The sequence below is a fragment of the Bidens hawaiensis genome, unplaced genomic scaffold, assembly GCF_021521415.1.
Source record: "Bidens hawaiensis isolate Kalapana, Puna unplaced genomic scaffold, B.hawaiensis_p1.1 tig00000416_1, whole genome shotgun sequence".
NCBI lineage: Eukaryota > Viridiplantae > Streptophyta > Magnoliopsida > Asterales > Asteraceae > Bidens > Bidens hawaiensis.
Genome location: NW_027491029.1, coordinates 4146285 through 4218373, shown reverse-complemented (window position 1 = coordinate 4218373; position 72089 = coordinate 4146285). Strand labels below are relative to the sequence as shown.

General features: G+C 36.5%; 2 protein-coding genes and 1 pseudogene across 2 annotated transcripts; all 3 read left to right on the top strand.

Annotated features, from left to right (window-relative positions):
• Positions 1-40429: 40429 nt before the first annotated feature.
• On the top strand, positions 40430-40855 carry LOC143624970 (uncharacterized). Its single transcript, XM_077095457.1, has one exon. It carries the CDS (start codon positions 40430-40432, stop codon positions 40853-40855), a length of 426 nt encoding a protein of 141 aa, XP_076951572.1.
• Positions 40856-40873: 18 nt separating this feature from the next.
• On the top strand, positions 40874-50573 carry LOC143624958 (uncharacterized). Its single transcript, XM_077095449.1, has 2 exons — positions 40874-40961; positions 50092-50573. The coding sequence occupies exons 1-2, from the start codon at positions 40874-40876 to the stop codon at positions 50571-50573; spliced, it is 570 nt and encodes a 189-aa protein (XP_076951564.1).
• Positions 50574-66821: 16248 nt separating this feature from the next.
• Positions 66822-67966, top strand: LOC143624784 (uncharacterized; annotated as a pseudogene).
• The last annotated feature ends 4123 nt before the right edge of the window (positions 67967-72089 follow it).

The window sequence follows — 72089 nt, the reverse complement described above, 5'->3', positions numbered from 1 at the left end:
TTTTTCAGCATTAACTTGATCCGATGAGTTCTTTTTCTTAACAATCCAATGTTATAAGTTTGAAGTGTTTATTTTGACATAAAATTTCAACTTTTCAAACCTTTTTCCATCACAATCTTTCAAATCAACAATCTCAACATTTGACTTCCTCGAAACTTCTTTAACGGTGTCATCTTTTCTTCTGAACGTCTGTTTTGAAAGACCCTTTGAAATATCTGATTGTACATTAGAGCTCGTATGTTTGAATTTTGAATTTTGAATTTTTTGTTTTTCTGTTTTCCGAACATCTTGGTTTCCCACAACTGATTTTGGAATGTAAACAAACTTAGAACTATTCTTGTACCAAGAAGATTTCTTAGTTCGTTTACATTTGTCTTTTTGAACAAAGAAATCCTTATTGAGTTGATTCCAATATTGGACTTCTTTCTTGCTCTCAGATGTCGTACCATGAACAAATGCAATCTTATTAACTTGCTCCCGCTTAAAAGTTTGTAATTCCTGTTTAAGTGCAACATTCTCAGTAATGAATCTATTTATTGTTTTCTCATTTTGATCAACATTCACCAAAAGTACCTTTTCGTGTTTTTGAAGTTGATCATAAGCTTTCTTAACTCGATTAAGCTCATCAAGTAATGAGTCGGTGTGAGATTTTAACTTGTTGTACTTTGCACATTTTTCACAAGATTTAGCTTCTTCAGCTTTGTTTTGAACTTTGAACTCCAACAATGATTCTAAAACCAACTCTTCATCATATTCTGAATCACCATCATCATCGAATTTTGGAGTGTTTTCAATTTCTGGTAATGACGATTCTTCAGATTTTAAACACCGTACATGATTCTTTATCTTCTCGATGAACTGAGAAAATCTGCATGTGTTGGGATTTGATTGAATAGCTATAACGATTGTACCCCAAACTTCAGGTGACGTTTCAACGAGCGTATATGACAACCTGTCAATGTAGTCTAACTTGCTTTCATCAATCCCAAGATGTTTCATTTCAGTCACAAGATCACAATATCGATTGATTAACGAATCAAACGATTCTTCAGTCAATATATCAAACATATCGAATTCTCTCTTCAAAGCTTGTCTTTTGTTTCTTCTCAAAATCTCTTCTTCATTAAACGATCTTGAACGATTCATTTTGCTCGTAACTCAAGAAAATCAGCACGTACATGAGAATAAACTCCTTATACGGACAAACCAGTTTATACGCCAACAACTCAATGTAGTGTATAACCTTATACGTTCAAACTTATACGCGATATACCAACAATCTTATACGGACAAAGTCTCCGTATAACAACTTATACGTACACAAGCAAACTTATGCGGCAACACGTAATTGTTAATCTACTTTTGCATCCAATATGTAAACCCTCAACAAAAGTTATACGTCCAGATGCGCATACACGTAGAAGCCGTTTATGCAGCAAAATGAAAACGTGTAACTTGATAGAAATTTAGCCGTCCACAAATAATCACTCAATCAAAATGTAGCGTACAAAAACCGTTTATCTTGATAATGCGCCGTATATATTTGACCACTTTGTTACAGTTGACCAAACGTATATGCAGCAACAAGTCCGTGTAAATTAATGCATACTTCTTTCAATTGGTATGTGGCGAACCAACAGCGTGTATATCATTCTTCAATCAGGCCGTCATGTTTGACCTCACACTTAAAACGGATTCAATCTAAAAGTGGCGACCAGTAAATGTATAAGATTCAATCTAAAAGTGGCGAGACAACAAAAATCACTCCAACAGTAATGAATAGTATGTATCAACGAATCAAATCATCGAAACAATTTGATTTTGAACCGTAGACGAAAGAGTAATTGAAGATTTTAGAACGGGTAAGACTTTGATGTGTTTGATCCAGAAGTAAACACGAGCCTAAGCGCTCATACCACTTGAAAAGTCGTTTTACGGATCGACGTTACGATATGTTTACTCTACGATGATTAATGGCGGAAACACTAATCAAAGGGATAAACACATAGTAATTCATTCAAAGATTCTCTATTATTAATATGACATGAAAGCTTTCCCTCTCTAAAATTTCTCTCTCTAAGATTTACAAATGACTTCTAAGTGTTGCTAGAGAATTGTTGCAAAATATGACATGTAAACTCCTATTTATCCTAAACACTATAGACCGTATAAGTAGGTGTGGTGTATACGCTTATACGTTTACCAACTTATACGTTCCTTACAACTATATTAGCTCGTTTAACCAATCCAAGTCCTAGCGATAGACAAAAATGCTCTAACAAATATATTATTTAAAAAGTGGTTGTAAATTGTTGTTGACACAATGTTTGATTAAATAAAGTAAGAACAAACACAAATCCCTTCAACAACCTACAAAACTTCCACTTAACAACAAAATTCATCCTAATTAAGGGGAATATTAACTTAGGGTTTCTAATTGTTAGATGAAACGAATGATTTGATAAAGATTGCGAGAAAAGAGTTTCTCAAGATGGTTTATTATCATTATAGCGTCACTTTCAAATGACGGCTTTCCGTTACTACCCATTTTAAAATATAAAAAAGAAATAAATCTACAAAACTTCATAATATAGAAAATTATGTATAAAATATTAAAAATGTAGACATTATTATTAAAAAATAAAATTTTAAAACTTAGTTTTTACATATTATCATAAAATTTTTGTTAATATAATTCATAAACTAATATAATTTTATTATATTCGATAAAAAATAAAAACTAATTACACTACGTGAATATCGACCTTCAGCCACACATGTGGTCTGGGCGATTTGCCACACTTCGGCTTAATGTGTGGCTAAAAGGTCTTTGGCCATGTCTGAAAACCTTCCAGAATGTTTTGGCCACACATTATTCTTCATGTGACCATTCTATACCTACTCAGGTACTTTTCGCCACACTTTGAAAAAAACTATGCCAAAAACTAGCCACATTATAAAAACGTGTGGCGAAATGTGACCTACAGTCATAGTTGTTTGATCTTTGATACATGTGACCAAAAACACATGCATTAGCCACAAACTGTGACATTTAACTAGCCACATGTTTTAATAGTGTGGCCAAATGTGACAAACGGCTACTGTATTGATAAGAGATGTGTCTAAAAGGTAAAAGATATAGCCACTTATATTACGTTGTGTGACCTAATGTCACATTTTCTAGCCACATTTTTAATAAAGTGATGAAATATGACGAACAACCATTGTATTATTAGTAATGTGCTAAAACGCTTAAAATATATGGCCACTTATACGAGGTTGTGTGACCAAAGAGTAGTTTACTTTTATTTTTCCTAAGTTTTTTATTGTCACGGATACACTTATTATGTGTGGCTATAGGTGATAAAGTGTCACACTTAAATATTTTTAAGTATGTCCAAATGTAATTAATGGCCACTTATAGGAGGTTGTGTGACCAAAGAGTAGTTTACTTTTACTTTTCCTAAGCTTTTTATTGTCACGGATACACATACTATGTGTGGCTATAAGTGATAAGTTGTCACACTTAAATATTTTTAAGTGTGTCCAAATGTAATTAATGGCCACTTATAAGAGGTTGTGTGACCAAAGAGTATGTTAGTTTTATTTTTTCTAAGTTTTTTATTGTCACATATACACTTATTATGTGTGGCTATAATTGATAAATGGTCACACTAAAATATGTTTAAGCGTCTCAAAAACGTAATTAATGGCCACACGTTGATTTGACGAGTGGCGACGTCATCATTGCCTTTACAGTTTCTTGTGCCGCCAGATTCAAATTGTTAGGGAGATGTACCGGCGGTTTCCGATGGTTTTTAAATACCAGTCACAATCACAATCCACAATCACAATCACAATCACAATCCATAATCAGAATCCACTATCACACTCACAATCCACCTTTCTTCCGATTATAATTTCCGATAATGGTTGCAGCTTGGCTCGAACGTGCACCAGTTGCTCAAGCCCCCATCTACTACGACCCCACGTTTTTCACGATACGATTCCACTTTTTTTCCGGCGCCTTCTGGAGGAATCAAAGGGTGAGGTATATTGACTATGTCAATCCTCAAACCTTCTCGTACCAACAACTTAACCGAATGGTTAGGTGGCTTGGGTAAACGACTATTGACTATTTCAACACTGAAATGGTAGTGCCGGGAATTGAGGTGGCCTACATCGAGTTGAACGACTTGGAGCACTTCAAGGCGGTGTCCGTTTATGAGGCATTCCATTCTCAGGTGAACCTTCGCCTCCGTAGGCTTAGGGACTCCACCTACACCTCCTATGGCATGTACGAGAGGATCATGCCCTCTCATACTCCAGAGGAGAATCCAGATGTAGATTCAGATACGGAATCTACAGGGAGGTCTACGATGGATGTCGATTCTGAGACGGAGTTGGATGCTAGGAGCTAGTTATAGTTTTATGTAATTTTTGGTTTTCTATATTTATGTAATTAAATGTTATTATTGTAATTTTTATATTTTAGTATTAATATGTTTATGTTATGTGAATTGATTAATCATATTAATTTTTTTAATACATAGGGGAAGGTTCATGTACATTTTAATCTTAACATGAGAACGTAGGAAATAATACTAATTTATAAAAAACCTAGAACGTAAGAAACAATACCAACTACAATATCAATCTACACAAACAATGACTTATAATAACAAAGAAAAACCCTAAAAATTACAACAAAAGAATAAAAAATCAAGAACAAAATAATAACAGCAAATACCAACAATACTTATAACAGCAAAAGAAAAAAATCTAATAATAACAACAAAATATAAATCAACAAATATTTATAGCGTCTCATAATCGAAAATTAGCAAATACGAACAAAGAATAACAGCAAACAACTATAAAACTAAACCTAATGATAACAGCAAGTTGGTTCTCACTGTTTTCATGTTAACAATAAAATGTATTTGATCTTGTTTCTTAATACATAATCACTTTTATTATGTGAATGTTATTATTGTAAATGTTATTATTAACTGTAAAGCGTGATATATATAACTGGTGGCTGAAATTTAATGACTGGTTTTTTTTTAATACCTAATCACTTATATTATGTGAATGTTATTATTATAAATGTTATTATTAATTGTAGAGCGTTGAGCGTTTCAAAAGCGTGATATTATTAACTAGGAGTTATTATTGTAAATGTTATTAATTATTAACTATAAATGTTATTATTATATTCTGGTTTATGCGTACGTATAGCGTATTGGATGTAGTTTTTTTTAATCAACTTTAAAATAGATGTTAGTGTGATTGAATAACAAAATAGACCTAAAATTTAATTTTTGGTAGTTGAGACAGTAATTTATTGTAGTTCAGTTGATTTGTAGTGTATCTAGTAAGATATACTAGTTTTTTTATTTTAATAAACTTGAATGTAGGCTATTTTTATATAAATATATTTCAAAGTTTTTTGACAGGTATTAAAAGCGTACAAAGCGTGTGATTTACTAGTTTTTTTTATTTTTATTAATTTGAATGTAGGCTATCATTACATAAATATATTTCCAAGATTTTGGACAGGTAATAGGTATAAATGTAATTAATTTCCAAAAATAATTAGCTTCTATGCGTTTCCAAAGCGTGTGGAAACCATTTTGACAGGTAGTATGCAGTTATAGTGTGTTATACACTCAACAACCAACTATATAACAACAGAGACTTTAATGACTGCAATAAAACTGGTGACTGAAATTTATTACACTTCTATATATGTTATGTGAATTCCAAACTTGGCCAAGCAGAAAAATCTAAGGTTTTCACAGATCTTAAACTTCCCAAAGATCTTAGATTTTGATAAAATCCTTTCCAAAACTCAATGCCATCACCAAATCTTAAATCTAAGGTTACTGGTGATGGCATTGAGTTTGGAAGCGGTTTTTCAAAATTGAATTTTGTTTGTTCAAAGGCTTCTTCAAAGTCTGAAGGGTACAATTTTGTTATGCAGGTTAGTGAAAAGAAGGGCATAATGGTCTTTTTTTATAAAATGAGTTGATAATGTTTTGCAGGAAACCAGTTGTTGAAAAGTATGTTGAAACATAACCAAATAGAGGTTGTGCAAGAAACAAAACCATCAGAAGAGAAATGATGACTGTCACCGAACACCCTAGACAAGATGATGCATTTTTGGGCTTTCTTTGTATTAATGTAACTTTGATATCGCATGAGTTAGTTATGAGTGTAATGACTTTATTGATCTTACTATGGTACACTACAAGTCAATTGTGACTTTTATCAATGTAACATGATGTATGTTTGAACTTGATACCAATTGACCAAAATAGCTAGAAGATGAAATGAATTCAACAAACCGACCTGTACGTATAAGTAGTAACAATATTAAAAACAACCAATATTTCTTTAGTTTGAATTAATAAGTACAAAGTAAAGAATGGTGATATCATGTATCACAACTATATTTAAACATTATTTACATCTAACTAGCCGAACGAACACTACTGCTGGGTCGACCACCCCGACATCGGTGTCAATCTCCATTACGAATAGTTGTAGGCTTTTTCCCGGGCCTCTAGTAATCATCCGGGGACTCATTACAAAGCAGTTGATTTGGTTGTACAATTGGCAATGTATTACCCTCATGAGGGAAAGTTACCGTACTAAATTCCTCATTGACCTCGTCATACGAATGCCTATAATTCTTGGGTGGATTCATGAGGACAACATGTTTTTTTCTATCCAGCTGATCTTGAACATAAAACACCTGGCGTGCTTGCGAGGCCAATATGAACGGATCATCCTTGTGGCCAAATTTGTTTAGGTCGACCGACATGTAACCAAAAATATCATGTTTGACATGTTTACGGTCAACCCATTGGCACATGAAGACCGGAATTCTTTTAGTATGATAATCTAGAACCCATATCTCTTGCAAAACCCCAAAATAAAAGTTTTGTCCATACGTCACCACGTCTTTTTTGATGTGTATGTCATCCGCCTCTACACCAACCCCGTTGTTCTAGTAAACTCTACCATCATGAGATTTTGTACGAAATTCAAAATCGTTGATGTCGTACGAGTTGTATTTGTAAACGTTGCGGTGTGCTCCGTGTGCAATCCACTTTACGGTTTCCGATACAGAACCTGGGGAGCCCGCTAGCTCTCTTTCAACCTAAATTTCATTACAAGGATTAGATTCTTCACCTACATTGCAGAAACTATAAAATAATTTTAAAAATTATAGAAGACTTAATAAATTGATCTACCTTGTCGCGTAACCAGTCTCCAAACTTTAAAGTATGCTCCTTCTCCAGCAATGCTTGTCGTTTACCAGGAATTTGGTTTTTCAAAGAGGTCTTGTGTTGTCTGCAAGTAGGAGTATAATATATTATGAATTAATATATATATATATATATATATATATATATATATATGGGTGCAGTTATTGTACGCTAATGCCTTAACGTACGGTATATTCTGATTTAATATATGGGTGCGTTTGCTAAGCGTTTAAGTTTTCTATATACAGTAACTGCACCCTATATATATATATATATATATATAATTTAGAGTATATATGTTAGTAATACTTACACGATATACAGCGCTATTTCAGGCGTTTTCTGCAGCACCTAGAAATGTGCTCTCTTGAAAAGATCAGGAGAAACTTCAACTGATTTAACGCCTGCAACAGGAATTGTCTCCCCATTATCATCATGCTTGTCATGTGAAATACCAACAGTACTCTTGATGTTTTTTTGGTATTCGCTCAGAAACTCGATTGTTTCTTCCGCAATGTTCTCCTCAGCAATGCACCCTTCTAGATAAGTTTTGTTTCGCACATTCCCTTTGATAACCTTCATACACCTTTCAAAGGGATACATCCAACGAAAGCATGGTGGCCCACATAATTTTATCTCTTTTACAAGGTGCACGGTTAAGTGAACCATGACATCAAAAAATGATGGCAGAAAGTACTTCTCCAGCAGGCACAGTGTAACTATTTGCTCTTCCTGCATCTTATCAAGCTCTTCTACAATGATTTCTTTGCTACAAATTGAATTGAAAAAAAAAACAAAGCCTGATTATAGCATTTCTCATTGGTTCTGGCATGATGGACCGTTGCAAGGGGCAGAAACTGTTGCATAAGCATGTGATAATCATGTGATTTAAGGCCTTGTAGCTTCCTTTCTTTAAGATTCACCAAACTAGAGAAGTTAGAACAATACCCTAGTGGAGCCTTCAGTTTATACAGTGTTTCAAGAAACATGTCTTTTTCTTGCGGTGATAATGTGAAGCATGCTGCATGCAGTTATATATTGTTGCTTTTTGCTTTCGGTTGCAACTCCTTTTTAATCCCTAAAAACTCCAAATCCTTTCTAGCTGCCAATCCGTTTTTTGTCCTACAGGGAATGTTCAGCAACGTCCCGACAATACTTTATGCCACATTCTTTTCAACATGCATCAAATCAACACAATGTTGGACAGGTAAATACTTCCAATAGCTGAGCCGTTGGTACCATATGTTGAACTTCTTCCAATATTGGTGCGACGTTGTGTTATCCCTTCTCCTCTTACTCCCACTTAGGGATTCAGATCCCTTTCCCCATTCATTGTTAATGTTTTTGACCTCATTGTATATCTCTTCCCATGTCATAGGCTCTTTAGCGGTTCTCATCTCCTCTTTTCCGTTGAACGTCTTTATTTGTTTTCTCAAAGAGTGGTCATGTGATAATACCTTCTGTGGGCAGCATAACTCTGCTTCTTTGTGTGATAAAGTCGAACACACTGAGTGTCGCCCCGACACACCACACAACCTTTGAATCCACTGTAAGGGCAACTACATAGTGTACCAAGAGCAGGGTAATCATTAATCGTCCATAACACAACTGCATGTAGTGTAAACATTTCTTGTTTATATGCATCATATGTTGGCTCCCCGACCTCAAATAAAGATGCTAGATCGTCAATTAAAGGCTGTAAAAACACATCAATACTGTTTCTTGGCACTCCGGATATTAATAAGGAAAGCATGATGAATTTTCTTTTCATACACATACAAGGTGGAAGGTTGTAAATGACTGCTAAAACAGGCTAGACACTGTGGTTTCTGTTGCCTCTATGTACGTCGACCCCATCAGTGCAAATCCCTAGACGAAGATTTCTTGGATCGCTTCCGATGGTATCGGAGTACCTGTCATCTATGGCTTTCCATGCTGGTGAATCTGATGGGTGGCGTAAAACACCGGGTTTATTGGTACCCATGGCGTGCCATGTTAAATTCTCTGCTGTGGTCTTTGATTGAAAGAGGTGCTTGAATCGTGGAATAATGGGAAAGTACCACAGTACCTTAGCGGGTGTGTTTATGTAAGTTTTGTTAGCCTTCTCATCTACCTTGACTTGTTAAAAGCTGGACATGCTTCCAAATCCTTGTAATCCTTACAGTCTATAATGCAGTCATTGATACACACATGTATCTTTTCGTATCCTGAGCCCATTGCCTTCATCATCCTTTTGCCCTCATACATATTATTTACCATTTCGTTATCTGCAGGTAGCATCTTTTTCAACAATTTCAGAAGTTCATCAACGAACTTATGAGATACCCCGTGCTTCCTCTTCAAGTTGAGTAGTTGTAGTAATGCAGACAACTTGGTAAAGTCAAGACATCCTTTATATAGGGGCTTCTCAGTGTCAACAATTAGTTGTAGAAACTGTTGATACTTCTTGTCGCCTTTGAAATTGTCTTTTGTAGCATTTACTATTCTACAGTTTCACAGGCATCTGATGGAATGTTGTTGTCAACAAACCCAGTATTATTATCATAATTAGTTGGAATGCAGGTGCAGGCAAACCCAGTATTATTATCATAATTAGTTGGAATGAAGGTGCAGGTAAACCCAGTATTATCAACATAATTAGTTGGAATGTTGGTGTCGTCTTCTCCATGTTTTATCCAAGTAGTATAATTCTTATCAATTCCAAACCTGTACAAGTGATGTTCTACCTCGTCTACACTAAGAGATACGTGGTTCAAACACCGAACACATAGACATGAAACAGAATTGGTGGTGATGTCTATTTGCAATTACGAACTGCAAAATGTAGAAATGCCTTAACACCATCTTTATGTGCTTTACTGCACCTGTCGCCTACTGACATCCAAAACTTATCCATCTTCCAAGAATTTTTTTATTAACTGTGTCATCAACGATATATATATATATATATATATATATATATATATATACTAATTAATGCCAATAAATGTAACTGGCTAATTAAAAGAAAAATATTTGGTTCTCACCTGAGATTAATGAGAGTTCAATAAATAAACTAGCAGATTATTTATTAGGGTTTGGTGAGATTTTATTTGGTTCAATAAATACTAATTGATTTGGGAGTCTTCCAGAAGATAACTCGATTAATTGGCGGGTAAAAATGAAAATTTTAAACTTCTAAATGTTGGTATATAAATATTAGAAGAAGTTCTATTACGTTCTCAGGGTGTTGCTCAAACGGTTGAGGCGCTTGTGATTAAACATAGATTTCAAATACCGCGGGTTCGAAACTCCGGAGGGAACATATTTTTATTAATTTTTTAAAATAACCTCTTTTTAATGAAATAAATACACTGTGATTTTGAAAACACTCAAACTAAACTACTCATTAAAAGACCTTTAAATCCGTTCAGAAACATAAAAATACAGCATAATAGCTTGTCTAAAATCATAACAAAGTTTCTTAGCTTTTAATTACAAAACTAATTAAAATCCCTAAAAACAACAAGAAGCAAATAAAATACAATATCTTCACTTTTTTTTCTGATTCAATCAGTGAAGCTACGCTCCTTGCAAGTTGATCCTCTAATGACTTATTTGCCCTTATCAAGATAGGAATTATGTCTGTACATCTTGTGCACACATCAGATCTTGTGGACGAAACACAATCAGACCATGTAAAGAAATCACATTTTTTGCCCTAAGTTAAAAAATATAGAGTTTAGGGTCAACAATTGTAGATGAATTCCAACTTTATTTGCAATTTCACTAACCTGAGATGCACAATTGTAGAACCTCCGACCTGGATTTTTGGTGGTCCTTGATGTTCTTAGAATGGCTTCTTGACCACAAAAACAATAAACCTGAGATCGATTATTACTGGATGTTGTGGTCCGCGATGAGATTTCTTCCATGGTGAAAAAGGAATTTTTATTGAAAACAAAACTAGATATATAAGTATATATATAGGAGGGTTTAGAAAGGAGTTGTTGTACACATGCGTGTTGCCAGCGTTTTAGGATATTAATTATATATGTCTTTGTACAGTAGCGTGTTGCAAGCGTAATAGACTCTCTTGAACAAATATATAACATATTTTAAGCTAATTGATTACACGCATTTTTAACAAAGAAATATGAGAACCATTAATCCATATTTACCATTCATCAAAAGATGCATCACAAAAAGTACCATTAATTACAATACATAAAGCATTTTAAGATAATCCATATAATTACAATGCATCACAAAAAAAAACCAAAAAGAGAGAAGCTAACATCACCATCACTCCGCCTTATCCACAGTCTCCACCCCCATCTCCTTAAAACTCATGTTGGTTGACACCGTAGTTATGGTGTCAACCAGGGTCTCACACACTGAGTTGTAGCATTCAGATTATTGGTGCTGATAATCAGCAACCATTGCTCGAAACTCAATGTAGTCTTCCCACAACATGAGGTTACAGAATTGGAAGGTTTTGTTTTTTCCCAAGCGAGTGTAGCCCTAATCGCTTCGACTTTCGTCAACAAAGAGTTGTCTTTCTCTTTCTGAAATCCATCGTTTTTTTCACTATGGCCTTCACGGTTTTCTCAGAAGAATTCATTTTTATTATCTTTTTGAAACTGTTAGTGTGATTGAATAACCAAACTTAATGTTGATAAGTTTGATTTGTAGTAAGATATAGTAAGATCTAGTAAGATATAGCTTAACTTTAATGTAGGCTATCATTACCATAATATTTTTCCCGGCATTTTTGACAGGTGACATATAATTGTGATCAATTAATTCTGACAGGTGATATAAATGCAAGTAATCTCTAGATTAAACAAAAACATATGAGACATGTCGTTGCGTTTCCCAAGCGTGGGACACTCTTTTGTTTTTTTAATACAGTTACTATTTGTCCGGTGCGTTTCCCAAGCTTGGGACACCCTTTTGTTTTTTTATTACAGAGTTACTATTCGCCCGTGTGCGTTTCCCATGCGTGGGACACCCTTTTGCTTTGTCTGTGAGCCTTTTGGTTATATATACCTACACCACATTTGTGAAACACATATACCTACATAATTTTAAATTATTTTTTTTAGTTAATAATGGATTGCTCGTCATCATCATCATCATCCAGATCCTACAAGGCTGCCTTAGAAGACATATTGAGGCTCAAATCAAGATAGATAAAGCTTGCCGGGAAACACTTACTGAAGAATTTGTAAAGACTAGCAACAGCTTGGATGCCAGGGATGTCATTGCAAAAGTTCGTACTCGAATGCCCGCTAGTACTATCCGAGATCTTGCTTTTTTGTTTATGGTTGATGTAGGACAGAGAGAGCTTGACGAGTTAAAACTTTTGGGCAAGGAAATTCTTGAACTGAATTGCTCAATGGAATTGATGTTGAAGTTTCTTATTTCACTCAGAGATTAGTATGTGATGGTGTTTCATGGTGTGTTTTTATGTGTGTCACCCAGAGATTAGTAGTAATAAAATTTGTATGTTTGTGATGGTGTGTTTTGGTAATATTAAAATTTTTATGTTTGTGTTAAAACATTGATTCAACATGTATATTATCTTAAAGTGAATTACAAACTGTTAACAGAAGACTAGAGATCTCCACAACAAGTATCTTAAAGTACATAGCAGTCAGTTTTGAAATCATTCAAATTTTTTGTTGCCTTATCTTAAGTTCAACAATCAAGTCTTCTCCGGTTAAACGAGTGTCGTCATTTTCATGGAATAGCAGTGCATTCTGGATAAGAGTATTTCTGTGTTGGTTTGTATCCGAGAGGAGGATTTTGCACAAATACTTTAACCTCAACCCTTTTAGCTGTCTTTGTTGTTCAGGGCCTTCCGTTTGGAGATTACCCCCCCATTGTCTCTTCCCATCATATTTTTCCATGTGTCTCATAGCAAAAATACCACAATCTATTCCATTACTTTTTGTTCTCCATCTCATCTTCAATCTATTTATTGTTGCTACTTGGATTTGCTGAGTAATGGGGTGTTTGATTGTTTTAAGATACATGCAAAAAACATTTCTCTACACAAAATAGAAAGCAATTTAAGTATTTTGACAATTTTTATAACAGGTATTTATGTTTTTTGGGTTAAAGGTATATATGTTTACCAGTATATCAGGAGTCTTTCCGTATCTTTCTTCAAAATTCTCTCTAATTTCTTTTGATTTGTCTTCTAAGCTTTTATACTTTGCATTAGCTAGTATTTCTTGATTTGCACTGTTGTCAAGTAATTCTATCACTCCTGTTTGAAGATTGAAGGTAACCACAAAGAAATGATCGTGTTGTAGAATTGGCACGAGCACTATAGCAACCTCCTTGAGTGATAGAATTCCACTCCTTGCCATTTCTCTTTCGATGTTGTCTTTCAACACATCCAGTCTTTCTTTGTCTGTGAAACCCCTTGACTCAGAATAATGGTCACTTTTCTGTATAATAATTAAAATGCATATGATTAAAGAGTTTATTGTGCGTTTTCTAATAGTACAAACAAAATAGATTAATTTGTACTAGCACGGTGCTTTAAGCAAAGAATCTGAACGGTGATGCTGCAGATTTTTTCTTTTCTTCATAGTTCATTATATAGCTGAATGCATCCATTGCATTGGCGTCTATATAAATGTCAGGACAGAAGCTTTCACAGACCACCTTGAACGATTCTATGTGAGTGGACTTGTAGACCTCCTCCCAAATGTCTCCAAGACAAAAAAATATATACTCTGAAATTATTTCTTCATCTTGCGTGACACCAGCGGATACGTCAACCTCTCTCAGAAGATATGGAGAGTTCAGTGCATCTGGGCTATCACTTGTTGACAATCCGGTGTCAACTGTTAAACATAAAACAACTCATATTAAATTTGACTGAAAATAATTGTAACTATAATTAAATACCTTCAACCCCTTTTGGTTTTTATTTATAATTAAATACCCTCTTTTAATGTAGCAAGCACTGTATTAACAACTTCATCAATATCTGCGCATGAGACATTGTTTTCTTGACCTGCATCACCTGCATCATTTTTTACGACAGCCAAAGACGTAAAATGTTCAACTGTGATTATAATTAAGCTGGTATATAATTAAGCTGGTACATATATGAAATACCTTTCTGAGCAGCCACTGGACCACCAACACCAACATCTGAATCAACTACATCACACAAATGTAATAAGTTTAAAATAACAGCATAAGTGTTTTAAGAGCGTTTTAATTATACTAATAATTAATTTAGCCCAAATACCTTTCTGAGCAGCCACTGGACCACCAACACCAACATCTGAATCAACTGCATCACACAGATGTAATAAATTTAAAATAACAGCATAAGTGTTTTAAGAGCATTTTAATTATACTAATAATTAATTTAGCCCAAATACCTTTCTGAGCAGCCACTATACCACCAACACCAACATCTGAATCTTGTGTTTTAGGGACCACATTATTAGTGAATCTTTTTTTCCCATTCACAACATCTAGCAAAGATATTATCATTTGATGGATGTCTATCCTTTCCTTGACGGACCAACTCGTTGATCTCGGAGCAAATTTTATCAAATTTCTTCAACTTGTTATCCATTGCCTTATTCCAAGACTGTAAAAAGAAAATATAGTTATTTTTAATTCAAAAACATTTTCAATTTATCCCAGCCAATTGTAATGGAGTTAAATAATAGTCAACAAGCACGATAGGCATTTGCAAAATTAAAGGTGAATAATCGCTTACATAATCATCCAAATCTTGTTCAGCTGTTTGATCGGCATTATCTATTACAGATGCACTTTGACCATCTGTTTTTTAATTACATATAATGATGTATTACATAAAATGCATGTAGAGATAAGTGATATGAGAGTTTTTTAGAAGAAAATAACAAGTTTAATACCATGTTCTTGTTTCTCCTCAGCTGCAGTGTTTTCTTCAACTCTAGGCTTACCGGCAGCACTAACCGTCACAGCAGCGGTAGCAGCAGCAGCCGCAGCAGCAGTCTCATCAAGTCTCTTCCCGGCAGCACTATCTGTCACAGCAGCAGTATCAGCAACAGCAACATCAGCAGTCTCATCAAGTCCCTTCCCGGCAGCACTAACGGTCATAGCAGCAGCCGCATCAATCCCTTTCTCGTCAACACTAAACGTCACAGCAGCAGCAACCTCGGTAGCATCTTCTTCTAAGGGAGGACCATTATTCTCCAAGTATTTTTCCATCTTATTAAGAGTAGTTGTTGTTATGTAGTTGACTGCAGGCGTTGTGACGGGAGTCCCAAATGGACCATATTTTTTTGGTATTCATGCGTGTAAAGCATCACAAGGAAGGTCATCGAACCATTGTATCGATCGTTGATACCTCTCCATTCTTCCTTTGTCATTTTAAAGTTTTCAATAACATAGCTGCACCAATCCATATTTGGAATATCCGAGGTTTTATCAATTGCGGAGATGAATCGTTGATTGACTGTTGTTGATTTTGTCACAAATCCTATACAGGTGTTGAACAACACAAGGAAATTAATCTTAAACAGTTCACCAACTCCTTGATCCGCGCCCAATTTGTCTTTCACATGCTTCATATATATTCTTGAATTTGTCGGGAATTGATTTTTGAACAAGTTTGTAGTAACATCTTCCCCCAATCTTGGTCTACTCTTGTCTAAAACAGGAATCTTACCCATTGGTATCCCCAACACTTCATGTACTTTTTGTGGTGTTATCTTAATAACACCGCTACCAATGTTCAATTCATTTAAACGGTTATTATAGTTCATGAGCAACCAATATCCCAAAGTTGTTGGAGTTTGGGTTACTTGAAGTCTTAACATTGACCCGAAACCCATTTCTTCCACACAAGTTTTTTGGGCAGTGGTCATTTCCTTCACTGCATCAACAATATTACAAGGTGCACACCTATTCTTTAATTTTTTGTCTACAAATTCAACAAAAGGTTTTCCCCTCTCGGCTGGCTTCTTTTCTTTAATGGCTTTCTTTTTCGGAGGCTGAAAGTCCGGGTCAGAGGTGTTGTGTTCCACTTGTTTCCGCTTTGACAACAACCTGTCAATTTTTGTGTCAAGGTCTGAATCAGAGTCTGCTTCCACAACATGTTTTGTTTTCCCCACCAGAGCAAATTTTTTAGTCTTCCTTTTATCAGTCTGGTTTTTTTGACAACTGAATCACATACATACAATAAAACACAGGGGTAGGGGATAACAACACGAATCACAAGGAAACAGAAAACTCTTATCAAACATCACAATGATAAATTATCATACCAATGCCATAACACGCTAAACATACGCATATAACATGCTTTAATATTATACATAGATTTATAAAAACAAGGATATGTATTACAATAACAACACGCTTATCAAACGCATTAATACATAAGAAGATTCAAACAAATGCTTATATTTTAAGATTAAGTAAACCTAAAACGCTAAAAAAATAATAAAATAACACATGTTCCATCTTCATTCTGAGAGCTATCGTGCTTTTGCTTCGTCCTTGGTTCCGTTCCAGAAGTAGATAAGTTAGGGTTCTTCATTTTGGTTCCATTCCAGAATAATTAAACCACTCGAGCTTGTGCTTGTGCTTGTGCTTCACAGTAGAAACGAATCATCGAAGGTTTTTAGAAATTTTGACTTACTTATCCACGTTCCAGAAGAAGATGAGTGACTTACGAGGGTAGTTATTTAACCCTTTTAAAAGAAGGCGCGTGCTTTTAAATTTTAATCGTACAGTTAGTATTTTATAGTAGCAAAAAAAATATATATATAATATTAGTGGGTGGTGGTGGGTTCAGGTGGTCATGATGGTGGTGGACGGTGGCGGAGGTGCGGTGGTTCGTGGTAGCGGATGTGTAGTGGTGGGTGGTGGTGGTGGGCAGTGGGTGCGGATGTCGGTGGTGGTGGTGGTGGTGGTGGTGGGTGGGTGGGTGGTGGTGGTGGTGGTGGGTAGTGGGTGGTGGTGGATGGGTATAAATAAATGTATATATATTTATATATTATATTAGTGGGTGGTGGTGGTGTGGTGGGTGGTTGTGGTGGGTGGTGGTGGAGTGTGGTTAGTGGTTGGTGCTGGGGGTCGTTGTGGCAAATGTGGGCGGTGGTGTGTAGTATGATTGCGAATATGTAATACATGAGACAATGACGGTGCTATCCCGTATGATAACCATGATGATTGGCCCAATTATGACGAGACGATGCTAATATAACTACCTGGGTTGGTGGTGGTTATCATATTGATGCTGCTAACCTATATATACAGTTTGCTTACGCCAACCCATACGATGGAGACTGTAGCTCGTACGACGAGCATGAAGTCTATGATGATGATCACACATATATATGATGAGGACCAATTATATGTACCTATATGACAATATGCCACACAGGCGCGCGCGCACACACACACATATATATATATATAATATATATAATATATATATATATGTTGATGATGATGGTGACACCGATGTTTAATGACATGTAGCCCGTATGATCGACGACGACCATGATAACGTATATGATGGTCATACTGATGGTAGCATGTACGACTGATGATGTCGTTTGATGACGACAACAATTCATAATATGGTGCCGACAGTGATCGCTAATATTGGGCGTTTGTTTACGATAACCCATACGATGCTGACTACATCCCGTACAAGGCAATCAGATGATGATGATGATGCTGATGATGATGATGGAGATGTGTGACGATGATGGCGACACTGATAGCGAGATATATGTTACCCGTATGATCAACGCCGACTACGATAGCCTATATAATAACCACGTTGATTACCCGCACGTCTGATGATGATGCCGTTTCATTGTGATGGTGATCGATGATTATGATGATGATACCACTATAATACATGATAACGATGATAACTTTATGATGTTGATCATCATCATAACACATATGGTGATGATGATAACCTAGAAGATGATAATGATATAAAACTACATATGATAATGATAACACAAGAATGTTATGAGCCACTCTATTACGAAGTTGTAAATCTTATCCAGAAAATCTTACTAACGGTTAAGATAATACTTCAATAATGGATAAAAGTTTAAATTTATTTAAAAAATATGATTTATTAAACGAACTCAACTTTTAACGAAATTTAATACCGGAATGTTAGTAAAAAAAACTAAAAGTAAGACTATGTTTTAATACTATTTTTTTAAAAAGTTATAAAACAAAAAACCAAAATATATAAATAATTAAATGTGTAGAAATAAATAAAACCAAAATTCAAAACCCTTTTAACTTCAAAACCCTAAATAGACTTCTACTTCCCTGGTAAGAGCATAAAAATGTCACGTCTCAATAATGGAGTTAAGTTCCTGGTAGATATCGACAGCGATTCCATGAGTAGGATGGTATGTTAATGTTATCTGGTTAATTTTTTTTATGAAACATTTTACAGTTTTGCAACATATACATTCTAAGAACATTTTTTGTGTTACTTATAGCTCATTCCTAAAGCTGTTCAACCAATGTTTTCTGACATGAAATCGAATACCGGTTGTTGTTTGATTTATGATCAAAGTGGTAGAACGTTTTCTGTTGTTATAATCAAAGTACTTGATAACTTTTATTTTGGAACCGGTTGGACTGAATTAATCAGAGAATGTTGTATACAAGCTGGAACATATGTTGTTTTTGAGCTTAAATCAAGATCTATGTTGAATATGTTTACTTTCAAAAGAAACGTAAAAGATCAATCCGGTACTATGATATGTATTCCAGTCAGAAACCGACATGTCCATTACTTGGTAAGTTTTAATTTCTGTTTTTAATGATTGTTTCTAAATTCAAAAGTCTTTTAATTAACATGTTTAATAGGATTTCCCTGAGTGGTATGTGATTCAAGAATTTGGTGACAATTACATGAATTTGCTTTTCGAGCTTATTGCTCCAGATAGATATATGTTTAAAGTTTCATGTCTTTGGGATGGAATGGGTTGTAGGCTAGAGGATGGATGGATTGAGGTTTTTAAACAAACCAACTTGAAAGGTGGTTCGTTTGTTGTGTTTGAAATCATATCAGATAAGACATTTCATATTAATGTCTTTCATGAAGATGGCATAGAATTTATCCTTCCTCGTCCAAATCAGTTGTTTCTCAACTATCAATTAAGCAATCAAGGTAGTTCCTCCCAAAACCCAATTCATCTTGATGAGCAAGATGATGACTCTAAAATCGTCTTCCACATGAACGTCACCAAGAAATTGGTAAATTGAATTTTTAAATTTCTTTTTTATTTACAAGTATATTTGAAATTTGCTTTTCACAGCGTCTTCCGAGTCACATTGCCACCAAGATTGATGCCTATGATGGAATGCCAATCACTTTGGTCAATCCCGAAGGTCGTAAAAAAAATGAGACTTCATGGTGAACTCTCGGACCTGAAATTCAGATATCGGTTACCAAAATGGAAAAAATTCAACGTGGAAAATGAAATACAGATTGGTGATAAGCGCAGATTTGAATATGACTTCAATGAAGCTACGTTGTTAGTTTTAAAAGTTGATTAGTGATTGGTGATGTTTTGGAACATTTGGGAAATATTTGGTGACGTGTTTGGTGAATTTTGGAACATTTGTGATTTGGTTGGTTATTTGTATATGTATGGTTGTACTTATACACTTTTTTAGTTTATTGTGTTGAATGTTGGTTGGTTAGATTTTAAATGCTTTAATTTTATAGTTTCTTGTATCATCTATTTTGTTATTCACTCTTATTTTGTTTCATGGAATGTATTGTAATGGTGCCTTTTGTATGAAAAATTTTAATGAATGGTAATTATGGTTAAATCTAAAAATAAAACAAAAAACACTTTGTTAATACGCTTGTAACACGCTAATATACATAAACATATATAAATATCCTAATACGCAATACACGCTTATCCAACCATCTTCTGTCAAAGTGCCTATTTTCAGCCACAGGTTCTCTGCCGTAAAAACTATGCCAATAATCTATTGGTTCTTAATTAAAAGGGAGGCAAAACTCAAAAAGCTCCAAAATATTGGCTCCAAATATTCAAAAACTCCAAATTACATTTAACACTCCAAAAATCAAATTACACTCCAAATTATTAAAAATTTTCCACTCCACAAATCAGCCGACAGTGATTTATACTCCAAATTACACTCCAAATTAATAAAAAACAATCGAAGATGAAGCTTATAGATGAAAGAATCAAAGAAGAACATGTTTTATACTCCGATGACGAAGCCAACTACGACGACGACGCTCAATCAGACGACACTGAAGGCTACTCCAGCGAGGAAGCCAACGACGGTAACGGTCAAGCAGACGAGGTTATAGGGACGATGGTTATCGAACCCCTCAACAGTTTGGAGGCTATCTAACCCCTCAACAGTTTTGCTACTACGAAAAAACCTACAAGGGGGTTGACGAGGTTACCTAAGCTGCGTACCCAATATGCAAACTCTGGTGGTGTCAAACTGGCAGTGGATTTTGATAATCTGGGTAGGTTCACTGGCCAAAACAGATCAAACTTTGCAAGGTTTTTAGGGGATGTTGTAAGGGAAATAGTTGGCTTGAGACATTTAAGTTGGGGGGAGGTCACAAAGGAGCTTAGAGATAAACTGTGGGAACAAATAACGGTTATTCTTAATTTTTATTTGTGCATTTTATATTTGTAATTTACCTTTATTGTATTATATTATGCAGAAATATTTTGAGATTGAGGCGTCTCACAGGCCTTCTGTGATGAATCGGTTCGGACACCTTCTTCGGGTATTCAGAAGAAAAATGTATGTCAAATACATTATGCCGAACATCGGTAAACCTCTGAAGCTGAAGGCGATACCCAAGGGACACAGGATGATGATTAGGCAAGAAGACTGGGATCGCTTCGTTGAGTACACACAATCAGAGCTGTTTCTGGTATAAATCTTCTACTCTGCAAACGTAGATTGATTGACTATATATGGTTTATGTTTTTTGTTTAAATATAATGAAATGATTATAATGTGCGGTTGAAGAAAAAATCGGCTTCATCAAAGGGAGCTCGAGCAAAGAATGTTTTTGATCATCACATGGGACGAGGGGGTTATACCTACCTTCGAGAGAAACTGGTAATCACCGTCAGCTGCTTTCTCTCTAGTTCAATGATTTGTTGGTTATGTGTCTAACGCATGACCGTCAGCTGCTTTCTCTTGAATATTTTACAAGGTCAAAAAGAAGGAAATTGGACCGGATGAGATCCCCGGCCGTGCATTAATGTGGATGAAAGGAAGGGAGGACAAATATGGTGCACACAAGAATGCTGTTGTCGAAGGCGTGGCAACCAAATTAGTATGTTTTAGTATTAAACTTTTTAAATCATGTTAAAGTCAATTCATTGCCACACACACAGCCTTATATTGGCGTCAAACAAACTTGAGTCTCTCTAACTTGCCTCAACACTTGATGTGGATGCATAAGCGTCTTACAAGCGTAATAGACTCGTTTACAAAAAAAACTTGTGTCTGTATAACTTGTCTCAACACTTTATGTGGATAAATAAGCGTGTTACAAGTGTATTATAATATTTGTTTTCTTGCAGGCTCAGCATGAGGAGCAGATCGCCTCCGGAGCCCTGGCACTTGATGTAAGTACCCCCGAGGCGTCGCTGATCGATACGAGATCCGCACGAGGTCTAGGAGTGCGGAATCCTCCTAGACTCGTTTAATGGTGTAGAAGACGAATAACACGATTACACACAAACAAATACACGAACAAACACACGAATGGAATAAACGAATCTGCAGATCCTTTATACAATAACCAAACCACGTTACAAACCGAACAAAAACAAAGACACGGCCGACCCGAGGTGAGCTCTACCTCGGGCCGTCCCACACGAATCTCCCTCTCTGTTTCTTTCTAGACAATTGAATTCAACACAAAATACTCTAACTTTCTGGATTACTAAACCCTAAACAAGACACACATATATATAGATAACCAACTTCGCGGGCTTAGGCTTGGGCCTGTAGGCGAAGTTGTTCTAACTTCGCCTATGGCGAAGTTGTTATAACTTCGCCTATGGCGAAGTTGTTCTAACTTCGTCACTTCGTCTCCGCTGATCAGAATTGCATAGCGACGGTAAAAAAAAATGCACCAACAGACTCCCATTTGACCGTTGCTCTCAATTCTAACAAACACAAAAGATCATCTGTTACAAAACATGTACCAACAGACACCCCCTTAACTGATGATCTTCTGTTTGCTTCTTCTTGTAGGACTCGATTGCACTGTGATCTTCAAACTTGAACTTCACATATACATGCAACATCCATCCTGTCTTCAACCAGCCGTGTCTGAAACTGTCTTGTAGCTTCACAAATCTACCAATCACCCGACGTCTTCCATATCAGATCTCCCCTTCAGTGTAAGCTCCTCCAACTATATCGATCGAGATCTTTGACATGCATCCCCGTGCCTAATTGATCATCTCAACCAATCACGTGAAGTTCTTCTAACTTCACCAACACGTGAAGTTATGCTCCCTTCACAACTTCACCAACACGTCGGAATTGTATAGTAAGATAAGGTTCAATCTTCAACTACTCAACATCAAGTGATCAATTTCATCACAAAACCACCTCGACAGAATCTAACACACATGACCATTAATTAATCCGAAGCATCTTCAATCACCAGGGATAACGATCAAGAACATAAACACTTTAATTCCCGATTAAATCCAACTTGTTCCAAAATTTTCACTTTAATAAATAAGCATCACGTTTCAGGATCCAATTCTCGAACGCCTTGAAAATAACATAAATAATATGCTCTGACCGCAATCCAGTAATGACGAAAACCCGAACAAAATTTGACTTTCTTCAGTTGGTCAACCTCGAACAACAACAATTTCTTTGCCCAAAAACACCCAAATATGTGTCGATATCCAGTTTCAATCAATATCCCATTCACAACTTCAACTCCATATCCAGAGTTGACCCGTATTTGTTCACACGTAAGACCAAGAGATACCAAGTTTCACTCATTGCCGGAACGTCTTCGGTCTCACAATAATCGTGTACACCTGGCCATTCGGACGAAAACTCCAAACAATTTTTTTTTTAACTTCGCCAAAAGTCAACTTCGCCTGAAAGTCAACTTCGCCCAAAAGTCAACTTCCCCTGAAAGTCAACTTCGCCTGAAAGTCAACTTCGCCTAAAAGTCAACTTCGCCAAAACCCTAAAATTTTAGCGACAACTTCGCCTGAACCCAATAACCCAATAACTTCATCAGAAACGTGCCAGAAACACTAAAACGCAGATCTCGAACCATAGCAAAAGAGCCTAAGGCTTTGATACCACTTGTAAGTCCCCCCGGGGCGTCGCTGATCGATACGAGATCCGCACGAGGTCTAGGAGTGCGGAATCCTCCTAGACTCGTTTAATGGTGTAGAAGACGAAGAACACGATTACACACAAACAAATACACGAACAAACACACGAATGGAATAAACGAATCTGCAGATCCTTTATATAATAACCAAACCACGTTACAAACCGAACAAAAACAAAGACACGGCCGACCCGAGGTGAGCTCTACCTCGGGCCGTCCCACACGAATCTCCCTCTCTGTTTCTCTCTAGACAATTGAAGTGAACACAAAATACTCTAACTTTCTGGATTACTAAACCCTAAACAAGACACACATATATATAGATAACCAACTTCGCGGGCTTGGGCTTGGGCCTGTAGGAGAAGTTGTTCTAATTTCGCCTATGGCGAAATTGTTATAACTTCGCCTATGGCGAAGTTGTTCTAACTTCGTCACTTCGTCTTCGCTGATCAGAATTGCATAGCGACGGTCACAAAATGCACCAACACTTGAACCGTGCACAGATGTCGTCACCTTTGTGCTTGGCAAAGAGAAAGGTGGGTTTTTAAAAGGGATTCGGTACGGATTGACAACAGGTAAATATTGGGGTGTGAGTTGGTAAAAGGCTCGTTTAAGCAACGGATTGCCCAACTTGAGTATGAGGCGGTGCAGAGAGATGAAGTGGTGAACAGGTTGATGACTCTACTTGAATCCACGAGTGCTATACTAGCAAGCCGTGAGAAGGAACAGTTAGCATTTGAGGCCAAGTTCAGACATCTCGAAGGATTGTTGCCGCAAATGTCGGCAAGTCAAGTAAGTGACGTATGCTACATATTATTAATGCATTTGACATACATAATTGGCACTGTTTTTTTCACAATTCGTAGGTAAATCCTGTTCCCAACCAGGTTGGTTCTAACCAAAGTACTAGTGCTGTGGCGCAAAATAAAATGCCAGTGCCAGTAAGTATCTGACAGTTTCTTTGTTTATTACAACTTTCCATGTGATTTTTCATTTTCCATAACCTAATAAATTGATTTGTAGCCAGTTCTGTGGGAAACATCTAAACCTCAGGTGAGGCTGTGCAACAAGAAGCCGCTTCTCAGGTAACCATTTGACAGTCTGATTGATTTGTTTTAATAATTAACTTTCAATGTGAATGTGCTGATTTTGCATAGCCCAAGTCTGCGGATAAAATAGTTGTCTACCCGCTCCCCGTATCGTGACATCAGTACGTATTTGACAATTTCAGTACTTTTTATAATTTGTTTCCAATGTGAGTGTGCTCATTTTCTATTACCGAATTGCAGGCCAAGTCGGTGGAAAAAAGTGTTGACCAAACGGTACCTGCTCCCCATATCGCGACATCAGTAAGCATTTGACAATTTCAGTACTTTTTATAATTCGTTTCCAATGTGAGTGTGCTCATTTTCTATTTAACGAATTGCAGGCCAAGTCTGTGGATAAAAGTGTTGACCAAACGGTAGTCGATCCCCATAGCGCGACATCAGTAAGATATTGGCAGTTTCAGTTTTTATATTTTATAACCTAATAAGTCCTAACAATTCCATTTTCTGTTATATTACCAATGAGCGCCCGTAGAGAACAATGTTGACCAAGCATCAACACAACTACACCACACTCCGGATAGTAACGGCTCGAAAAAACCATCCGTAAGTATTTGGCAATTTCAGTTTTTCCTTTAATTGTTGATTGATTCATTGAATGGTTTTTAGGTAAAATGGAGAAGCCGTAAAAGAAAAGTTGATGTATCTACGGATGAAGCTTCCCCACCTGCTATCATAAAGGTATGTACTACGCGAAACATTGTTAATTTCCCACCAACATGGGTATGTACTTATATATTGACTTCAACTAAGCCATCTTAATTTCACATGCTGGTTTATAGGTGTATGAGTGTCGTTTGTATGTGCATGACAAGCGTAACAAGGTGGCAAATGGTAAAGTTTATTGGTCACAGGTTCCACAACAGTTGCATGGAAAAGCAATCCCGGAGGGTTGCTATAAAGTTAGTATTGATGAAGTCATAAAGGAACAAGCAATTATTCCTTGTGAGGCAGGTGAAATTACTGTTGGCAACGCACGTGGTTCTTTTGTTGCTTGGCCAGAACACCTAATCGTATGTGACCAGGAGGTTTGTTACCTTTTAACTTACCGAACAAATATCTATGTTCATTTTCATTTAGTTTAAAAAATGAACACTTGTGTTCGTTTATGTTCGTTTGTTTATAATCTAAACTAACGTAATTGAACAAACATAAACGAACTTCCAGCCGAAAGGTTCACGAACAGTTAAACGAACGTTCGGTTCGTCTGCAGACCTACTATTTTGTTCTATTCATTTACAAAATACGACATTAATTATACATATTTGTTTTTCATATTCTGTTGTTCCAGCTACCACCACTCCCATCCTCAAAAGAACCAGACAGAGCTGGCAAGAAGCCAAAGGCAAAGTACACAAAGATAGACCGGGTGACCAAACAGAAGACAAGGAGCAGTGCCAAAAAACCGACGCCTTAGGTAGTCGTTATTTTTGTATTTTGTAAGATATTTTGCATATACATTTGCTTAAGTGAATATTATTGTTAATATAATTTGTTTCTAATTTTGTTTTGTCATAATTGCTTATAGCTGTTTTATATTACTGCACCAAAAATAAAAATAATTATATATTGCCTAATTACACACAATTTGGCCACATAGAACACATTAAATAGGTGTGGCCAAAAGTACCTGAAATTACAAAAAGTAGATTCTATAAATAACCATTAGCCACAACATAAACATTTTTGTGTGACGAAAAGTATGACAATAGCCACACTTTAAAAGAATTATGTGTGACAAACGGTAAAGACATTGGCCACACCACAAACAACAAAAGAGTGTTTGAGTGGCAACTTCACATTTTTAGCCACATTGAAAACAACCTCCAGTGTCTATATGATATTATTAGCCACACAGTACCTCACTATGTGTGACGAAAAGTTTGACAATAGCCACACTTTAAATTAGGAAAAACATTATGTGTGACAAACAGTAAAGACAATGGCCACACCACAAAGAGTGTTTGAGTGGCAACTTCACATTTTTAGCCACATTGACAACAACCTCCAGTGTCTATATGATATTATTAGCCACACAGTACCTCACTATGTGTGACGAAAAGTTTGAAAATAGCCACACTTTAAATTAGGAAAAGCATTATGCGTGACAAACGGTAAAGACAATGGCCACACCACAAAGAGTGTTTGAGTGGCAACTTCACATTTTTAGCCACATTGACAACACCCTCCAGTGTCTATATGATATTATTAGCCACACAGTACCTCACTATGTGTGACGAAAATTTTGACAATAGCCACACTTTAAATTAGGAAAATCATTATATGTGACAAACGGTAAAAACAATGGCCACACCACAAAGAGTGTTTGAGTGGTAACTTCACATTTTTAGCCACATTGACAACAACCTCCAGTGTCTATATGATATTATTAGCCATACAGTACCTTACTATGTGTGACGAAAAGTTTGATAATAGCCATACTTTAAATTAGGAAAAGCATTATGTGTGACAAACGGTAAAGAAAATGGTCACACCACAAAGAGTGTTTGAGTGGCAACTTCACATTTTTAGCCACATTGACAACAACCTCCGGTGTCTATATGATATCATTAGCCACACAGTACTCACTATGTGTGATGAAAAGTTTGATAATAGCCATACTTTAAATTATGAAAAGCATTATGTGTGACAAACATCAAGACAATGGCCAAACCACAAAAGAGTGTTTGAGTGGCAACTTCACATTTTTAGCCACATTGACAACAACCTCCAGTGTCTATATGATATTACTAGCCACACAGTACCTCACTCTGTGTGACAAAAAGTTTGACAATAGCCACACTTTAAATTAGGAAAAGCATTATGTGTGACAAACGGTAAGACAATGGCCACACCACAAACTACAAAAGAGTTTTTGACTAGCAAGTTCACATTTTTAGCCACATTTACAATAACCTCCAGTGTCTATAAGTTATGATTAGCCACACAGTACTTCACTATGTGTGACGAAAAGTTTTACAATAGCCACACTTTATATTAGGAAAAACATTTTGTGTGACAAACGGTAAGACAATGGCCACACTGTAATCTACAAAGGAGTTTTTGTGTGGCAAGTAAATATATTTAGCCACTTTTAATGTAATATCCAGTGTCTATATAATATAATTAGTCACACTATTATTAAATTTAAGTGGCCATTGCTTTGATATATCCACACGGTATAGGTCACAATGCACGCTTAACACAACCCTATTGGCCACATTATTATAAAATTCATGTGGCTATATACGTGCAATGGTCACTCATAGTAAATACTCATGTGGCCATTTTCTACCGTCTAGCCACACTTATTGGAGAGGCTTCTTGATGGCCAGCAACTAATGCCTGTACCCTTTAGCCACACTTATTACCACATAAGGCCACCAAAAACTGTGTGTGGCCATATCATACCCACGGTGTCGCGACCTTTGGGCACATATGACCTGAACCAAATGTGTGTGGCTAAAGGCCTACGACCACACTTTTTTCGTGTAGCCGAATGTCAATTTTCACGTAGTGTTAACAAATTAAATGTTATTCTAATACACAACTATAACTAAACTACAAAATCTATAAATACAACAAATACATACAAAATAATAAGAAAATCACAAACTAAACATCATACTAGAAAAAATATAATAAATTAATAACTCACCCAAAAATGAAATGATAACACATGACGTGCCCATTTCAGTTAGACGTGTAACTAGAATTGGCCTATAAAATTCAAATACATCAATTTATTAAAAGCTAAATTCATTATCAAGCACAAAATACATATTTTAATGAACAAAATACAAAATATTGGACTACATTAATTGACAGACACTTGAGAGCCCATTTTGGTGATCAATTAAACAACATATACGCTCTACATCACCAACGAACCGTAACAACTCAATACAAACGAAAATAACACAAACTGTATAAATTTATTTATGCATTCATGTATATTAAGACGAAAATTCGCATTTTAAATAACAAAATGTTTGGTCACGTTAACTACTAGACCAATGAGACCCATTTGAGATATAAACAAAAAACAAAACAAATTATACTTTAACTACAATTAATAAATATAACATATTTTATAAGTTCATGTAACCTTTAAATTTAATACCTAAACACATCTTACATGAAAAATATACATAAACAATTATTAAAAAAAAACTAAAAGTAACCCGCATAACACGCGGGCTAAAAGCTAGTTAATACAATAAAAAATATAAAGAGTACTATTGTAATGTTATTAAAAGATAACTTAAACCGGTTTTTCCATCTACATAAGCATCCATTTAAAATTCAAGGTGTCGCATCGTTAACAACAATTTATAATTATTTCATGATTTTATGAATATAATTGGTTATAGACTTGAGAAATTATATAGCATTTTCTTTTCTCTCTTCATCATATTTATATAATACTAAATATAATAATGATTTTTAATAAATACACAGTTATTTTAAAATATACACATCTAGTTATCAGTGTACCCCATGATTTAAAGCAAACCATTAAATACACACACAATTACATACCACGACATCATGCATATTCTCTATGTTTTCCACCTCGATCGCTTCGTCTTCCACCTCGACTTTTCATGCTCTTTAAAGATAACAAGAAAGAGAGTATTTTATAACTCAAATAAATAGTTCTAAATCTAAAAAAGAAATATTGTTAATCAAAACTAACCAAAAATTATCAAGAAAAAGAGTCATCATCATCATCATCATCATCATCATCACTATAACGCCTCAGGTTCTACATCATTTTAAACTATGTGAGATGTTTAAGGTACTTCCTCAGTTAGGTTAAAAGGCGGAAACTCACTAGATTCCTCTTCTTAAAATATATCATTCATTGATGCTTCGTCTTCATCATGTTCAGGTATATCATAAATGTTGCGATGGTTTACTTTTGGTACCACCATCCAACTCTTGCCACTTGACAAATCATTCATATAAAAAACCTGTTGAGCTAAATTAGCTAAAATATATGGTTCATCTACATACCACTGAGATGTAATGTTTATTGATGTCAATTTGTGATCAACCACCATCCTTTTTCCCTTTTAATCTATATTATACCGCTTGCAATGAAACATGGATACCTTTCTACAGAGAATAAAATCTAACTCTAAAACTTCAAGTAAAACACCATAATATTATAATTGCTTCATTTTCATCCCCAACACAAACTACACTACATTGTGTAGTAAATTTGTCATCGCGCTCCTAGCAACGAAATTTAACACCATGGACGATGCAACTTTTCCAACTAGTGTAGCGATCATTAGAAAACTGTGACAATGCGTACAAGTCATCGGTTGCTCTGGGATCACTATTAACTCTCAAAAAACCCATCTATATGTAAGGCCCCGTTCCTAGCGCCTCACTTTGGACGTTGGATTTACTCGTAAAAACAGTTCTAAATATCAGAGTTAATTAAAACTTTTGCGGAATAGAAAAACTTTCAATAAATATTTCGTAATGTTAGAAAAATTTGTCTTAAACAAACATCTTTGTCTTTCATGTTAAAACACCATTCATAAGTAAATGTCTTGCCTCTTAAATCACCAACGCGATTTGGGCTTAATGGTAGTGGACGAGAGGAGAGCTCCACAGTTAAGCGTGCTCAGCTGGAAGTAGTATCAGGATGGGTGACCTCCTAGGAAATCTCCACCTGGGCAACCATAAACAAATCCGTGAGCTCTTCGTCTGCATAACAGACAATATTGGTGGTGCGAGTGACCAGATGTTACGGAACCACACATTTAATAAAATGTCTAATTGATAAATGATTGTAATTAAAACATAATAAAAAACTAGAGAGGAGAGATAAAATATATTATGAAATAGGAAATGATATATGGGTAAAAATGTACCCATAAAAGACAAAAGACATCAAATAAAAAATTATATTATTTGTAATCATATTTTGTATTCGTAAAATATTATATTTTGATAAAATCTAATTTTTTTATATCGATACTAATTAAAAAAACAAATTTTAATTATAAAACCATTTATAACTGTGGAACTCTCCTTTCGTCCACTACCGTTAAGCCAAAAACGCGATGGTGATTTAAGAGACGAGACATTTATTTATGAACCAAGGATCTTCCTTGTCGACGGCCAATGTGTGATTTGCCTAGGATGTTATAATTTGACATGAAAGGTTCAATATTATTGTGTTAAAGTTGTAGTTATACAAATAGATATTTCAATAGTAATTGTTTATATCATTATATGTATTTAGTGTGTTACTTGCGCCAGTGGGGGATACTGATTTCTTTCCTGTAGAGGTAGGTCTTCACCAGGAGTGAAACAAGTGTCCGTGCGCCAGTGGGGGATACTGATTTCTTTCCTGTAGAGGTAGGTCTTCACAAGGGGTCAGCGTTGAGCCTGTTTCTTTTTGCAGTAGTCTTGGATGAGTTGTCAAAGTCGATTCAGGGGACTCTCCCATGGTGCATGATGTTCGCAGACGATATTGTGTTACTTGCTGAGAAAAAACAAGATCTAAACATGAGGCTTGAGGAGTGGCGAACAGCCTTAGAGACAAAAGGTTTAAAGATTAGCCGATCTAAGACGGAGTACCTCCACTGTGATTTTGGTGGGATAAACGACAATGAAGACGCACAGATCACAATTGAAGGGCAGGTGGTCCCGCAGGTAACGAAGTTCAAGTATTTAGGATCATTTGTACAGAGCGATGGGGAATTAGACAGTGATGTGACCCACCGAGTTCAGGTAGGATGGTGTAGATGGAAAGCAGCCACAGGTATATTGTGCGACAAGAGTTTCCCGACTAAACTAAAGGGAAAATTCTATAGGGTGGCAGTTAGACCTGCAATGCTATATGGAACAGATTGTTGGGCCATCAAGAAGGCACAAGTGCGGAAGATGGAGGTAGCAGAAATGAGAATTCTACGTTGGATGTGTGGGCACACAAGGCTAGACCGAATAAGAAACGTTGTGTTTCGCGAGAGATTAGGGGTGGCGAACATAGCAGACAAGATAAGAGAGTGGAGACTGAGATGGTTTGGACATGTAAAGAGAAGACAGACGACGAATCCTGTTAGATCCGTAGAAAACATTACTATAGAGGGGAGGAGGGGTAGAGGACGACCGAAATTGACTTGGGATGAGAGGATTAGGCATGATTTGATAGACCTAAACCTCTCCGAGGACATGGTTGAGGATAGGAATTCGTGGAGAAGTAGAATTAAAGTTAAGGATTTTTAGAGAGAATTGAATACCTTAGGGCCTAGACTTTACTTATTTAGGTCACATACCATAATGGTATTTCCCTTACATATATTATTATTATAATTATTATTAGCTTTTATATAGCTGTTAAACTGTGAACTTATTATTAATATTATTATAATTAGTAGTAGTTTTTATATAACTGTTAAACTTTGATTTCCTTTATTTTGCTTCATACACATGTACTTAGAGCCGAGGGTCTCTCTGGAAGCCACCACTTTATTCCTTTGGATAGAGGTACGGTGTGCCTACATCCCACCCTCCCCAGACCCTACTTATAGCTTTGCTGTCGGTGGGATTTCACTGGGCATGATTGATTGATTGATTGATTGATTGATTGATTGATTATATGTATTTAGTATAACTTTGTGACTATCTTCTTATCATGACAACACACTGAAGTTGATATTGTTTAGCTATTAAATTTGATAAATATGGTGATCTTCTTGCAACTAGATACCGTGGCGGTTGTGTGGTTTTGTTTGAAAAACCTGACAACACATATATGTCTTGAATGATTTGTTATTTATTTATTTATTTAAGCAAGACCACAAATTTTTGTTAGCAGGACGTGCAAGTTTGGGTCTCTTTTAGTGTGAAATGTGAATTCACATGATACATCTTACTCTTATTGTCTTTCCATTTCTATTACTTTTAGCTGATGACTCAGTCCTTATCCAGTTCTATTTACTTATTTTGGGCATTTTAACTGAGCGCAAGAGAAAGAAACTGCAAAAGTATTATTGACGATATACATTTTTTATATTGTGGAATTATTTTGAGACAGTTGGCTACGAAGATGTAGATTGTTTCTTTGGGGTTGATGTTTGTTGATGACCACTTTGTCATGTTGAACTTTCTGAGCATCCGAACATATAATGCGTTTAACGTGATCCGCGACAACGCGCGTGTATTTATACTAGTTATATAATATAACATCCAAGACTCGAACCAATAAACAAATCACCTAAAGTCGACGACCGAATTATGGTTCTTTAATACTATCTTATCATTAAATCGGTGCCGATCACTTACATGTGCAAGTATGTAACATTCCGAAATTTCCTAGAATAATATTAATATATTAATTTCGTTGGAGGAATTAGTTTAAGTTAGTAAGGATAGTAATAAAATAATAAGATAAAAGGAATGGTGGATTTTAATTAATTATGGACTAAAAATAAAATATGGGCCGAAGGTCTATGGGCTTTAGGAGTATAAATACCCCTTAAACCCTAATCATTTCCATTTCCATCTATCTCTACACCATAGACTACACCTTCAAAAACACACACTTAAGCCAAACACTCTCTACTCTACTACATTCAACAATCCGAGACCAACCGAAGGTAAGAAATAATTTATCTCAGCTGACCCAACCTATTAGAACCTGACACCGCAGCCCCGTGATGACGTACGAGCCATTTGGATCTAGATCTAGCTTATTTCGGATGTTTAATCAACAAAAAATGAGCTTAAGGACCACCTTAGCTCAGATCTGAACACCCCGAAGCTACTCAGACCATAAAAGATCAAGCCCCGACCAACCATGGTGGTTAACGGCGGCCGACGGCGTCGGAATCGAAGAAAAACCTTAAAAACGCGTGAAGAAGAGCTGACCTGCACTTATACGGCCGTATAATTATATACGCCATATAAGTTTTAGCGTGTAAGTAGAAGCATTTATGTGTAACAACGTGTACGTATGGCAACGTATATATACATTCTTATACGCCGTATATGTATAACAACGTGTGAGTATGGTAGCGTATATGCTTATACGCCGTGAATGTATAATGTATATGTATGACTTATGCGCTAGGCAGGCTTACATGCCAGAAAGACTTATGCGCTGGAAAACTTATATGTCCAAGACTTGTACGGACCTAAAGATGATTTTCCAAATAAACGAAAGATAAACAACGTATACGTACGTAAACGGCATATATGGACTTATATGATATAAGGACTAATAATAAGAAATTAATTAATAATGAAAGGCAACGTTTAAAACAAAGATTTGATTTGATTACATAATTTAATTTCAGTTTTCTGCCCCTATAACCCCGCTTCCAGGGGCAGCTGCCCCCGTAGCTAGGGGTTACAATAACTTAGAATTATGGTATAGATAGAAGTAGTTTAATGACACTATGATTAATACACAATTAGCCATGCACAGCTCAAGAAGGGCATAACTAGTAAATTCAAAAAGGAATCGCTTACAAGTGAGTTTCTAGCCCTATTTCCTTGTTATGTTTTCGGGTTGTGTGAATACTCGATGTGAATAGTTAATACACTTATCTTAAGTGGTAAGTGTATGCCATATATGATATGTGTGATAGTTATCGAAGTTATGAATGAATGTTTGTCGGTATATGAAAACGATCTTCGGATATTGCACGTATCACCAAGGAAGGTAAGTATTAGAATATGTCATTGTGTAGACGAATAATAAGGCATGGTATGTATGAAATCGTATGAATGATAGTATGAATGTATGGTTGTGAGAATGTAAGGAATAGGCCCTAATAATATTTGCGAATGTAGGGAACAGACCCTAATAATATCTGCGAATGAATGGAGCAGACCGTAATAATATTTGCGAATGTAAGGAACAGACCCTAATAATATCCGCGAATGTTATAGGGCGAAATGCTCTTTGATATATATATATATATATATATATATATATATATATATATATATATATATATATATATATATATATATATATGAATGTAAGTACGATAGAAAGAATGTAAGTGTGAAAGAAAGAATGAACAGATTAAGTAAGAAATATGTATCTCCGGATACGTATAAGTAAGTATGTGGATGTATTGTATGTTACTTGTTTTAACTAGAACTCACTCAGCGTAGCTGACTTCTAGTATGCACGCAGGTAAATAGATTGAAACAGCTAGCTTGAGGGAGGCACATGGCAGGATTTGAAGGGACTGGCATCCAAAGAAGATTTGTCATGGTGTTTTAATAAACCGTTTTGTGATATGTTTAAAAGACAAGTTTGAATGTTCTGTAATGAATGATTGAAGTTTTAATATTACGCGAAAATTTTACTTAACTCTGATTTATAGAACTGTGTTTATGAGTAAATCCAATGCCAATGTAGGGCATCGGGGTCAGGGCCTTGCAAAGTACTAATACCTGGACTAATTTAGATTGTTTATTACTCGTGCTAGTACCAGTTTCAAGATTGTCGAAGATTTGGACATAAAAAAGCAAAGTGGTACAAAAATTTGCACCATACCTAAATCCCGTACCATTACTCGTACCCGTACTCGTACCATACCAAAAAATTTGGTACGAGTATTGGCACATGTTTTTACTGGATTTTTCATACGGATACGAATATATGTAATGTCCCAAGCTCATCTCTAGCGAGAACCAGATGTAAGTTGAGGCCCAAATAAACTGTTGAGCCTGATCCAATAAGCAAATAAATTGTTGGCCTATTCCCTCATAAACCAAGCTGATCCACCTTAGCATAAGCCGAACCAACTGACCTCATCAATTTCGTTACGTCCCGTTAGATTTTTTTAAATATATGGTTAGCTCAGTAATGATATATATATATATATATATATATGAACGTTGAATGTAAGAAATAGAAAGAGTTTAATAACGACTTTCGTTAAATGAAACAATCCTGTTAGATTAGTTTATCTAAACATACGAGTCTAGCTTACCAAGTACGTTTAGTTAACTAAAATACAAACTTAGTTAGTTACACGGTTAATTAACAAATATATATGTTAAACAGTTATCCGTGCACGACCAAGAAAGGGATTACTGTTAGCTTTTAATGATCCAGGCGAGTTCTAGCACACTTCTCTGTATATATGTTTTTGGGGTTGTGTGCAATCTCAATGTGGTAGTTTGATATTATATATTGTTTGATTAGTAATATACTTGGCATGTAGAAAATAGAATGTGTACACCTATTAAATTATATATGTTGGTATGTTATATATATTTATAATATATGCGGTACGTGTAAACATGTGTATGTACAATATGGGGACTCTACGTCTGACATAGTAAGTTAGGATGACAAATCCCTATAATGGGGTTAGAAATAGTACTAAAATGACAAGTTTTAGAAATTTAAAGTAGCCAGTTACAATAAATTCAAAAACGTACTAAAGTTGTGTAATTGAATAAACCACCTATTCTAAAATGACACTTAACTCAAGTATAAATAAAAATAACAGTTAATTGTAGTTATGATCTAGTGGTGAAACACAAAACGCAGCTTTCAACCTCGTGGTGACCATTTCGCATATAAGTCCCTTGTGGTGGTCATTTTTTGCAATTTGGGTCCACCATCAAGTCACAACATTATTTTTCTGTGAAAAGACACTAATACCCTTGCAATTTGCAACCTTATGGTTTTTAAATATATGTAATTTTGGACCCTTATTCTGTTAAACAATTTCCCTCCAAAAAAAATAATAACAAAACGTGCAACATGAATTTCGAACCCGGGTATAGCCATACCAAGTACAACAAGCATAACCAGCTAAACTAAAATGATTATTGATAAAAGTTTGGTTTTGTTTATTCAAATATAGATATTATGTTCTTACTTAACCATCTCCATACTTACCTAAAACCCCCCCAACACTCTCATCCCAATTTCAAACTCATTATATATCAACCCTAGTCCCCAAATTAATGACGGTTATTTCATTTACCAACGCCAATGACATCCCTTATGGTCGGAAATTCATGAAACAAAGCCCTGTGCTTATTTATCTTACAAATAGTTTCTAAGATAAAAACAAACCACTACATATCCAACCTCCACCACCTCTGAACCACGATTGGGATGCAGGGAAGCTACAGGCGACAGTGGTTGAGCAACAACAGAGATCGGCGATGGCGACACGATTGGCATGCAGGGAACCAATGATGAGTGATGCGTGCAATATGTAGTAGAAAACATGTTAAGTTTTTCAAAAGTTTGTTTCCACAATGATGAGTTTTAAATTAATAAAAATGATTATTATCTTAACTAAACCATACACACATAGGCAAGTGTACCTATCGTATATGTAGTAAAGTATAGGTAAGAATCAAGTATCAATCCACGAACACACTTGTTTGATTTTTACTACTAAATCGTTGTATTATTTTAACCAGAAGTAAACATCATAATAGTTTTGGTTTGACAAGTAAATGTTTAAAGAAAATTTAAAAGCATAAATTAAAAAACAATATTTTTGGGTTTTTATAATTTTTATAGAGATGATCAAGGATAAAAGTTTATTATCTTGGTTAAAACTCCTCTTAACTTGGTTTAACAACCAATTGGTAAACATGTGATATAAGGTTACTATGGTGATTAAATGTGGGAATAACACCTTATTTATAAGTCATGTTATTCCATGTTAATTAAAGAAAAAGATATGCATAACTTCATAACATCCGCTAAAACAATATTTTATATAAGCATGTGGTTTATAAAAAGTATTTATAAGATAACTTACTTTAAATATGAGACAACACCTTAAATTACTAAGTGAGTTGTCCTTTATACTTTAGTAGAAATAACCTTTGTATTATACTTAAAATACCAATTAAGATTAGTTAAGTTGTAAAGGATCAACCTTGATTTACAGAGTATTAACCTACACAACTCTTGGACAATTATAGAACTCATGTAATAACCATCCAAGCATTGTTTAAAAAAGGTTATGTTGCACACTCGCTTAAAAAGTAATTAACCGATTTTAGTGGATGGATGTCGACAATCCGTTTTCACAACATTTCCAACCATTCCCATTTTAAGATGATCAGTTACTACTAATACTTCATTTGGTCCATGTTCATATTAGGATTTATGTTTTTTTGTTGGATATGTGAAGCGGTTCGGGTAAAGTCAACGCGGGCCGACCCGATTATGACCCATGAGAGTTACGCCGGGGATAACGATCATCAAGTCCTCCTAAATTAGATAACCAGGCCAGACACAATTAAACATGGGTTAATAGTGGATAAGGCTTTTTAGTGTGGTAATTGGGCTCAAAGCCCATTAGGTTTAATTTTACCTAGTTTTGTGCCTAAATATACTTAAGATATTATTATAATATCCTTAAGACAATCAAACAAGCTACACACTAAACCCTAGCCACCATACCCGCCAGTCATTACCTGCGCCGTCGGATCTCCGCCGCCGGCGGCCACCGCCGCCGCCGACAGTAACCGCCGTCACTGGACACCAGCACCATTACCGCACCTGTTGTTCGCCGGAGCTGCTGCTGTACGCCGGAACTACTTCTGCTCGTCAGAACTGCCATCCACCGCTGGAACCGCCATTTTCCGCCGTGAGCTGCCGTCCCCTGCCGCTGTGAAGCCACCGGAGTTGTCAGTTCACCTTGTTGTGTCGCCTAGCATCGTTTGTTACTCTTCGGTGTCTCAACCGATTATTCTTAATCGAGGTAAACTTAAATACGGTGTTATTTACGTTTATGGTTTTTTAGATCTCGTACTCGTTTTTTTGTAACCGGATCCTCTTTTTGGTTCCATTATGGTGGTTACTCGTTATTCCGATGTGCTCGTTTTATTTGTTTACTTATTAACACGATTAATAACTATGAAAGGAATACTAAAATCGGGTTTAAATTGTTAAACCGTTTCTTTGACCACGGTTGAAACCCAACAGTGGTATCAGAGCCGTGGTTACAACGCACGAGTCGATTCCGGTCCTTTTACCGGTTCTACATCGTAAACATTAATTGGTTAAAGTTTTTGATCTAGCTATTATTTTGGGTAAATTTACATCTGGTCATAGTTTTATTTAGTTTATTTGACCAAAATATTGCCTGGTTTTTATTATGAATATGTAAATTCGGCCGTGACCATTGTGTGTTTGGTTGTTTGAGCTTGTTTTTGGCCATATAGATGGTTCAAAGTTGTATTCAGTTATATTTTATTTTATGGTTTTCTTGTGGCCATATGGATGGTTCAAAATTGTAATGGGAAAATATGTTAGTATTTTATATTTTGTAATAAAAAAGACCCGAAGATAACCAAGGACGAGCTCACGGAATCGTTGGAGTTAGTCGGAGTTTGGACAAGATGACGGGATGCACGAAGAGTCCATACTTGTGGTTTTTTTGTGTTGTGACCCCTTGACCCGATCGGTCTTGCTAATTGGCTCTAGCAAGACCGATCACCTTTATTGGCCATTCGGGATTTACATATTATTATTTGTTATTGTGGTTGCTTGGTTGTTTATAATAGGTTATAATATAACCAACCTAATACCAAATAAATTTAAAATAAATATTTTATTAACAAATTATGTTTTTGCAAATTAAAGGCTATTTAATTTCCAAAAGCTAATAACTTACTAGATTTTCTATTAACTTAAAATTAGTTAGTCATATCGCGACAAACTTAGTTTTAATATGTTATTTAAAACTAAGTGTCCTGAGAGATGAAAGGGTTCATCAAGTTGTCCCGATAATATACAGTATAATTTGACTTTTACTCTATTCGGTAATTATAAAATTAATCCCAATTTGAATCAATAGTCTATGCCATCCCACTATAAGTCACACTTGAGGCATATTGCGAAATTTCAAGTGTTTGGAGCTACAGCACCGCACTTGATTCTTAGCCTATCCCATCAAGGTGAAAGCGTTTCGTTGACACATCTGGCCCTTTCATATGTGACTGTACAAGGACGACTATTACTTTACTCTTCTGTTACGTGCTACAGTTGTCTGAAGACTTAAAGTGGGCATAGATGAGGCCAAACGTATCTATTCAGACAATCGTTGTCTCAATAGGCCTCATAACCGGGAGTTGTCCTCTATTCACAATTGGCAATCGTTGTCAGTCTGCCTAACCACTTATTAATTTTGTGTGCTATAGCTGCCATTAATAACTGGAAGCCAGATTCTCAAGTTCCTACTTTATTAATGTTAATTGGTTTATTAATAATAGGATTACAACGTCGAATAGTATTATAAAATTTACTTTTGCTTTATTTATCAGATGTCAACTAACGAAAACTCATCCTACGCCTTTAAGTCTATCCTTGAGACGGATAAACTGAATGGCACCAACTTCATCGAATGGCACTGCAACATGAGACTTGTTCTCACCATGGTAAAGAGACTGTATGTTCTCGATGGACCTATTCCAACCGAGCCTGAAAAAATATAGGCGTTGCTCGAAAAGTTCTTGAGAAGCATAAGGATGACTCGGTTGAGGTCTCCTACATTACGCTAGCCACCATTACTTCTGAGCTTGCTAAAGGCTTGGAAGACTTTGGTGCCTATGAGATGCTTGAGAAACTCAAGGGCATGTTTCATAAACAAGCTCGTCAAGAACGTGTCGACACCATGAAACAGCTCATTAGCTGCAAGATGGTAGAGGGGTCTTCCGTCAGTGCGCATGTAGTTAAGATGAAAGGGCACATCGATCAACTCAAGAAACTTGATTATCCCCTGCCAGATGAGATGGCAGCGGACTTCATCTTAAACTCTCTCCCCAGCACTTACGACCAGTTCGTAATGAATTTCAACATGAATGTTTGGGTGAAGACAATGTCGGAGCTTCACAACATGCTCAAGACGGCTGAGATGAACATTTCCTCCAAGACCAATCAAGTTCTGATGACCCGATCTGCTAGTGTCAGGAAGACTAAACCCAAGAGTGGGGGTTATAAAGGCAATGGCAAGAAGAAGGTTACCATTGCTGCCACCCGTGCCACCAATGCTAACAAAGGGGTTCCAAAAATACCACCGCCGCCCCCTGAGGAGTGCTAGTGCTACCGATGCAACAAAATGGGACACTGGAAATGCAACACTCCTGAGTATCTTGCTGTGATCAGAAGTAGGAAGGCCAATAATGGAGGTGAAGGCTCCTCTAGAGGTATTTTCATATACGTTATTGAACTTTTCACTGTCTCCAGCAACACATGGGTATTTGATACTGGATGTGGTTTCCACATCATTAATGTCTTGCAGGATCCTGAGAAGTGAAATAAGCTTAATAAAGGCAGCATGGAACTCATCGTTGGTGATGGGAAGAGAGTACCAGTTCTGGCAATTGGATTATTTCATTTTACTTGTCCATCTGGCCTAGTTTTTCCTTTGAATAATTTTTTGTACGCTCCTAGTTTGACCAGAAACATCATTTTAGTATCTTTACTGTTTGAACAAGGTTTTAAGTATTGTTTTAATGGCATGGCTATTTCTTATTACTTAAATGATATCTTTTATTTTAAGGCTAAACCTCGAAATGGTATTTATGAGATTGATGTTCAAACTAATAATAACGTATATAATCTTTCGAAACGTATCAGATCTGGCACCAATGATATGTTTCTATGGAATTGCCGACTTGGTCACGTAAGCAAGGAACGAGTTAAAAGACTCCACCGAAGTGATTCATGAATCCACAGGACCGGGCTCTTTTGACGATTGTGAGTCTTGCTTAGCTGGCAAACTCGCTAAGAACTCCTTCACTCATAAAAGTGAACGAGCAAAGGATCTGTTAGGACTTATACATACTGATGTGTGTGGACCTTTCAGAACCATATCTAGAAACCATGAAAGATACTTTGTTTCTTTTATTGACGATTATAGTCGATACGCTTATGTGTATCTCATTTAACACAAGCATGAAACTTTAGAAAAGTTTAAAGAGTTTCAAAACGAAGTGGAAAACCAACTTGGGAAAACCATTAAGATACTTCGATCAGATTGAGGTGGAGAGTATCTCATCTCAGAGTTCATCAGTCATCTAAAAAAGCGTGGAATTGTTTCACAACTCACTCCACCCGGCACATCCCAACATAATGGCATGAGCGAGAGAAGGAATCGAACTTTGCTAAACATGGTTCGTTCGATGATGTGTAGAACTAACTTGCCTCACTCTTTTTGGAGTTTCGCCCTTATGTCCGCCACCGCATTGTTAATCTGGCTCTAACTAAGAAGGTGAACAAAACCCCATATGAGATATGGCAAGGGCGAAAGCCCAATTTGTCTTTCCTTAAAGTATGGGGATGCGATGCATATGTCACAAGTGAATCTGATCCCCGCGGCATAAAAGTTCTTTTCGTCGGATACTATAACCAAAGCGGTTATTACTTCTTTCATCCTGATACAAATTCGATTCTATCAAGAGGAAAGGCCACTTCCTCGAGAAGGAATTTCTCGATCGAGGAATTGGAAATAACATTTTCGATCTTGAAGAAATTCAATAGCCAAAAACAACCGCTGAGGAAGTTGGAGCGTCTGATCAACAAGTTATTGTTGCTGATACATCAAACATGAACACGAGCGTTCGCATAAGTAGTAGGACTCCCGTACCAAATTCTAAATACTTATGGAATTTAGATGGTCCCGAAGTCTTATTAGTAGTCGAGTCTAACGACGAACCTACTAACTACAAATCTGCTATCTTGGATCTGGAATCTGAGAAATGGCAATATGCCATGAACGCCGAGATGCAGTCTATGCATGATAACCAAGTTTGGAACTTGGTTGAGCTACCCCTAGATGGTCGGGCAGTTGGGAGCAAGTGGATTTTCAAAAGAAAATTGACATGCATGGAAATGTGCAAACCTATAAAGCACGGTTAGTCACAAAAGGTTTTACTCAAACTCAAGGTGTTGACTATGATGAGACCTTTTCGCCCGTTGCTATGACTAAGTCAATAAGGATATTGCTTGCTATAGCCGCTTACTATGATTACGAGATATGGAAAATGGATGCCAAAACAGTCTTTCTTAATGGACACCTTTCTGAAGATATCTATATGGTTCAGCCTGAAGGTTTTATCGATCCCAAATATCCTAAGAGGGTGTGCAAATTGAATAAGCCCATTTATGGACTTAAACAAGCATCTCGCAGCTGGAATCTTCATTTTGATGATAAAATCAAAGAGTTTGGTTTTATCATAAATGAAGATGAGCCTTGTGTTTACAGAAAGGATAGTGGGAGCACTATATCATTCCTCATCTTTTATGTGGATTATATACTGATCATTGGAAACAACATTCCTATGCTTAAGGAAGTTAAGCACTAGTTGGGATCTTGTTTCACAATGAAAGACCTTGGTGAAGCTGTTTATATTCTGGGAATCAAGATCTACCGAGATAGGTCTAAGCGGCTTTTAGGGCTAAGTCAAAGTACATACATAGACAAGGTCATGACATGCTTCTCAATGGATAACTCCAATAAAGGAGTTGTTCCCATTGCTAAGGAACCGTATTAAAAAAATCGCAATCTCCGGCAATGGACATTGAGACAAAGCACATGCAAGCAATTCCATATGCTTCAGCGATTGGCTCTGTCATGTACTCTATGTTATGCACCAGACCTGACGTCTCGTATGCTTTCAGCATGACTAGCTGTTTTCAGCAAAGTCCTGGCGTTGCCCATTGGACTGCAGTGAAGAACATTCTAAGGTACCTGAAAAGGATCAAAGATATGTTTTTAGTGTTTGGAGGAGTGAAATATGAGCTCAATGTAAGGTGTTACACTGATGCTAACTTCAGAGTGACCGAGATGTTTCTCGCTCATAATCTGCTTGGATGAAGAAATTCATAGCCAACCTCAATCTGGTTCCAAGTTTAGGAAAATGATCGACGTAATATGTGATAACACATGAGCTATTTCTCAAGATAAAGAGCCCAATTATCATCGCATGGCCAGGCACATTTTTAGTTCCACTTTGTACGAGAATTACTGGAACATGAAGTGACATCATAATAAGCAAAGTAGACACGGATCAAAACCTAGCAGACCCGTTCACTAAGCCGATCACTCAGGACACGCATGATCAGCATAGAGATGCTATAGGGCTTAGATTTGCTAGTGATTTATTTTTAGTATTTGGATGTTTGAACGTTTAAGCAGTTGTACTTTTCAGTTCACTTTTGATTTAATTGTTAAATGCAAACGTTGAATGATACAACTGTGATCTTTTAATACGTTTAATCCATGAATGTTATATTCTAAATTATCCGTAGTCGGCCAGATTCGTGGGAACGATTCTGAATTAAGACTATTCTGACATTGGACTCTAGGAGTTGACTTCCAAACTCACAGACCTCATTATGAATGACGTTGGATGTAACTCGCATCAAATTATCTTCATGGATCTTGATCATAAGATGTTTGGATAATGGTATACTCATTTAGTATCCTTAGACCTGAGATACATATTAGAACTTTCGTTTAACGAAGAGTATTCTTTGATCATGTTAACCGATGTTGCGTAACTGCCAGTCATAAAGGCATTGATTGATAATATTCTGGAGTTCAGTGGGAGTTGTATATAATCAAGATGGGATTATGTACTCTTACATGAAATGTAACAGTTAGACATCTTGGCGCCCTCGTTGATTCAAACTGGTAAAGTGTGAGGTCTCACCCAAACTTACTGTGCGTTTGATTGGATCACTTTGACTTAATAATGAGAACTACAATAATTGAACAATATGTGAGATTGATATGATCCATGTCTCATTGTTCAATTGATGTCTCATACAGAAAGGATAGATGACAACGATTACAATAAGTTCATTATCTTACAATAAAGTATTCCAAGATATTTTAGTTAATGAATTAAAAAATGTCATAATCAGTTGGGGACAGCTATGTGTAGCTAGAGCACCTCTAGCTGTCAGTGTTGTGCTACTTGATCCAAATCCGTCCAAGTGGGAGACTGTTGGATATGTGGAGCGGTTCGGGTCAAGTCAATGCGGGCTGACCCGATTATGACCCGTGAGAGTATCACCGGGGATAACGAACATCAAGCCCGCTTAAATTAGATAACCGGGCCAGACACAATTAAACATGGATTAATGGTGGATAAGGCTTTTTAGTGTGGTAATTGGGCTCAAAGCCCATTGGGTTTAATTTAACCTAGTTTTGTGCCTATATATACTTAACATATTATTATAATATCCTTAAGACAAACAAACAAGCTACACACTAAACCTAGCCACCATACCCGCCGGCCACTACATGCGCCGCCGGATCACTGCCGCCGGCAACCACTATCGCCGCCGACAGTAACCGCCGTCACCGGACACCAGCACCACTACCGCAGCTTCTGCTTTTCGGCGGAGCTACTGCTATTCGCCGGAACTGCCGTCCGCCGCCGGAACCGCCGTCCGCCGCCGGAACCGCCGTCCGCCGCCGGAGTTGTCAGTTCACCTTGTTGTGTCGCCTAGCATCATTTGTGTAACATCTCATTTTCTAGTTTCGGTTAATAAAATGAGAATATGAATTATTACGAGTCGGGCTAGTTTTGGGTAAAATGGATATGGGTTATGGACTTGGGTCATGAAGGAAAGGACCACGGGCTTATGCCCATGATTCATAATTATATAAACCTTAATTACCCATTTTTCATTCATTTACACATATTCCATACACCACCAAAACAGACACACTTAGCTCTCTCTCATCTTGCGCTCTCTCTCTCTCTCTGTCTCTCTAGCCGAAATCACCAAGGAAAACCGATCCCGTTCCAAGGTAATGATAGTATGATATTGTATGAGCTCAAACTTGTTAGATCTAGTTGCGAAACGACAGGCCGGCACCTTTAAACCGTTAAAGTCATGAGATCCAGGTGGAATCGGGTATAAACCGAACCTAAGATGAGTTTTTGGGTCACCCTAGCTCAGATCTGGATCGAATGGGACGAAAACGGTGAAAATGGTGCAAAAATACGTTTTTCCGGCGAACCAACGATTTTTCGGCGACGACGACGACGCCGGAAAGGCGGTGGGTACGAGGAAGGGAATGTCAGAGAATGTTTCTGACATTCTCTAACCTAACCCTAATTCGTTAACGGAGAGTTAACGAATTAGAGGCAATTCGTCAGATGATTCGTTACAGGAAGCTTAACGAACTAGCCTTAGTTCGTATCCAGATTCGTTAAGGAAAATATAACGAATTAGCCCCCAATTCACTATAGTCATTCGTTAAAAGGAGATAACGAACTAGAAGGTCAAATTCATTACAGACAGGTTTATGAGGTTCAATTCGTGAAAGGACCAGTTCGTTATGAGGTCCAATTCGTTAAAAAGGACCGGTTCGTTATGATAACCCAATTCGTTAAAAACAATGTAACGAACTAGAAGTTAACAAAATGACAGAATGGTCCCTGGACTCTGAAAAAGGAATGATTTAATTACAAAGAAGCCCTTGAACTTTTAAGTTAGTAAATTAATTAATGATTCAAAATTCTATGAAAAATGTTTTAAGACAGTTAATGGAAATAAAATTTTTCCAAGCTAACCTGGCAGCTCGACCCCAGCCAGGGGCTCTGCCCCTTGGGCCCTGCTAGGGTTTGTCACCCCTAGACCCCACTGCCATGGGCGCTGCCCCCGGACCCCCGTTCGTTAAGGGTTATAACTAGACTAGAAAATTGATGTGTGTAGTGATAGTTAATTGATACGTGTAATTGTTATACAGTTAGTCGAGCACAGCTAAGGAAAGGAATAACAATTAACGGTGAACGTAATCGAGTTCAGGTGAGTTTCTAGCCCCACTTCCTTGTTATGTTTTCAGGGCTGTGTGCGTACTCGATGTAATAGTTAATACACTTACCTTAAGTGGTAAGTGTATGCTTAGTATGATTTGTGTATGATGATTGCTTGACGGTGCGTGAACGATCTTCGGATATTGCATGAAGCATCAGATGGTAGTTAAAGACATGATTGATATATATTATGTATGAACGATGCATGTATGTTATGTATGTTATGTTGATGGTATGTGAATGATCTTCGGATATTGCACGTATCATTAAGAAAGGTATGTAAAGACAGATATGTTACAGTTGCACAAAACAAACGGATCAGACCCTAAGAATATCAGTGAGGATAGGGACCAGACCCTAATAATATCTGTAAGGATCGGTACCAGACCCTAATAATATCTGTGAGGATAGGGACCAGACCCTAATAATATCTGTGATTTTGGGGACCAGACCCTATAATATCTGTGAGGTTATAGGGCGGAAGGCTCTTTATGTAGTATGTATAGTTATGTATGTAAAGTAGAGTATGAATAATGTACACCTCTTCGGGCATGTGTGCAAGTAAGTAGACTGATGGTATGTTGTATGATTAACTAGAACTCACTCCGCGTAGCTAACTTTTAGTATGCACGCATGTGAGTAGAATGAGGGAGCTCGCTTGAGGGGAAGCACATGGCATGGAGTTGAAGACACTGGCATCTCAATGAAATGTTATGTTATCTAAAAGACAATGTTTTATGTTTAAACGATTTGAATGTTAGTTAGGAAAACAAATGATGGTTATGTAATATATTGGTTGAAAGTTTTATATTCCTTGTAAAGTTTTAATTACCTCTGATATTTAGAACTGTGTTATGAGTAAATCCAACGTTAAAGTGAGGCGCCGGTAACAGGGCCTTACAAGTTGGTATCAGAGCAAAGTTCGAGAGATTTAAGCATCCTACATGCTTAGACTCGAACAGAGAATGGGATTAAAGTAAGAAAATAAAGAAGATGCCAGTGCGAGAATGCCATGTGTCACTCAAGCAAGCTTAGTAAAGGTAAAGTATGTTATTAAATTCACATGTAAAGTAGAATGATGGATGAAGGTTTGCGTAATTGCTAGATAAAGAATGTATGAATGCTAGCTTAATTGCTAGGGATAGAAGTATGTGATGATATGAACTATTTGATTGTTTAACTGTTAGAAGTAGAATTAGCACAAATAGACTCAAAAGGGGAAGTGTATAGGACACGGAAAGTAACGTGAGCAGCTAATCACAGTTGGCCACTGTTATTACCTGTTAGCCTTACTATCCTTGTACTAAATGGTTCCTTAAGTGATCACATTTGTGTTTCCTTATAGAATATGAATGGTTGGAGCTAAGAAAGCTACTGGAAGAGGAGGACGTATGGGACGTCGTGGTAGACCACGCGTTGTCTGAGAACCGTCAGTAGAGGCAGCCACTAACAATGAAGGCTAAGGAAGTGAAGCCGGTCTAAATCCAAGTAACAACGAGGGAGTTCAAATGGACCCCGCGATTCAAACTGCCATTGCTCAAGCGGTAGCAGATGCTGTGAAAAACATGAATCCCGAAAGGTCTGCTGGGGGCCGTGAAGGAAACGTTGACGCTTTATTCTCGAGTTTTATTAAATGAGAGGAAAGGAAAGATTTGGAATGATTTGCAAAAATTTTGTGTTCCAGAGTTTTTTTTATGAAGAGAAAGGAAGAGATGGAAAGGGGAAGGATGGAGTTTTAAGAGTATATATCTTTCTTTCCAGATTGGAAAGATTTGGAGAGGAAGAAAGAGATCAAGATCAGGTTCATAAATCAATTCCATTTTTACCCTCTTCAACAAAATGGCGGGATTATCTCCTATAACCCGCCATATCTTCAACTAAACTTCCATTATCTCTCAAGTACATCATAGTTATCCCCACTCTTTCCCATTCTCTTGCTTCCATCATTATTCAGCCTGCGATTCACAGATACACAGGTAAATCTTCCGTTCTTAATTATTTAAAAATCAATCTCGATTATATCTTAAATGGCTCCTTTATGTTTCCTTAACATCAAGCATCTGCATCTGAAGATATATGATTTTGACATCTGCATCTTCTATGGCCTCTTTGTGTTTCACTAATCAGCATCTGAAGTGTATTAATTCTGATTCTAATATCAGTTTAACATCAATTTTATATGATTTTAAAGATATGTGTAACCCTGCTGTAAAAGAACAGTTTATTGTAACCTGTTTAGTTTGGGGGAACTAGTAATTCGGTATGATTAAAAGTGTTGCTACTACTGTATGGTAGAAAAATATTCGATGAATTTCATTTTTCAAGTTGCAAAAAGAAATAATGACTGATGAATAAAAATAAAAATTAATCAGATTCTAGGTGGTATGCATTTTAGAGTATGCTCTTATTTGCAACTGTTGATATCAAACAAGCAAATTAGACACATGACAAAACATTCATATACTTTATGTGTGGAATTTTGAACTTAAAATTGAATATGTTAATAACAGCAATGTTAGGAAATAAAATAAATTTAGTATGCTCTTATTTGCTACTGTTGGTTTTGTTACATTAATTGTTCTCAACTAGTGCTCAACTATTATAGTTTTGTGTTAGATAATCTTGTAATTTAACAAATTTGACTCTTACGCCATATCCATCTTGATTCATATATAGACAGTTCGATGGATAATTAGACACGTAAGGTTGTTGAACTTGTTCGAGCCAGACAATTGCAAGCAGCTCACCTAATTTGCTTATTAGTGGCTTTCGTTGCGCTACTTAGACGGGGCAAAAAGTGTGCTAATTTACCTGCTAGACATGAAATTTTACAACGACGAAATGTACGAGAAGAGATGTTACACAATCTTTTAAATGGCGGTAAATGTCGTGACCTGATAAGCATGAGTGAAAAAACTTTTATGACATTGTGTGGTATCTTAAAGCATGATGGTGGAATTCGACCTACTCAGCGCAGTCGGTTGAAGAGCAAGTTGCAAGTTTTTTACATATAGTAGGTAACGATTTGAGAAATCGATTTACCTCTTGGTTATACCGTCGCTTTGCATCAACAACTAGTCGGTGCCTCCATAGAGATTTGCAAGCGATTATATCATTAGAAGGTTGTTATATCCAACAGCCTACATGTGATATTGTCCCGATAGAAATTCAAGAAAAAAAGAGATTTTATCCATTTTTTAAGGATTGTATCGGTGCAATTGACGGAACACATGTACGTGTCAAAGTACCTAATAAGGATGCCCCTAGATATCGTGGTCATAAGGGATACCCTACGATAAATGTACTAGCTGCTTGTACATTTGACTTGAAGTTTACGTATGTGCTAACTGGATGGGAGGGTACAGCATCCGACTCTAGAATTATAAAGAATGTGTTTACTAGAGAAGACAAACTAGTTATTCCAACGGGTAAATTTTTAAACGAAATTTAATTAATTGTGTAAATATTTATTAGAATACTAATTACAACCTGTTTATAGGTAGATATTGTTTGGTAGACGCGGGTTTACCACATACGAGTACCCTAATAACACCATATAAAGGCGTTAGGTATCATTTGAAAGAGTATTCGACTCGTGCCCCTCAGAATGCAAAGGAGTTGTTTAACCTTCGTCATGCTTCATTACGCAACGCAATTGAACGAGCATTTGGTGTCTTGAAAAAGAGGTTTCCTATCATTAGAAGTACAACCGAACCATTTTACTCTTGCGAAACACAATCTGACATCTTTTTGACATGCTGTATTTTACACAACTTTTTACTTGTGGAAGACCGTGACAAAGATCTTGAAGATGAGGTCCTACAAGAGGTGTTAGATGGACCGCAAGAAGAAGAACGTAGAAATACAAGAGACACACGCGAGGGAAGTACTGAATACGAACAACTAAGGAACTCAATTGCAACTAACATGTGGACTAACTATATGATGTATCCGAACGATGAAATAGATATGTCAAAGTAGTTTTAGAATAGTAAATTTTAGTGTTTCATATTGATTTTGCATTGACTGTTAAGTATGTTATGGTTTTAATTAATTGATGATTTTTTTTAATTACTTGTGTGTGCATATAGTTATTTTATTTAGTAGTGGCAACTATTTACATATTTAAATAGTCAAAATTTATTTTTGTTACCATGTAGAAAACTATAATGAGCAAACATGAAGCAACCGGAAAGAAGGAAACGCTAAAGTGGACGGAAAATATGGATAACGCATTCGTACAAGCTATGATAACGCAAAAGGATAACGGAAATAGGGTTAATGGAAGTTTGACCTCAACCGCATACAACAATATGGTTGAGGAGCTTAGCATAAAGTTTCAAATGAAGGTCTCCAAAAAACATTTGTAAAATCGATTAAAAACTTTAAAAGAACATTTTTCTCAATGGTACGATTTGTTTCGTGGAACATAATTGAGTGGGTTCTCATGGAATTCAACTACTCAATTAATTGAAGCAGAGGATGAAGTCTGTAAAAAGTTAATAAGAGGTAAGCTTTAATTTTGGGCTGTTCTTCGGGTTTTCGGGTGGGTTATTCAGGCTCGGGCTTATCGTCCTTTCGGGTTGGTTGTATCTGGGTTATGGTTATATTGGGTATCGTTTCACCTTGGGTTCGAAGTTCGGGCGTGGTTTAAAAACCTCACCACTACTTTAATTATAAACACGTATATTTAGATTGTCATTTATAAAACTAGTTATCTTGTTTTTGTTAATAGTCGAAGCCTGAAGCAGAAGCATTGAAGACGAAAAAAGTCTCAAACTTTAATGAAATGATAGAGCTTTTTGCAAAGGACAGGGCACCAGGTGCACACGCTGAAACTGCTAAAGAGAGAATTGCTCGCTTCAAGAAGTATGACAGCGTTAACTTAAAAACAGTTGAAGTGGATGATTTTTTTGCAGCAAATTATGTAATACTGGAAAGCCAATACAATATTGATGATGATATTCAAATGGTAAATCCTACGTCTTCTCTACCTGATCCGTTATCAAGTGCAAAGAAATGTAAGAGTAGAAAAAGAAAAGTTGAACAGGAAAATGAAGATTTAGCCTCTATGATCATGTCTAATGTTGGCAGTGTGGCTAATGCCATTTTAGAAGGCAATAAAATAATAGAAAGAGCTTATCATCAAGAGTACACGGGTGAAAAAATTTGCAATGCGTTGGAGCCGATGGGTTTGGAATCCCATGAAATACAGAGCTTTAAGGTACTTGGCGGCCAACCAAGCAGACGCAAGGACATTATTTAGTTGTCCTCCTCAGATGCGGTTGGATTTACTAAGAGATATGATGGATTCCGGTAACTAAGCGAGTTTATGATGCATTTATCTAGTTGAAGTTTTTCGTTTTTATCAACTTGGTACATTTATGACTTTTATTTCTTTGTTGGGTATTTTAATGTTTGCTTATGGATCTTGGTTTGTGTTAGTGCACGGTTTTGCGTCTAGAGTCTTTGTATTTATCGTTAATGTTTATATTTATCTAATTCGTTAAAGTTATGTCTATTTCGCTATGAATGTTAGCGAACTAAGACTAGTTCGTTAAGGTTAAGTCTAGTTCGCTAGGGATGTTAGCTAACTAAGACATTATAATGTATTCCCTCTTGATTCGTTAGGAGATGTTAACGAATCAGGGGGCGGTTCGTTATGATAAATTATGTAACGAAGTGGAAGCTGGTTCGCTAGGGGATGTTAGCGAACCAGATCGTCCTCTATTTATAGTGAACCACTGTTCACTTTAAGTTAAGTTTTTGAGAAAAATTTCAGAGAGTAATATAAAGTTATTTCAGAAAAGCAATTACTCTCTCTCAAGCTTCATATTAACGTTATTGATAATATATACACATATACAAAACACTAAATCAAGGTTTATTATGAGATAGATCTTTAACAGTATAATCAAGAGACTGAGATCTGTGTCATTGTTATTAACTGTTAATCCGGGATCAAACAAGTGGTATCAGAGCTGTTGGTGCTCTTTACACTTGATTTGGTGTTTTAATTGGTATTATTATTGAGTTTTTTGATTTTTGTTTGATTTTGAATCAATTGGTATTTGATTTGGATGAATTATGGACGAATTTGAGTGAATTTGTGTTGATTAAGGTATTGTTGAGGTTTGGTTAAGAGGAATTGAGGTTTGATTTGGATTTGAGTTATTTGGTTTTGATTTCGGTTTAAGTCCGAAACAGGGGTGTGATTGTTGGTTAATTTGGTTTGGTTAAAGTGTTAATTGGTTACGAGGTTTTGTGTTTTGGATTCGGAATTGGTTTACGAGTATTTTGGTAGTTTACTTGTGCAATTTGATTGAGTAACGAATGTGTATTACAGATTTGGTATTATTGAGTTTCTGGGTTTAATCTTCATAATTTCTGGAATCTCGTTTGAAGGTTTGAAGATTTGAAGATGAATGTGATTCGCTATCTTCTTCCTGGTGATTCGCTATATTTTGATCTGTGATTCGTAATCAAAACTGCTAATTCGCTACCTTGTTCGTTAGCCAGTTCGTGTGAGTTATTGATTCGTGTTATCTAGTTCGTTAACAAGATTAACCGATTCGTGTGACACGTGTTCTTCTTGGGACTTGTGTCATAACAACCTTTGCCACGTGGCATAAGGTGTCAGAGTTTGTTACAAACGGTAGTAACAACCTTATTCGTTATAGTATAATTCGCTACAGTGTTGATTCGCTATCAACTGTAGCTGATTCGTTATCTTAATTCGTTAAGTTGACTTGGTCAATTCGTTTGGTCAATTCGTTAAGTTGACTTGGTCAACTCGTTTGGTCAATTTGTTAAGTTGACTTGTGATTCGTTAAACCTTCATCACATTCGTTATCTGTTTCGCCATTTGGGTGATTCGTTAACCTTATTTGTGATTCGTTAACCTTACTTGTGATTCGTTAAGTTGACTCGTTAAGTTGACTTTTGATTCGTTAAGATACTTCGTTATTGATCATTCTTAATTTTATTAAGGATTGATTCGCTACAACTGTTCACAGTTCGTTACAACTGTTCACAGTTCACTACAACTGTTCACAGTTCGCTATAGCTATTCATTGATTTGTTAAGATATTTCATTATTTGATTCGATTTTCATAGATGGCTGGTATGTATGCATTAGCGTCTCAAAATATGTTGATGCAACAGATGTTGCAACTTGATACCGAGATAGGTTCACATTCTAAATGTCCAAGATTAATGAAGTTCAGTGACTTCGCCAAGTGGGAACCTCGGTTTCGTGCACATTTGGGATCTGTTCATCCTGACTGCTCATATTGTCTCGATGAGGTTTATGTTGCACCAATGATTGGTGATGATACTATTGGGTATACTCCTAAAGCTGTTTCTCAATACTCACAAGAAGAGAAGAAAGCTTTAGAAATCGAGATAAAAGCATATTCTACTTTGACTATGGCTTTACCAGAAAATATCTTCCATCAAGTTGGTAGTATCAAAAGATGTGCATCTTTATTTCAACATCTGCGTATGAGAAGCATGGGAAACACAGCTGAGAGTAAGAAAGTGATGCTCAAATTTCAATTTCGAAACTTTAATTTATTGAAAGGAGAAACACTTGAAGAGATGACTACAAGATTTAGTCATTTAATTGTTGAAATGGACAAGATGAAAATGGAAATTTCTGAAAGATATAAAATTGACACTATCAAGAGTGTGCTTCCAAGTTCCTACTCAACATTTCTAATGGTTTTGAAAGAGAATGATTATTTTCTGAATGAAGACTTGACGGCACTTGAATTTCTACAAAAGATCGAAGCTAGAGAATATGATCTTAAGTGTCAAAAATCCTCCAAAGAAAATCAAGATCCAGCTTTCTATGGTGGAAGTATACCTCTCAGTTCAACAATCTCTCCAATCACTGCTTTTCTTACTCATGCGGCAAGTGAAAAAGAATCAACAATGTTTAATGCTCCAAAAGCTTGTTTTTACTCTGCTGGTAATTCGGGTGGTTCTGGAAGTTCGACAAGTACAAATCCATTTGCTACACCACCTAGTGTTAATATGAAGGAAGCTGAGCAAAACTTTGCTTTTCTGACGGCTTTTATGTCTTCATATGAAAACTTAGTGAGTAGTAAAATTACCACAAGTGATTTAACAGATGAGGACTATGATCAGATAGATCCAGATGATCTAGAAATCATGGATTTGAAATGGAACATGGCTATGATTGTTCGTAAAGATAAAAGATTCATGCAGAGAACTGGAAATGATCTTCCAGCTTTAAACAAGAAGTTGGGTTTTGACAAATTAAAAGTAAAGTGTTACAATTGTCAAGAATTCGGACATTTCGCGAAAGAGTGTGACAAACCAAGGAAAGAATACACTGGACCTCGTGGTCAATGTCAAAATGCTTCTTCACCACGAGGAAATGATGCTGAAAAGAAACCATCTTCTGCTACAACACAAGCAATGTTAGCAGATGGTAATGATTGGTCACAACGGCTACTATGCAATGATGTTCAAGCAAATTTGGCTATGTTTGGGTTACATGAAGATTGTCAAGATGCTACTGGTAGTGAGATGTCTTCTGATAATGATATTGGATCTGATTCTGACGACTCTTGCGACAAGCCTTCTGAATCAATGTTTGCTTGCATGGCCAAGATCAATGAGGTTAGTAATTCTATTTCTACTACTTCAATTGTTAAAACATCATGTGTTGACTGCGAATCTAACAACTCTAAGTTAGAAGCATTGAAAAAACAAAATGATAATCTTATAAGAGAAATTGCTTCTCTTAAGGATACTTATCGACAATCTCTTGAGTCTCAAATGAGATCACGAGAAAAGATTGACGCATTGTCGACAAGTAATCATGATCTCAAAGCCGAGTTATCTGTGAAAATGACCATTAATGACCAAAAGTTTCAGGAAATCTTAAAACATCGTTCTAAGATAACTGAGCTTGAGAATGAGGTTCTTGAGTTGAAGAACAAATTGGGGAAATTTAGGAATTCATCATTTCTGTTGAATGAAATTATTGAAGTATCTGGAAAACAAAAAGATTCTAAGAAAGGTTTTGGTTTTGTTGAAATTCCACCACCTTTTCATAATGATTATAAAATTAATCCGTTTGCAAGAAAAGAAGAGGATTTGAGTCAAAAAGAATCTGTGATTTCTGAAAAACCTAATTTGGTTAAATCTGAAATTGTCAAACCCCAAGTTGCTCCTCAAAAACCTCATGTGGAAAGTAAAAAGGTCTTTGTTGAAAATGTTGACAAGGTGATTATTGAAGATGTGTTTGAACCTGAGATTATACACAAGAAAAAGAACATTCCTAGTTCTAATCATATTCTTTGTGAACCTCAAGAGTTTGAGGAAGCTGTGTATGGTTCATTCAAGTCTCAGATAAACAAGGAAGAAACTGTGACAACTAAACCAGTGAGGATAAAGAAGTCAGTTAAACCAAAATTTCTGACGAGGACTTAATGCGTTTCATTAATCCTCCGAGTTCTAAGTCTTCATCGGCTAGAGTTTTTAAGTTAAAGGGAATGGACACAATGTTCACTGAACAAGATATTCCAATAAGTATTATCAAACCTGAACTTATTGAGAGTGTTTTTGTCAATAAAACTTCAAAAATTCAAGAACTTGAACGTGTGTATTCTCAAACAAAAACATCAGTTCATTCTGATCCATTGACTAAGGCAAAACAATTTTTAAAACAAGCTAAGAAGATTAACTTTGTTAAGTCAACTGGAACAGATACACTAAAAAGTTTTTCAAACAGTTCTAATTTAGATTTTTATTTAAAGAAGAAATCTGACTTATCTGATGAGTTTGCTAAGAGCATGACTAAAAATGTGAGTCATCATCAATAATCTGCTTCATTTATTTCAATTACTTCTAAACATCATCATGTAGACATACGAACTTGTTTTTATGCGGTCAACAAGGTCATGTTGTGAAGAATTGTAGTCAAAAGAACTATCAGAATCTTCATCCTTTTATCAAGGACAAATCTAAGCCAATTCCAGTGGTCAAGGAGATTCTGAAACGACCTGTGTCGTATGCCGATGATACTCATATTTTGTTCTCCGATGTGAATTCTCGGAAGGTTCTTCATGTCAATGAGACACACGGTCAAGTGAAACCAAAATTCATTCCAACTGAACCTATATGTCAAAACAAGAATTCAAATATTGTTCAGGCAGCTTATTTAAGACGAAAGTCTAGGAAGCCGGTAACTTATTAACAAGTGGCTGAACAACAATTGAAATCTGTTAAAGTTAATGATCAAAGAGAAAATCAAAAGGTGCCCAAGACTGAGGCCTGGGCTGCCTTTTTGAACTAATCACTTTTGTTTGTGTGTAGGGTTCATCCAAGACCATTTCTGGTGAAAACTGGATCATGGATAGCGGATGTTCTCGTCATATCACTGGGAATCTCAACCTATTAACCAACGTAAGAAATATTCAAGGGGGTTATGTAGCGTTTGCTGGGAATTCTGGGGGCATGATCACACAGGAGGGTGAAGTTTCAAATGGTCACATTACGTTTGAGAAAGTGAATTATTGCGACAAGGTTGATCATAACTTATTGAGTGTATCGCAGATTTGTGATAAAAAATACACTACGATATTTACTGACAAAGAGTGTCTTATCTTGAAACCGGGTTATGTTATTCCCGAGGACATGGTTGTCATGCGATCACCACGATCAAATGATATTTCTGTTTTAAATATGAATTCTAAGATATCAACATCGATCGAAACATGTTTTGTCTCGAAAGCAACCGAGAAAGACTCGATTCTATGGCATCGTAGAATGGGTCATATACATGTCAGAAAGATGAATTATTTAATGGCAAATGACTTAGTTGAGGGTGTCTCGTTAAAGAATTTTAAGTTATCTGATCACTGCGTTGCATGCAAAAAGGGCAAGCAGAAGAAGAAGAAGATACATCCCTCTAAGTTATTGAATTCCATTGATACTCCTCTTGAACGACTTCATATGGATTTGTTTGGTCCAGTGAATCGTGCTAGTATTTCTGGAGACTGGTATTGTCTGGTAGTGACAGATGATTATTCAAGATATTCATGGGTGTTATTTATGAGCTCAAAAGATCAAACACCGGTTTTGGTACAAAACCTTATTACTAAGATCGAATCACTGTACAAACAAAAGGTGAGGAGAATCCGAAGTGATAATGGTACTGAATTCAAAAACACTATATTGGATTTCTTTTGTATTCAAAAGGGAATTCACCGAGAATATAGTGCACCTTATGTACCTCAACAAAATAGTGTTGCTGAAAGGAAAAATAGAACTCTGATTGAAGCTGCACGCACAATGCTCGCTGATTCAAAGCTTCTTGTCCAATTTTGGAATGAGGCAGTGAATACAGCTTGTTATACGCTTAATCGAGTTCTAACAGTGAAACGTCTCAAGAAGACAAGCTATGAGATCTTAAATAATAGAAAACCTAATTTAAAGTACCTGGATCCATTTGGGTGTCCGTGTACAATGTTGAAGAAGGATTCGGGTAAATTTGAAGAAAGAGCTATCGAAGGGTATTTCTTGGGATATGCATCTCCAAAGAAAAGGGTTTTTAATTTCACATCTGGTTGTGTTGAAGAATGGTACCATGTGGACTGTCAAAAGTACACAACTCCTCCTCAAGGGAAAGGTCCAGACTGGATGTTTGACTACGATAGTTTATTTAATTCTTTTATTCCTTCGACTGAACACATCGATGAAGATCTGGTTCGAGCATATTTTGAAGATCATTTGAACTTTCCAAAACCTTCAACTTCTAATGCAGTTGAAGTTCAACCAGATGATTCAACTGAAGAACCCCAAGTTGTCTCTCCAGTTGCTATTGAAAATGTTTCTACTTCTTCTGATGATGATCAAGCTGAAGTTCAAGTTATTGATCTTGACAGTGATAATGTTTTATCTCCAGAGTTGGGTGAACATTACACTAACTTATTTGATAATGTTGTTGTTCCTGAGAATCCCACTCTTCGGATTCATGGACATCATCCACAGAAAAACATCATTGGAGATCTTGATGTGGGTGTTCGTACACGTCATCAAGTTGCTTCATCAAGTGATAATAACATATTGTGTGCTTACACTAACTTACATTCTTCGGGAATTGTGAATCTTGCTAAGTTGAATTGCTTTCTATCTCAAGTTGAGCCAACGGCAGCTCGTAAGGCACTTGAAGATCCTTCTTGGGTAGAAGCTATGCAAGAGGAATTACAGCAGTTTGCACGATTGGGTGTTTGGGATTTAATAGACAAACCTGCTAGAGTTAAGAAAGCCATTCCGACTAAGTGGGTATTTAAGTGTAAAAAGGACGATCGAGGGGTGATTGTCAGAAACAAAGCACGTTTAGTGGTGCAAGGTTTTTATCAGCAAGAGGGTATTGATTACACAGAGGTATATGCTCCAGTTGCAAGATTAGAGTCGATTCGAATCTTCCTGGCTTATGCAGCTTATAAAAATATCAAGGTTTATCAAATGGATGTTAAGAGTGCTTTTCTCAATGGTGAATTACACGAGGAAGTGTTTGTCCAACAACCACCTGGTTTTGAAGATCCTGATTATCCAGACCGTGTTTACCGTTTAAACAAGGCTCTGTATGGTCTACATCAAGCCCCGAGAGCTTGGTATGGCACGCTCGCCGACCATCTGACTGATAATGGCTTCATTCGAGGAACTGTTGACTGCACTTTATTTCATAAGACTGTTGGTGATGATCTTCTTCTAGTCCAGATTTATGTTGACGACATTATTTTTGAGTCTTCAAACGACACATTGTGTCAGGAGTTCGAGAAGTCCATGCAAACAAAGTTCGAGATGAGCTCGATGGGAGAGATGAATTTCTTTTTAGGGTTGCAGGTTCACCAGTCTGCTCACGGAATTTTTATTCATCAGACTAAGTATGTGAATGACGTCTTGAGCCGATTCAAGATTTCTGCCGGCAAAATCCCTTCTACTCCTCTTCCAGTGGGTCACAATTTATCACCGGATGAATTGGAGGATTCCATTAATCCAACCCTTTATCGTGCTATGATTGGTTCTCTAATGTATTTAACGGCTTCTAGCCCTGATATTATGTTTGCTGTTTGTCTTTGTGCTAGGTATCAAGCAAGTCCACGAGTGACTCACCTAGCTGCAGTGAAGAGAATTCTTCAGTATTTGAGGGGAAATCCAGACATCGGGTTGTGGTACCCCAAGGATGATACTTTCGTTCTTACTGCCTACTCAAACTCAGATTATGGAGGATGCAAGATCAACTTCAAATCAACGACTGCGGGATGTCAATTTTTAGGAAACCGACTTGTTTCCTGGCAGTGTAAGAAGCAGACAACGGTCTCTACTTCAACCGCCGAAGCTGAGTATGTTGCAGCCTCGAGTTGCTATTCCCAGGTTTTATGGATACAACAACATCTTCGCGACTACGGTTTGAAGTTTCTTACTACTCCCATCTTGATTGATAATTCTGCTGCTATTAGTATCACCAAGAATCCCGTACAACATTCTAAAATGAAACATATCGAAATTCGATATCATTTTATACGGGATTGCTATGAAAAGAAATTAATTGATCTTGAGAAAGTACATACTGATTTTCAAAAATCCGATCTGTTTACTAAAGCTTTTGACAAAACGCGTTTTAACTTTTTGCTTGATTTAAACGGATTGAAGACCCTCGCTGATATCCTTAAACAAGGATGACTATCTTTATTTTCTGTCATTTCTTTTTTTAAAATTTATTTTGGTTTTAGGGGGTGAAAATCTAGAAAATACAAAAAGAGTGTCTTTTCGTTTGTATAGATAAAATCCAAACATTTAAAAAAAAACCAAAAACATTTTAAAAATTTTGAAAAACCAAAAAAAATGTGATTTAAGTTTTGTACAGAAAAATCCGAAAATCCAAAAATATTGTGAAGTTTATTTCGTTTATAAGAAATTTGAAAAAAACAAAAATATTGTGTTTTAATGTTGGTACAAAGAAAAACCAAAAAGATTTTTAGATTATTTTCTCGCTGAAAATTATGTCAGTTATTTAAGTTTGTGAAGCATGCTTGCATGTCTTGGTCCTATGATTCACTTGTGAATTGAAGGTTAGCCATTTATTTATTAACTTAAGTTAACTGGGGCGATTAAATTTATCTTTATTTTGTTTTTATGCTCCTCAAAATTTTGATTTTTTGAAGCAAAAAGAGAAAATGATAGTACATTGATTATCTTGACCCCAAGTTCAGCAAAAAGTAAGCTTAAAAGACTTTGTGCTTAATTGCATTGGTGCATTGGTAGGTCTTAAAACAACCCAGTAGAGTAAAGTATGTGATATAAACATAAAGAAACGCCAAATTGAAAGGGGTGTTAGTCTCTAGTAAAAGTCTCGGTGAGGATAGCAGAAATGTAATAACCAGTCATACTCAAGCCTTATATTTGTTGATCACCCAAAAACAAAATAAAGCAAATAACAAGCGTTAAGATTCTGGACACTGTGAATCTTTATGCGGGTTAACCATCTGGGTATTCATAAGCATGAATATTTCATTCGCTTTCTAGAGCAAACCCAAAGTCATTAAACTTGATAACCGATGTACTTCGTACAATTTAAATTACTGACTTGATCAAAATCCGCTGTTAATCATACAATTGTTCCTCTCTTGCGTGCGTCTTAATACCATTAAGAAACGGACCCCAGGGGATACAATGTATATAAGCCGACAGATGGACTCGTGCATACTCACTCACAGTAAAGGAAACTTGATGCATTGCTCAAAATTTCTACAATTGGTATCAAAAATTTTGATCAACAATATAATGGTTTAAGTCAAGTTGGGGTGATTTGGCAAAAATCAAATTAAGCTTGAACCGTGATTAGAGGCTGATAGTTTCTGATATTCTGTGCTTTAATTGAACAATTTTAATCATATCACAAAAATACTTGAATGTGTGTTATTAGATTTATGTGGACAACAATACCAATGACCGACTTATCGTCAGTCATAATATCGCTGAAATATAAAATTGTGATAGAGGGGCAATTTGGTCAATATGATTCTCTGCTCAAACTCGACAAAAATACAAAAATATGTACTGTTTTTGATAAATCACTGAAAAATACAAAAAGATTGTCTATTTTTTAATTGTTCGAATATTCTTCTGTAAATACATTCTTTAATTCTTTAAATTTTTTACAAAATACCAAAAATATTTTCGTCTTCTTTATACAATATATTTAAATATTTTTTGTTAAGTTATGTTTCGGAAATCTGAAACAATTTATTTTTAACGTAATTGGTTGTCGAGATAAAAGGGTTTCTCGATAACCTAATTTATTAATTTATTTAATACTTTATTTAATACATTAATTTATTTTATTTATTTCATTAAATAAATGAGTTTAATTCGCTAATCTCCCATTCGTTATGTATGGATAATGAGCTAGGTGATTCATAGCGAACTACCTTCTGGTTCGCTAACCTAATTCGCTTCCGCACTCTTTAACGAATCATCCCTTCGTTATGCATATTTAACGAATCATGACACGAATCATGTCTTGATTCGCTACCTTATATTTAACGAATCAAGTAACGATTCGCCCTCATAAGGTAACGAATGAGTTAGCGAATGGGCTTATTCGCTAACTTTAAGCTAAACGAATCGTTTGATTCATGCAAGTTGTGCCTAGGGTTTCGTGCACTGATATATAAGACAAGAAAACGAATAGTATTCCACTGTTCTTCTTCTTTCTTCATCTTTAAGAAACCTATTCAAATTCTCTCTGAAAATTCAACCTTTCCGTTTGAATACTTCAAAGATCGATTTGAGTTTCTAAGGTATAACTGTTCTTGGCGATATCAATTTCGTCAAAAATGGCTGTATATTGACTGTTAAATTATGAAATTTCAGGGGTTTAAGGGTTTTGAACTTTTGAAACTCATTTGTGTATAATTTATGTTCATAATTGTATGATTTTGATATCATTATGATCGGAATCACTTTCCGATACCCTTGGTGGACTCTAATCAACATTTGATTATTGTTTGTGTTATTGATGTTTACTGTTGGTTCGTTTGATCCTTAGTACATTTAGGTATTGAGTCTCAATCTCATTCACCTACATTCATTAGTGTGTTTCCGAGCTCAACGAGCTGATTATCTTGATGGTTCAACGATAGTTATGGCCTACTTGAATCTGGGTTTAAGATGTTGACTATTGTTGTTCATGTTAATTTTGACCATGACTTTGTGAAGTCAAAGATTAAGTCTTAATTCTGACCATTCGTTAGTCTTAGCGAATTGGAACTGTTTTGTGTCCAATTCGTTAAGATTTCACACGAACCAGCTTAGCGAATAAGATGTTACACGAATCAGAGTTTGATTCGCTTAAAATATAACGAACTTGAGCTTAGTTCGTTAAAATTAATTAGTGATTCGCTAGGTTTAGTTCGTTAAGGTATTTACTTGATAGCGAATCGCCTGATTCGTTATCTGTGTATAACGAATCAGTGTGATTCTTAACAAATGACATTTAAAAAAAATAAATAAAAATAAAAAAATTGAAATAAAGTGGTGATATCTTTTAACTAATTAATTAGCTAAATTTAATATTCATTTAATTTAATTAAAGGATTTAAATCGTCTAATAAGCATAACTAGATTAATTACACATATCTTTTGATTATATACGGTGATATCTATTCTCATATTCGTTTTTATTTATATAGTTAAACATGGCTGATCAAGAACAACAAAATCAATCACCACAGGAACAACCTCGTCAAGAACAACCACAACAACCAGATCAACAAGCTGAAATGATTTTATTACCGTTTGATAAGAAGCACAACATCTGTGCTTATGTTGATCACGACGTGACTGATTTAAGGACGTTCGGAGCTATGTTGACTTTCTTACGCCGTTCGAAGATACATTATGCTATCACTGCTAAACCTAAGGTATATCTTAGTATAATCAGGCAGTTTTGGAACACGGCGGTATATGTGGAGGAAAATAATTGGGTTCAAGCTAAAATTAATCATATTCCTATCACGATTGATGTTGAGGTCATTCGTCGGGTACTTCAATTTGACGATAGTGATGATTACCCGAGTGAATTTGACAGAACGCTGGTTAGGGGTCTATTCACAAGATTAAATTATGGGGGTGATATTCGTCGGTCTATGTTGAACAAGAATGGGTTGTGTCCACCATACAAGTATCTGCTGCATGTTTTGCTTCACTGTATGAGTGGACGTCGAGGTGGTTTTGATGAATGTAGACTAAGTTTACAATCGGCGTTTGTTGCCCTAATCCTGAACAAGCCATTCAGCTACTCAGAACTTATCTTTGATCATCTGAAAGAGCAAGTTCAGCAAACTCTACCGTCGAAGAAGTTCTTAATGTATCCACATTTTTTACAGCTAATTATTCAGGATCTGATACCGAATTTGGTGATTGATCGATCGTTGGTGAACGATGTTCTTGATATGGAACATATGAAAGCTGAAACGGTACATCGTATGTTAATATATAGAAAAGACAAGCCACAGGACAAACGGATGATTGGTCATGTAATCAATCCGGATTACGTATGTCCTCCTAATGAGCGCTGGATCCATGATGATTCGGATTCCGAGCGTGAAGGGGAGAAGGTGGGAACAATGATGGTGGAGATGATGATGGTAACAATGATGATGGTAATGGTAATGGTGGAGCTGGTGAACAAGCTCTAAAAGAACAACAACATGCAGTCGATGCTGCGCTAGCTGCCACCATGAAAGCTCAGCTAGAACGAAAACGAAAGGGCAAAGCTGTAGCTACTGGTGAACCATCGAAGAAGCCCCGTGTGTCTGCTGGGGCTGGGGTAATTATTGGAACACCACCACCACATCAATCAACTACTCAAAGCTCGGCGGTGCCGCTAACTACTAGCACTCCGATGCTCACTTTGACAACGACGATGGTGTCACATAAGAGGCTCGGTCTTATTCCTCAAATGGCGTTGACCGAGATACTGAGGCCTCCCGCTGTGATGTCTACAGTCTCTTCCACCACATCAATGAGACCTCCTCCTCTGCCAACAACTACTCTTCCTCCACCTCCACCAAGTGATGTATCTTTTATGAGGATTACTCAACCTCAAGGACCTGTTCAACCTGTTCATCCATCTGTATACAATTTGCCACCAAGTCGTCAAACTAAAATGCTGCTAAATCTGCTAGATCTATATGAAAATCAAATGGCAGCTGACCGACAAACTCAAGAACGACTCATGGAGAATTAACGACGAATGATGAGTTATATTTCTTTCTGTCAGAAGGAGACTAAATCGTCACGTACAATTGTTGAGTCTCAGGGGGTGAAATTAAAGGAACAAGATGAGTTGATTTTACAATTAACTTGCAAAGAAGATGCCCTCAAGAAACTCAAAAATGACGATGATGATCCTGACGAATCTGATGCAGGAGGTGAGCCTAAACAATCGCATGGTTCATCCTCTGGTGCAGGTGTTAGTGGCGGTGATGGTTCGAACAAGCAGATAACTATTTATCAAGATCCAACAGCTGCCAAGCCAATTGAAATGATTTAGGCTAACACGGTGATATTTATTGATGGATCGGGGATGGTTAGAAGTGTGGTGAACAGAGATGAGATAGAGGTCGGTGAGTTTGTGGTTAGATCTTTGACACGGGAGCAGATTTCGATTCTGCTTGGGCTGAATGACGATCAGTTGACTGCTTTAGAGACTGAGCCCGATGTCGAAGTGATCAATGAGGATGAGACGGAAGTTGATCCGTTATTTATGGATACGGATTTTATTTATGAGAACGAAGAGATTGAGATGGAGGATGTGACAGCTGAAGAATACCCGGACTTGTATCAACACGTAAACATTGATCAAGGTGCTCCGGTATTTCATGAAGACGTAATTAAAGAGACTGAGGATGAACTGGAGAAATTGAGCAGCGAACTGTTCCCTCATTCAAAGAAGTGACTGATGATGACATAGAAATATGGTTCAAACGTCAGAAAGTGGGAAAGATCATCAGTGCTTATCGGTATGTAGATCAGGAAAGAAAAGATGCTACTGCTGCTTGGATTGAAGCTAATCAGGTGACTACCTTCAAGACTGTCTCTAAGGTACATGGTGATATTGTCTCCTGGCTCTATGATTCAGACCTTAAGGTATGTATAGTCAAGTGGGAAAAGGGTGTCCAGTATTACGAGAGGATAATGGATGTTTTAACTCTACCGCGTTGGGATGTACGTACCCTCGCGAGACGTCCATTTATCAATCGTGGGGGTCACCGAACGGCTGAGTGGTTTCATCAACACTTACTGTTCGAGGTCAATCATGGCTTCAAATTCTTCAAACCCCAGGTCCCAAGACGTAAGTGCACTGATGAGATTGATCTAAGGACTGGCTGGAAGAAACTTGTCTTGAAAGTGAAGCCGCCAAAGACAATGAAAAGAGTTCCTGTGAAGACAATGCCTCAAGATATGTATCTGTCTTTCAACCGTTGGTACTATGACAATCGTACTGGCGAGGCCGTTATTGTTAGTGGTCGAGGACTACAGACCGAGCTCATCAAGATAATCGACCCGATGTGGTTGGTTAATTTATCAGAGACAGACAACGACGTGCTATACAGGAAGTAGATTTTGTTTGAACGCCAAGAAGATTACGACCTGGATATGCAATTCCAACGAGTCGTTCGTGTGTGTCACGAACATTGAATTCATAGTTGCAGAGACTGGCAGTCCAAGCGCTTCAAATAAGTTAAAGACAAAGAGCTCAAGACGAGGAAGTGTCTCTTAGTGCACGGTTTTGCGTCTAGAGTCTTTGTATTTATCGTTAATGTTTATATTTATCTAATTCGTTAAAGTTATGTCTAGTTCGCTAGGAATGTTAGCGAACTAAGAGTAGTTCGTTAAGGTTAAGTCTAGTTCGCTAGGGATGTTAAAGTAGTTTTAGAATAGTAAATTTTAGTGTTTCATATTGATTTTGCACTGACTGTTAAGTATGTTATGGTTTCAATTAATTGATGATTTGTTTTTTTTTAATTACTTGTGTGTGCATATAGTTATTTTATTTAATAGTGGCAACTATTTATATATTTAAATAGTCAAAATTTATTTTTGTTACCATGTAGAAAACTATAATGAGCAAACATGAAGCAACCGAAAAGAAGGAAACGCTAAAGTGGACGGAAAATATGGATAACGCATTCGTACAAGCTATGATAACGCAAAAGGATAACGGAAATAGGGTTAATGGAAGTTTGACCTCAACCGCATACAACAATATGGTTGAGGAGCTTAGCATAAAGTTTCAAATGAAGGTCTCCAAAAAACATTTGTAAAATCGATTAAAAACTTTAAAAGAACATTTTTCTCAATGGTACGATTTGTTTCGTGGAACATAATTGAGTGGGTTCTCATGGAATTCAACTACTCAATTAATTGAAGCAGAGGATGAAGTCTGTAAAAAGTTAATAGAGGTAAGCTTTAATTTTGGGCTGTTCTTCGGGTTTTCGGGTGGGTTATTCAGGCTCGGGCTTATCGTTCTTTCGGGTTGGTTGTATCTGGGTTATGGTTATATTGGGTATCGTTTCACCTTGGGTTCGGAGTCCGGGCGTGGTTTAAAAACCTCACCACTACTTTAATTGTAAACACGTATATTTAGATTGTCATTTATAAAACTAGTTATCATGTTTTTGTTAATAGTCGAAGCCTGAAGCAGAAGCATTGAAGACAAAAAAAGTCTCAAACTTTAATGAAATGATAGAGCTTTTTGCAAAGGACAGGGCATCATGTGCACACGCTGAAACTGCTAAAGAGAGAAATGCTCGCTTCCAGAAGTATGACAGCGTTAACTTAGAAACAGTTGAAGTGGATGATTTTTGTGCAGCAAATGATGTAATACTGGAAAGCCAATACAATATTGATGATGATATTCAAGTGGTAAATCCTACGTCTTCTCTACCTGAGCCGTCATCAAGTGCAAAGAAATGTAAGAGTAGAAAAAGAAAAGTTGAACAGGAAAATGAAGATTTAGCCTCTATGATAATGTCTAATGTTGGCAGTGTGGCTAATGCTATTTTAGAAGGCAATAAAATACTAGAAAGAGCTTATCATCAAGAGTACACGGGTGAAAAAATTTGCAATGCGTTGGAGCCGATGGGTTTGGAATCCCATGAAGTTCGAAGAGCTTTAAGGTACTTGGCGGCCAACCAAGCAGACGCAAGGACATTATTTAGTTGTCCTCCTCAGATGCGGTTGGATTTACTAAGAGATATGATGGATTCCGGTAACTAAGCGAGTTTATGATGCATTTATCTAGTTGAAGTTTTTCGTTGTTATCAACTTGGTACATTTATGACTTTTATTTCTTTGTTGGGTATTTTAATGTTTGCTTATGGATCTTGGTTTGTGTTAGTGCACGGTTTTGCGTCTAGAGTCTTTGTATTTATCGTTAATGTTTATATTTATCTAATTCGTTAAAGTTATGTCTAGTTCGTTAGGAATGTTAGTGAACTAAGACTAGTTCATTAAGGTTAAGTCTAGTTCGCTAGGGATGTTAGCGAACTACGAAATTATAATGTATTCCCTTCTGATTCGTTAGGGGATGTTAACGAATCAGGGGGCGGTTCGTTATGATAAATTATGTAACGAAGGGGAAGCTGGTTCGCTAGGGGATGTTAGCGAACCAGATCGTCCTCTATTTATAGTGAACCACTGTTCACTTTAAGTTAAGTTTTTGAGAAAAATTTCAGAGAGTAATATAAAGTTATTTCAGAAAAGCAATTACTCTCTCTCAAGCTTCATATTAACGTTATTGATAATATATACACATATACAAAACACTAAATCAAGGTTTATTATGAGATAGATCTTTAACAGTATAATCAACAGATCTGAGATCTGTGTCATTGTTATTAACTGTTAATCCGGGATCAAACAGTTTGTTTATGATGAATTTGTGTTTTCAGCGAATGTTACTGGTTATTATTTGTTATAGATATGATGATTCTCATGTGCATTGTTTGTTTTGGCTTTAATTGTTTTATGTTCTGTTACTAATATATGTTTATTTAATTCAATACTAGACTATGAGAATGACAATGTTAATTATTTTAGTATCAGGTTATTTAATCGAGTTTCGGGTTAAACTGGTCTGGATTTTCGGGTTAAATGTTTCTAAGGTTTATTGCATCGGGTTTAATCCGGTCGGTGTAAGTCAGGTCTCGGGTTTTCAACGTTGGTGTATAATTCTTATGTTAAGTCTCGTTTGAATTATTATGTTAACTAGAAATGATATTATGTTCTCCTGAGGCGTGTTATTGAGCATATTGTGTTTTATTTATTCATTTTATGTCCTCAATTTTATTTGCAACAAAGTGTATAAGTGGAATGCATCAACTGTTATGTTTGGGTTCAGTCTTAGGCATAAAATTTACACTGTTTGACTAACAAGCAGTCAACAGATCATATTTTTACCTCTGATATCAGAAAGATCATTTGTGGTTCTTGTTAAGTTCAATTTAGCTTGCTTCAATTCCATCAAAATGGAACCTGGAGTTGATTCGGATCCAGGGGTGTTTTCGTCATTTTCCCCTCTTGGTTCTTTGGCTTCCTTCAGTTGGTTAATGTTGTGGCAAATTCTTTTTGAAGTTTGACTTTTAGTTCTTCAAAAAGAGTCTTTGCTGCTTCGAGTTCTTCCAAGAGTTCAAGTGTTCCTCTTTCTTTAATCATCAAATCGGTTGCTAATGCGCAGCCTGCAATTTGGCTTTTGCTACATCAAACTATTATTCATTATAATTATGCAATCACATACAAGTTGGGTTCAAGGTAGGTATGAGCGAATTCGTACAGGTACCGATTTAGTACCGGCGGTACCAAAGTTTTGAGTTTCGAGAACAGTACAGTACCGGTACCGGTATTTCCCGATTTTTTAACTCCCGGTACCGGTACCGAACCGAATATTTCTACATCATTTTTTTATAACTAAAGCTCTTTATACAAGTTGTTGCTCTAAATGGATCTTGCTTTAATTTTTTACTACATCAATTTATAATTATTGATAACAGTGATGTTGCTTCAATAGCTTTTCCTAACTTGCAATTGGAAATCACTATAATATTGCCTTCAATACAGTGATGTATATATTAGTAGTTATCAGACGAATTAAAAAAATATTGGTTCGGATACAAAGTAATCTGACCACTTTTGCGTTCATGGGTCCTAATTGGAAACGGTATGCTCGTAATGTTATAACATTGATTTATTTGTTATAATTTAACTTAAGGGTATAATAGTAAAAGTGTAATTTTCTTTTCTTTCCTTACAAACTCGGGAACACATATAATGTTTAATTTTCTTTTCTTTTCTTTCCATTTCATTAAACTGGGGAACACGAAATAAAATCATATCTTTTCCTTTCTTTTCTCTTTTAATTTTCTTTCCTTTCTTTTCTCTCGTTAAATGAACTCGGGAACAAAGCGTGAAAGTGCGGAAGGAGATGGTAAGAAGGATGATGAAGGGGAGAGGGAAGAATCAAGCGTGGTTAAATCGGTGAAGGTTGAAGATAGGAAAAGGGGCCGAGGTGGATGCAACTATAAGTCTTTCAAAGGCTGTGACCGACCAAAGCTAACTGGCTTGGGAGACGCAATCGCTACTCTCCAATGGATAACCACGATGGACAAAATTATCCGAATTAGCGAATGTTGTCCTGATCAAGCTGTAGGGTATGCTACTCAATCATTCGGTGATGAGGTAATGTACTGGTGGGAGTCGGTTGAGTAGAGGAAGAGAAGAGAAGAGATCAAGGCTTTGAGATGGGATGATCTGAAGGAATTAGTGATGAAGAGGTTTTGTGCTGATGCCAAGGTAGAAAGGGTTGAAACGAAGTTCTTGAGTCTGAAGGCGGGTAAGATGACAAACCGCGAATACACCACTGAATTCAGCCGCATGTCAAGGTTGGTGCCGGACTTGGTGAGCACTGAGGCCAAGCTGATCAAGTGTTACCTTAGGGGACTGCCGCAGAATGTTCGCGTCTTGGTCAAGGCTGGTAGACCAGGTACTTTTGATTCTGTTGTAGGGCTAGCGGAAATGGTTTATGATGACTTGTCGACAGATGAGGTGGTAGTGGAAGAGAAGAAGGATAAGAAGTGGGTCGCTCCTACTAAACGAGCTGGTACTCAGTTGTGGAGCCCTAAGAATAAACAGCCAAGAGTTTGGGAGAAGAGGTCGTGTAAGACCTGCGGAAAGATTCATGGTGGTGAGTGTAAGTGTGGTAGGAGTTCTGATGTGTGTAACAAATGCGGAAAGGCTCATGATGGAGAATGCAGGGTGGGGTCTAACGCGTGTTATAAGTGTGGAAAGGTAGGGCATTATGCCAATGAATGTAGTGTGAAACCAGCATGTTACAAATGTGGCAAAACAGGCCATATGGCAAGAGAGGGCACCGATGGTGAAGCTGGAGGTAGTGGAAAGAAGGATGCTGATCAAGCAAGGCCGAGGACTAGAGCCTACATGTTGACCCAGGAACAAGCCTGACAGATCCCTAATGTTGTGATAGTTACATTCTTAGTAAACGGTATTTCTGCTTCAGTATTATTTGATTCGGGTGCGAACAGAAGTTTTGTAGCTACGACATTTAGTAAACTAGCTAAAATGAAATGTTGCATAGTGTCTGAAACCTTCATAGTAGAAACCGCTAGTGACACCTCAGTGAAAATAATGAAAATGGTTAGGAATTGTAAGATAGAATTAGAGGGACATGAGTTCCCTGTCGTCACAGGTACGTTTCTAGTGAACGGTGTTTCCGCTTCTGTATTATTTGATTCGGGCGCAAATAAAAGTTTCATAGCCACACCATTTAGTAAACTAGCTAAAATGAAATGTTGCCGAGTGTCTGAAACTCTTATAGTAGAAACCGCTAGCGACACTTCGGTTGAAATAATAAAAATTGTTAAGGACTGTAAGATAGAATTAGAGGGACATGAGTTCCCTGTTACCTTGTATGTTATGACCTTAGGAGGGTTCGATGTAGTTTTGGGGATGGATTGGTTGTCTGAATACGAAGCTCAGATAGTAAGTAAGAGTAGGATAATAAAGCTAAAATCCTTGGATAGAAGTGCCGTGACGGTTTATGGTGATAAGGAAAGTTCAGGGCTTAACGTCATTTCGATGTTAAAAGCCTAAAGGTTATTAAGACGAGGGTGTGGTGCCTAACTGGCGTATGTTTTCAATTCCACGGCTGAGACGAAAGAAATGAAAGATGTTCCTATCGTGTGCGACTACCCAGAAGTATTCCCTAAGGATCTTCCGGGGTTGCCAACGAAGTGAGAGATAGAATTCCAGATAGATTTAATACCAGGAGCCCAACCCGTCTCGAAAGCGCCTTACCGTCTAACGTCGTCCGAGATGAAAGAATTGATGTCCCAACTGCAAGAACTCCTCGACAAAGGTTTTATAAGACCA

Coding starts and splice junctions, on each gene's coding strand:
- LOC143624970 (XM_077095457.1), top strand. CDS start 40,430: ATGAAACAGCTCATTAGCTGCAAGATGGTAGAGGGGTCTTCCGTCAGT.
- LOC143624958 (XM_077095449.1), top strand. CDS start 40,874: ATGGGACACTGGAAATGCAACACTCCTGAGTATCTTGCTGTGATCAGA. Junction 40,962..50,091: donor AGGTGAAGGCTCCTCTAGAG/GTATTTTCATAT, acceptor ACCTGTTTATAG/GTAGATATTGTTTGGTAGAC.